This window comes from Eleutherodactylus coqui, chromosome 1 (genome assembly GCF_035609145.1).
Source record: "Eleutherodactylus coqui strain aEleCoq1 chromosome 1, aEleCoq1.hap1, whole genome shotgun sequence".
Taxonomy (NCBI): domain Eukaryota; kingdom Metazoa; phylum Chordata; class Amphibia; order Anura; family Eleutherodactylidae; genus Eleutherodactylus; species Eleutherodactylus coqui.
Genome location: NC_089837.1, coordinates 490,107,292 through 490,179,380, shown reverse-complemented (window position 1 = coordinate 490,179,380; position 72,089 = coordinate 490,107,292). Strand labels below are relative to the sequence as shown.

General features: G+C 46.0%; 1 protein-coding gene across 2 annotated transcripts; it reads left to right on the top strand.

Annotated features, from left to right (window-relative positions):
* Positions 1-41,671: 41,671 nt before the first annotated feature.
* BIRC2 (baculoviral IAP repeat containing 2) lies at positions 41,672-57,910 on the top strand. Of its 2 annotated transcripts, none has more exons than XM_066586457.1 (9): positions 41,672-41,793; positions 49,448-51,231; positions 51,955-52,054; positions 52,846-52,924; positions 53,447-53,495; positions 54,016-54,255; positions 54,980-55,234; positions 55,400-55,441; positions 56,825-57,910. In XM_066586457.1, the coding sequence occupies exons 2-9, from the start codon at positions 50,367-50,369 to the stop codon at positions 57,016-57,018; spliced, it is 1,824 nt and encodes a 607-aa protein (XP_066442554.1). In that variant the 5' UTR covers positions 41,672-41,793; positions 49,448-50,366; the 3' UTR covers positions 57,019-57,910. The 2 variants fall into 2 exon arrangements, with proteins under 2 accessions (XP_066442554.1, XP_066442546.1); XM_066586449.1 differs by lacking the exon at positions 41,672-41,793 and adding an exon at positions 42,097-42,238.
* Positions 57,911-72,089: the final 14,179 nt, after the last annotated feature.

Below are 72,089 nucleotides of genomic sequence, written 5' to 3'. Positions count from 1 at the left end.
GCCGACCCCGCTGTGACTCTCATCCTAGCTCCAGTGCGTCACTCATACCTGGCATCCGCTACGGTTCCCCCAGCGGCAGCTGCAGGCGGCCCCCTGCTGTCGGCTGTCACTCTCCCCCGGTTCCCCCCCTGCGGCCTCTGCAGCCGGCCCCGCTGGCACTGTCATTCCCACAATGGTGCATGGCTCATAGCTGTCCTCCGTTACGGTTCCCCCTGCGGCCGCTGCAGGGAGAACGCTGTCACTTTCCTCCCCGCTATCATAGCTGGTAACATAGTAACATAGTAACATAGTATGTAAGGCCGAATGAAGACATTGTCCATCTAGTCCAGCCTGTCTATCCTACTGTGTTGATCCAGAGGAAGGCAAAAAACCCCAAGGCCAGAAGTCAATTAGCCCTTTTGGGGGAAAAATTCCTTCCCGACTCCCTAATGGCAATCAGACTGTTCCCTGGATCAACCCCTAATAGTTCCTACCTGCCTATATACCAGGATTGACACTTAACCTAATATTTATATCCTGTAATATCCTTCTCCAGAAAGACATCAAGTCCCCTTTTAAACTCCTCTATGGATTTTGCCATCACCACGTCCTCAGGCAGAGAGTTCCACAGTCTAACTGCTCTTACAGTAAAGAACCCCTTTCTGTGTTGGTGATGAAACCTACTTTCCTCTAATCGTAGCGGATGTCCTCTTGTTACCGTCGTGGTCCTGGGTGTAAAAAGATCGCGGGAGAGATCCATGTGTTGTCCCCTCATGTACTTATACATGGTTATTTGGTCGCCTCTTAACCTTCTTTTTTCTAGAGTAAATAGTCCCAATTTGGACAGCCTCTCTGGGTATTCCAGTCCCGTCATTCCATGTATTAGTTTAGTCGCTCTTCTTTGAACCCCCTCAAGCACTGTGACATCTTTCCTGAGCACCGGTGTCCAGAATTGTACGCAGTATTCCATGTGAGGTCTGACAAGTGCCTTATATAATGGAAGGATAATGTTCTCGTCCTTCGCCCCTATACCTCTTTTGATGCACCCCAAGACTTTATTTGCCTTTGCAGCGGCTGACTGGCATTGGTTACTCCAGTTTAGTCTATTATCCACTAATACCCCCAGATCCTTTTCCATATCACTTTTCCCTAGTGGTACCCCATTAAGTGAGTATTTGTGACATCCGTTCCTCCTGCCCATGTGCATAGTCTTACATTTTTCAACATTGAACTTCATTTGCCATTTTTCTGCCCAAGCCCCCAGCTTATCCAGGTCCGTTTGTAGCCGCACATTGTCTTCCGTTGCATTAATTATATTGTATAATTTTGTGTCATCTGCAAATATTGATATTTTGCTGTGCAGCCCCTCTATCAGGTCATTAATAAATATGTTGAACAGAGTGGGGCCTAATACTGAACCCTGTGGCACCCCGCTAGCGACTGTGGTCCAATCAGAGTACGAACCATTTATTACCACCCTCTGCTTTCTATCGTTGAGCCAATTTTTTACCCACTTACACACGTTTTCGCCCAGTCCGAGCTGCCTCATTTTGTATATTAGCCTATTATGTGGCACGGTGTCAAAGGCTTTAGAGAAGTCCAGATATACAAGATCAATAGATTCTCCCTGGTCCAGCTTAGAGCTTACTTCATCGTAGAAACTGATCAGATTTGTCTGACATGAGCGACCCTTCATGAATCCATGCTGGTGAGGAGTTATTCCCTTAATCTCCTTGAGGTACTCATCGATGGCGTCTCTCAGAATCCCCTCGAAAATTTTTCCCGTTACTGAAGTGAGACTTACTGGCCTGTAGTTACCAGGCTCACTTTTGCTCCCTTTTTTGTAAATTGGAACCACGTTGGCAATGCGCCAGTCCAATGGTACTACTCTGGTCTTGATAGTGTCTAGAAATATTAGGTATAGCGGCCTAGCTATCTCGTCACTTAGTTCCTTTAGTATCCTTGGGTGTAATCCATCTGGGCCCGGTGATTTATCAATTTTAGTTTTCTTTAGACGCTTCCGCACCTCCTCCTGCGTTAGGTATGAGATATTTTGTGAGGGGTTCGTTTTATTCCCCTGCATCTCGTGTGGCATTTCCTTTTCTTTGGTGAACATACTTGAGAAGAAACTGTTTAGTAGATTTGCTTTCCCTTCGTCATCATCAATGATTTCTCCTGCATTGTTTTTTAAAGGGCCAGCGCTCTCCCTGCAAATCCTTTTGCTGTTTATGTAGTTGAAAAATAGCTTCGGGTTGTTTCTGCTCTCTTTTGCGATCCGTCTTTCTGCTTCCTCCTTGGCAGTCTTAATCGTATCTTTGCATATTTTGTTTTTTTCCCTGTATGATTTTAGCGCTTCTCCGCTGCCTTGTTGCTTTAGTAGTTTGAACGCTTTCTTCTTTTCGTTTATTGCCCCTCGTACCGTCTTGTCGAGCCACATTGGTTTCCTTTTAGCTGAGTTTCTTTTATTTTTAAAGGGAATGAACTGCTCACATGAGGCGATTAGGATCCTTTTGAACTTTTCCCATTTTTCCTCCGTACTGATATTTTTGAGGATGTTGTCCCAATTAATGTTACTGATAGTAGTTCTAAGCTCATCAAATTTTGCTTTACTAAAGTTTAGTTTCTTTGTCACTCCCTGATAAGGCTTCCTATTGATTGACAGCTGGAAGTTGATTATATTGTGGTCGCTGTTCCCCAAGTGCCCCTCAACCTGCACCCCCTTTATACGTTCCGGTTTGTTAGTTAGCACTAGATCCAGAATGGCTCTCCCTCTTGTTGGTTCCTGCACAAGTTGGTTCAGGTAATTGTCTTTAATTACTCTCAAGAACTTATCACCCCTGTGAGATTTGCAGGTTTCGTTCTCCCATGTTATATCTGGGTAATTAAAGTCCCCCATGATAATTACTTCGTTTCTTTTTGACACCTCATCTATCTGCCTTAGTAGTAAGTCTTCAGTTTCTTCTGTTGCTTTTGGTGGTCGATAGAAGACCCCTATCAGGATTTTGTTATTTTTTCCTCCCTGTATTTCTACCCACAGAGATTCCACCTGTTCGTCTCCTACCCCTATATCCTCCCGTAGCCTCGGCTTCAAGTTCGATTTGACGTACAGACATACCCCTCCCCCTTTCTGGTTCCTTCGGTCTCTTCTGAAGAGATCGTACCCCTGCAAATTCACCGCCCAATCGCACTTATCATCAAGCCATGTTTCAGTAATTCCGACTATATCATAACTTTCATCAGTCATTCTTGCTTCAAGCTCGCCCACTTTACCGATCAGACTTCTTGCATTCGTGGTCATACAATTTATTTCATTCTTTTTGTTTTTCAAATTTGTTTTGTTGCTATACGTACTTATGGCTGATCTATCAGTTCTAACTGTACTAACCCCACCCCCTGCTCGTCCCCCATTCCCTTTGCTTGGACCCAGATCGCTAATTACACTGGCTACCCCACTATTTCTCATTTTACCCTCCCCCCCAGTCCCTAGTTTAAACACTCCTCCAGCCTTCTAGCCATCTTTTCCCCCAGCACAGCTGCACCCTCCCCATTTAGATGCAGCCCGTCCCTACGGTAGAGCCTGTAGCCGACCGCAAAGTCAGCCCAGTTCTCCAGGAACCCAAATCCCTCCTTCTTGCACCAACTCCGGAGCCACTTGTTTACCTCCCTAAGGTCCTGCTGCCTTTCTAGTGTGGCTTTAGGTACAGGTAGTATTTCCGAGAAAACTACCCTGGAGGTCCGCGCCCTGAGCTTGGACCCTAAGTCCCTGAAATCATTTTTGAGGGCCCTCCATTGACCTCTAACTTGTTCATTGGTGCCAACGTGCACCATGACTGCTGGATCCTCACCAGCCCCTCCCAGTAATCTGTCAATCCGATCCGCGATGTGTCGAACTCGAGCGCCAGGAAGACAACACACCGTTCGACGATCCCGGTCTTTATGGCAGATTGCCCTCTCTGTCCCCCTAATAATTGAGTCCCCCACCACTAGAACCTGTCTAGCCTGCCCTGCGCTCCCCGTCCCCGTCTCACTGGAGCAGTCATCCCCCTGGCGTTCAGAGGGCGTGTCGTGCTGCAGCGGTGCTGGTTCTGTAATGGCATCCCCCTCATCTGCCAATCTTGCAAATTTGTTGGGTTGTGCCAGTTCAGGACTAGCCTCCCTGGTTCTCTTCCCTCTATCCCTCCTTCTTTCTGTCACCCAGCTGACTGCCTGCTCCCCCTGCTCTTCCGTACTACCATCCGCCCCCGCCTCTACCCCAGCGAGTGCCTGCTCAGTGAGCACCAAACTCCTTTCCATGATGTCAATGGCTCTCAGTGTTGCCAGTTGCCCATTTAGATCCAGAATTTGGGCTTCTAAATTTGCAACGTGCATGCATCTTGCGCAACAGTATGCACCCTCGATCGGCTGATCAAGGACCGCATACATTGCACAAGTAGCACACTGGATGACATTGCCAGGCATGGAGCTCATCCTAATGGGCATCTACAATTTACTTGTGGAAGTAGTGAAGATAGACTTGCTCACACTCCGCTCACACGCTGCCGCAACCGCTGTCCCGCTGCCGCAACCGCTGTCCCGCTGCCGCAACCGCTGTCCCGCTGCCGCAACCGCTGACCCGCTGCCGCAACCGCTGACCCGCTGCCGCAACCGCTGTGCCGCTGTCGCAACCGCTGTGCCGCTGCCGCAACCCCTCACCCGCTGCCGCAACCCCTCACCCGCTGCCGCAACCCCTCACCCGCTGCCGCAACCCCTCACCCGCTGCCTCTCTCGCGCAACCTCTTACCCGCTGACACTTATGCGCAAGCAGTCAAAAATTTATTTATTTATTTATTTTTTTTCCCCCCCTCACAAACACTTAGACCCCCAGACACACACACACACAGAAGACACAACTAACCAGATACACCGAAGACACACAGCTCACAAACACACACAGAGGTAGATACTCAGCTCCTCCGCTCCTCCTGGTGACGTCACCCGCTGTCCCGGCGGCCGCTCACTCTGCCCTCCTGTCTCAGCTGCTCCGCTGAACTCCTGGTGGCCTCTTGGCGCCGGCTGCTGCGCTCCGGTCACACTGGTCACTCCTGCCCCCGCACCTGCTTCGGCTGCCGCTGCCCCCGCGCCTGCTTCGGCTGCTGAGCTGCTCCGCTGCTCCGCTGTCCCCTTCAGCTCCCCGCTCGCTCGTGCCTCCGTCTCGTGCCGCTGCTCCTGGCGTCTCAGGAGACCAGCAGCGGTAGCAGGCGCAGCTTCAGGGGCAGCCCCGCTTCCAGCGGCATGTGGGTGGGGGTCGGGAGGATGAGGCAGGAGATGGAGCTCAGGGAGCATGTCTGTGATAGCCAATTATCCGCTGGGGGGCGTGTCCTTTAACTCAGGACTGCCAAACCGTGTCTCCACCCATTATTCTGGTGGGGACATAATGCACCAGTACCAATCACTGTTGGGATTGATGGCATAGCAGCAGGGAATCAGATATGCCAATGTTGTAGGATACCATATGCTAGAGGTTCAAGACCAAAGTAGACCTTGAGCCCACTATTTTTGAGTTGAGATACACCAATATTGGCATCAAGAAAGGCCTACAGAATGTATTCAGCAGCCGGCATCTCCACATACATACTGTATATTAGCTCTAGATTTTTTTTGCAGAATGTTTTGTAACAGTTGCAAAACAATCTCATGCAATGCGAGACCATGTCTGTCTGAGCCGCACACTAGGAGTTATTGGATATCAATAGTAGTATGACATGGAGAAAAAGAACATACAAATAGTCATGGTAATCAGTCCTCAATTTTGACTCCTTGCTAGCCATGGGTGGCAAAAACTATTCTGTACAACAGAGGATTAAAATCTGCATTATTTCTAATGTTCTGTGGGTATTATATCGGCCATGTTTGCTTGTTGGGGCAGCAGTGTGGCAGAGCAGTTCTAGTCTGATAGACATAATAAGAAATGTTATATCTATCAGTCTACAGACTATTAGTATCCAGTAATTTCTTGGATGCGTTTTAGTGAGAAAGCAGTCATGACTTAAATGTAACAATGTGCACCAAAAGTTTGGCTCAAAGTCAGCCGACCAATAGGGGGTGTAGGGTTAGATAGAGGTGTCCGAGGGGGCATCAAATGTATCATCCAGTATTGGACATGCTGATAAATATGGCACATTTTTAGACTGTCTGGTCTGAATTTACACTATTAGACCCGATTAGTGCATCTGCGACGATAATATTGATCATTGCGGAAGATTTATGAAAACTGTCAAACAACGAGCAGCTTTCATTTTTCAATAGCAGAATATGCAGTGAAAGCTGCATTGTGATTGGTTGCTAGGGGCAACAAAGACAAGTGTTCTTTTAAAACGTGTCACAGTGGATAAGCCCCGCCCCCTGCATCTTATACTAGCCATTAAGATTCCATGACGCATCATTTCCATCTGCCACTCGAGGAAAACAGATCGTCCGCCGGCCATCTGAAGATGGAGAAACCTGTGCCGACCCACGAACAGACGGAGAGCGAATCCGGAAAAGGTGAAGCTGCAGCTCATACTTACATGTAGTTGTAGTTGGGCTTTCTGTCACCCAGGGCAAAGATTTCATTCCCTGCCCCAGCTTTAGTCTAAATACCCCAGCCAGGGTCAGTTGGTGCCCCTCCTGATAATACAGTGCGCCCCCAGTACTACCATGGAAGCCCCCTGCTACACCCATTCCAAAGGGTACACAGGACTCTTTGTTGCCCCATAGCAACCAATCACAGCGCAGCTCTCATTTTACCTCAGCAGTATAAAAAATGAGAGCTGAGCTGTGATTGGTTGCTATGAGCAACGAGAAACGATTTGATAAATTAGGCCCCCAAAGTTAATGGCAGCCATACCCCAAAATGTTCTCTATCCAGAGGGACAGTCAGAGAGCCTGTATGGGCATTGTTACTACGGTTGCCATGGTAGCAGCAGCCATTTTAGTGCAGTCAGTTAGAGGGAGAGGGCATGCGGACCTGAATGTAAACCGAGCCAATAAGTCAGAAGGTGGAAAAAGGCGAAATGTAAAGAGAAACAGGATAAGTGGAGGACGAGAAGAGATTTATTATATGAAGTAAATAAAAAGTGATTAATGCAAATTACTGAAATCTCTGGAAATAGTAGAAATCTGAGAGAATGATAGAACCATGATTGTGTATGTAACGACTATGCCGCACTGTACATTGTATAATGGGGGGGGGGAAATACAGACCGCAATGCCGTACATTACACAGAATCTACGTAAGGCCTCCTGCACACGGGCGGATATGCATTGCGGAGTCCGCGGTGGGTGTTCGCCTCCAGACTCCACAGCAAATACCGTCCCACAGCATGCAAGGGCAAAACGCCATTTCATCTCCACGAGCGGAAATCGATTGCAATTGTGGGCCAGTATGGGCATTGTTACCACTTCTGCCATGTTAGCAGCAGTCATTTTGGTAAACGGGTATGCAGCTACTGGAACTAAATGTAGACAGAGAAGGTACGATGGGAAATGATAGAACATAAAGAGAAACAACAACCTGCGCGGACGGAGAGATCCGTTTAATAAAACGTTAAATGATTAGTACAAAATCCATAAACCAGTGGGTTCAGAAGAGAAATATGAGGGGGGCGATATAACTACTAATATTCTATTATAAAGCGCCAAAAATACTACATAGCGCTGTACGAGAGGCAAAACCGAAGGACAATACAGCAGTAACAGAACCCTGCCCAGAAGAGCTTGCAATCTATGGCCTGCAGCGCTCTAAAGGGTCCCCTCCATACAGGCGGCTCGTACCTCGTACTTCATAGATCATCCAGCATCCCGAATTCTCTAACAGCATATTGTTATAGGGGTATTTTCTCCTAACATTTCTACATTTCTTCTTAGGGGGTCTTCCATCTGCTACAGAAACATACAACACCTGCAAGCAACAACGTATCAGACAAATGGAGCTCGATGTGAAGATGATGTAATCCTGCCGCTACCTCCTGCTGGATACGTCATTAGTAGTTAGGGTTACCCCTTTAATGTCCCCAATAGCAGTAGTGCGCCCCCCCAATGGCCCAAAAAGCAATAGTGCGCCCCCAATGGCCCAAAAAGCAATAGTGCGCCCCCAAAATGGCCCCAATAGCAACAGTGCGCCCCCTTAAAGGCCCCAATAGCAAGAATGCACCCCCTTAACATCCCTAATAGCAACAGTGTGCCGCCTTATCTTCCCCAATAGCAACAGTGCGCCCCCTTAATGGCCCCAATAGCAACAGTGCGCCCCTTAATGGCCCCAATAGCAACAGTGCGCCCCTTAATGGCCCCAATAGCAACAGTGCGCCCCTTAATGGCCCCAATAGCAACAGTGCGCCCCCTTAATGGCCCCAATAGCAACAGTGCGCCCCCTTAACGGCCCCAATAGCAACAGTGCGCCCCCTTAACGGCCCCAATAGCAACAGTGCGCCCCCTTAACGGCCCCAATAGCAACAGTGCGCCCCCTTAACGGCCCCAATAGCAACAGTGCGCCCCCTTAACGGCCCCAATAGCAACAGTGCGCCCCCTTAATGGCCCCAATAGCAACAGTGCGCCCCCTTAACGGCCCCAATAGCAACAGTGCGCCCCCTTAACGGCCCCAATAGCAACAGTGCGCCCCCTTAACGGCCCCAATAGCAACAGTGCGCCCCCTTAACGGCCCCAATAGCAACAGTGCGCCCCCTTAACGGCCCCAATAGCAACAGTGCGCCCCCTTAACGGCCCCAATAGCAACAGTGCGCCCCCTTAACGGCCCCAATAGCAACAGTGCGCCCCCTTAACGGCCCCAATAGCAACAGTGCGCCCCCTTAACGGCCCCAATAGCAACAGTGCGCCCCCTTAACGGCCCCAATAGCAACAGTGCGCCCCCTTAACGGCCCCAATAGCAACAGTGTGCCCCCTTAACGGCCCCAATAGCAACAGTGTGCCCCCTTAACGGCCCCAATAGCAACAGTGTGCCCCCTTAACGGCCCCAATAGCAACAGTGTGCCCCCTTAACGGCCCCAATAGCAACAGTGTGCCCCCTTAACGGCCCCAATAGCAACAGTGTGCCCCCTTAACGGCCCCAATAGCAACAGTGTGCCCCCTTAACGGCCCCAATAGCAACAGTGTGCCCCCTTAAGGCCCCAATAAGAATAGTGCGCCCCCTTAACGGCCCCAATAGCAATAGTGCTTTTGATTAACAGCCCCAATAGCAGTAGTGTGCCTCCTTAATGGCCCCAATAGCAATAGTGCGCCGCTTAAACAGACCCTAAACACCTTAACAGGGTATGTGGGATAGGGAGGGTGGTGGTGGGTATGTGGGATAGGGAGGGAGGTGGTGGGGATTTGTGGGATTAGGGAGGGAGGGTGTGTATTGGGCAAGTAGTTTTACTCTCGGATCCAGATTCTGTTTGTGGAGTCTAATTTGGCCTGATGCTTATCTCTACTGATTACCCAGTACTGACTCCAGGGCTTGTTGTTTTCTGTGTTGCCTGTTTGCTCCACCAGTCAGCGACTACTCTGGAGATGCAACCTAGGGATTCGTAGCAGCGAAGTCCAGATCCCTGTATAGGGGTTAAAGGGTGAAAACCTGCGGTCCCTAGATCCTGCTATCCAGAGTAGCCAGCGCCAAGTCTGGCTGTGGAATTGCAGTTGCTGAACAGGCAATTCCGAACACAACAATGTTACAGGAATTTAGCATTATAGGAAATGTGGGAGTAAATAATTAGAAGTTAAAGGGGTTTTCCAGTGAAATACTATTGATAAACTATCATCAGGATAGGTCATCAGTAGTTAATTGGTCAGCGTCCGTCGCTCAGAACCCTGAACAATCAGCTGAGCAGGGTATGCTGTCAGCACTGCAACAACACAGAGATCGGAATGGAAGTTACCATGGCAACCTCCATATAGTGTCTGCTGGTGCTTGTAACTGCAGGCACAGCTCTCATTGATTTCAATGAGAGCCATGCCTGCAGTTACAAGCACCATCCACTACATGGGAGGTCAGCATGGAGTCTCCCGCTCCAAATACACAGGGGAGGTAGCGGAAGCCTCCACGCCGACCTCCGTCTAGTGGCCTGCGCTTATAACTGCAGGCACAGCTCGCGTTGATTTTAATGAGAGCCATGCTTGCAGTTACAAGCGCCGGCGACTACACAGAGCTCAGCGCCAAGACTTCCGCTGCTTCCACTCCAACCTCTGTGTTATTGTAGCGCTGACAGCATATGCCCGCTCAGCTGATCGGTCGGGATCCTGAGGAATGGACCCCAGCCGATCAACTATTGATGACCTATCCTGATAATAGGTTATCAATAGTACTTCACTGGAAATCCCTCTAAGTTCGACATGGTATATGGGGGAGGGGCAGGGTTACTATGATATGGAGGAAGGTGGTGGGAGTTTATAGGATAGGGAGGTGGGGGGGGGGGGTGTGGGATAGGAAGGGGGGTGGGTGGGGGTTTGTGGGATAGGGAGGGTGTGTATAGGACAAGTAGTTTTACTCACTGATTCCGGTACTGTTTGTTGAGTCTAATTTGGCCTGATGCTCATATCTACTGATTATCCAGTACTGACTCCAGGGCTTGTTGTTTTCTTTGTTGCCTGTTTGCTCCACCAGTCAGCGACTACTCTGGAGATGCAACGTAGCAGCATCCAGATCCCTGGATAGGGGTTAAAGGGTGAAAACCTGCGGTCCCTAGATCCTGCTATTCAGAGTAGCCAGCGCCAAGTCTGGCTGTGGAAGTGCAGTTACAGAAATTCAACATTATAGGAAATGTGAGAGTAAATAATTAGAAGTTGAAGGGGTTTTCCAGTGAAATACTATTGATGAACTATCATCAGGATAGGTCATCAGTAGTTAATTGGTCAGAGTCCGTCGCTCAGGACCCTGACCAATCAGCTTAGAGGGGTGTGCTTTCAGCACTGCAATAACACAGAGGTCGGAGCCAAAGTCTCCACGTCGACCTATATATAGTGGCCAGCACTTGTAACTGCAAGTATGGCTCTCATTGATTTCAATGAGAGCCGTGCCTGCAGTTACAAGCGCCGGCCACTACATGGGAGGTCGGCATGGAGTCTTCCGTTCCAAATACACAGGGGTAGGAATAGAAGCCTCCACGCTGACCTCAGTAGAGTGGCCTACGCTTGTAACTGCAGGCACAGCTCGCGTTAATTTTAATGAGAGCCATGCCTGCAGTTACAAGCGCCGGCCACTCTACTGAGGTCAGCGCAGAGACTTCCACTGCTTTTGTTCCAACTTCTGTGTTATTGCGGTGTTGACAGCATGTGCCCACTAAGCTGATCGGTCAGGGTCCCGAGCGACGGACTGCAGCCGATCAATTATTGATGACCTATCCTTATGATAGATCATCAATAGTATTTCACTGGAAAGCCCTTTCAGTTCTAGATGGTATATGGAGGGAGGGGCAGGATTTGTGGGATAGGGAGGGAGGTGGTGGGGGTTTGTGGGATAGGGAGGGAGGTGGTGGAGGTTTGTGGGATAGGTAAGTGGGGGGGGGGGGGTGTATGAGAAAATTATATTTTAAATTTGGCAATGTTTTAAAGGAGTATTCCAGTTCCAACAGGTTAGCTCCTAACCACAGGATAGGGGATGACTAGCTGATCAGTGGGGGTCCGACCGCTGGGATCCGCCACTGATTACAAAGAACAGGGGCCCAGTCGGTCCCCGACTGAAGGAAGCCCAGGTTGAGCAGCGTGGGAAGCACAGGTTGAGCAAGCGCAATGTCCTCCATTCATTTTAATGAGTGCGCCAAAGATTCCCGAGTCAAACGCTCTCATTGAAATGCATAGAGTGCAGTGTGCCTGCCTGACCTCTTCCTCCTGCACTGCCCAACTTGCGCTCCCTTCATTCGGGTACCAACCGAGCCCCTGTTCTTGTGATCAGTGGGGGTCCCAGTGGCCCAAAGATAGGGGATAACTTATTGGAACCCTTTAATGTTTTTAGCTAGAATACCTACTAAAATATACATCTGCTAACTACTTGAATAAAAATTATCATTTTTAAACCAGGCGTGTCTATAGCTTATTCTTACGAAGCCGTTCAGTGTTACCACCATTAATGGCCCTCTGCTTCCAAACGTTTTATTCCTAAAACACTTAAAAAAAAAAAATTAGCAGCTTGAGTCTGATTGGGACGTGTGTGTGTATGGGTTTATTATACATTCTTCTCCAATTCATGGAATATAATCTTGTCACCCAAAAAGAGGTTACAAGATCAGTAGGCAGCCGGCCCAGTTCTTGCTGGGATTGTCACCTACGAGAAGCAGCTAGTTTACCTCTTTTAGGCCAGATGCACTTTGTGGATTTACTGCAAGCTTGTACCACAGAATGTCTAATTTGCGACAGACTTCTTCTATATTTATTCTGCATGCATCACTCCAAATAGTGAAATGTTAGTCTGGCTAAGAAAACCTCTGGAAGCCCCCTGCTGACAGAATAAACGTGGTTGGAATTTTTGGGTGGAATGCTTCTCAAGGGACAATGCAAAGCAAACCGGCACAGATGTGAAGATGAAGGAAGGTGTGGATACCCTCCAATTTTGCATAGTTGGTTACTGATCTGGAAATTTCTTTCCTAGTAACCTGAGAGGAGAGCACAACATACAGCATGTGTAACTGCATAGGGCCCAGTAGGTAAGGGGTCCCACTGCCATTGTAAGGGCGCCCACCCACTGGCGATTTTTTTCCCCTGCGAAATTCGCAGCATTTTTTTCTCTCCAGGGGTCTATGGGACTTGTAATGTTAAAATCGCGATCGCGCAAAATCGCGATTTCGCGGTAAATTGCGATTTTGCGCGATCGCGATTTTAACATTACAAGTCCCATAGACCCCTGCAGAGAAAAAAATGCTGCGAATTTCGCAGGGAAAAAAATCGCCAGTAGGTGGGCGCCCTAAGGTGGATGTTTTCTTTGGACAACCCTTGTTAGAAGGATCCTTTGCTTACAAGCCAACAGTGTTATTTCTGCTGAAATCCCCATCCATCAGCTGTCATGTGTGGCGAAACCTGTCAGCAAGGGCTTGTCCACACGGGCTTATCAATGTCAGATCAACACAGGAAAAAAATTCTTCCGACATAGAACTATCTATTTATTTCACGGCAGAACTCACATAGTTCAGCTATGGATTTTCATGTGGATCCGCATGTGGATTTAGCCCAAAGGCATAATTCGCATGTAACCACCCAACATGGTTTGCATGCATGGTTGACCTGACGTGTCAATTCTTTTTTCCACAATGTGGATTTCAAAATCCATATGCGGAAAAACACGCGCCGTGTGAACTCAGATCCAACGTGGTTTTACCACCTCTAAAACCGAAGTAGAAATCTGTGGCTAAGCTACATATGTGAGGTCACTTCGTAACGGCGATTCTTGCGGAATTGCATCAGAAATTCTGCATGCAGATTATGTCCGTTGACAGGGCTAAAACCATGTGTGGATCCGTGGCAAAATCCGCAGCAAGAAAGCCAAGGATTTCTACTGCCGTTTTAGAGGCGGAATCAGCACTGAAAATTCTGTGTGAAGATACCTCAAGTTCCTTGCAGAATCATCACAAGAGAAATGAAACATTATGCAGTGCTTCATGCTGAGCCGTAGACTTTGTACACAGAGGCACGGCTCATGCTTGACAGTGAGTCCATTTAAACTTTAGCTGGAGTCGCGTGATTGGGGAAGGGGAACAAGGCCTGGAGTTCTCTGTTCCCAATGGTCGGACCCTCACAATCTAGAATTCATCACCTATCCAGCAGATTGGTGATAAATGCTTCAGACTGGAATACCCCTTTCATATAACTTGCATCTTTAGGTCCCTCTGTTAGCTGGAAACCAACTATCTGGCTATAGCCTAATGCACATAGGAGCCTTAAAACAATCCTCCCCGATGTAAGCCCTCAAATACCATATATTTAAGTTAACTGCTCAACATGTATTAACCCTTTGCAATCCAATTTTGGATTCAGGGTATACTTGGGGGTTTTCTCTTTCTACCATTATACAATGGCGCCATCTGCTGGCTAGAGCCAGTTCTGTGATATGTGACATGCTGGAGAGGCCCCTGACAACCGAGCGGCCAGTAATCTACATTAAGAATACCCTGCTGGACATCTTCCGTCATCGGAGCTGTACAGCCTTTAATCAGAATGTCTTTAGACGTCAGGCAGTGGATTGGAAAGGGTTGATGGAGCACAACGTCCCGCTGCACATTGAATTAACTGTAGGGGCCGGGTGGTCCTGCTATGCAATCTAAATTTCATTACATAGCGCTCCGAGGACACATCAATCGAAAATGTTATCGCAACCAATTCCTGGCTTACAAATCTGTATGACGGATCTGCGGAAGAGGACAAAGGCCTCTTGCCTTCCCGCGGATTCGCGGCACATCCGCAGTGTCAGCTGCAGGTGAGCCGCAGATCAGACGGCTTCCATTGACTTCAATGGAAGCCATCCGTGCGAAATCCGCAGAAAATGGAGCATGCTGCGATTTGTTTTCCTGACTAGAAGGTCCGCAAATCAAATCCGCATGTTTTAATACATTTGCGGACGCCCATGCATCACTATGGACGGGTTGATTTGCAGATCTCCGAAAATCAAACCCGCCCATGGACAAGACACAATGTAAAGCATTGTGTGAAGCTGTTTATATGGACACTGCATACTATCGGGTAAATATTACATGTAGAGAAGCCAATACATTGGCATTAAATATATAGGAGGAGTCAGTCCTTATATATGCAATAATTCAATCCCAATATGTATAAAGAAAATAAGGAAGACAACAAATATACCAGTAGTGCGGTCCTGCACCCCGACGCGCATTTCACCACCTGCCTTCTCAAGGGGTCCGACCTTTTTCTGCAAAACTTTCGGCTCCATGTGGATGAGGTTTTTTTTTTCAAACTCTCCTCCATGCCTTGTGCTATAAGGACTGCAGAAATATCACAGCCTTTAAGCCTTGTATGAAAGCTCCTTTACACTGCAAGTTCTCATCCACTGCACGACGGATCCGACACAGGGGTATGACTTCCATTACAAGAGATGCCATAAAGCCGATGTGAACAGCATCTCTTTCTTTTTCCATTCCCAACACGCCAGATCTGGGCTCTCACAGACACAGAAGCCGCTTTGCTAAAAGCCACAACACAAGGCACAGCTGCTATCTATATATATAAAGCTGAAAGCCCTCACTGACTCACTTACTGACTGACTCGCCAAAAGTTCTCCAACTTCCCGATGTCGTAGAAACATGAATTTTGGCAAAAGCATAGATTATCTCCAAAATAGGAAAAGTAATTGGGTCCCAACTCGATTATTCAATTCGAGCGCAAAAGAATTGGCATCAAAATTTTACGTACGTAATCTAAATCTCTCACTTCCCAATGTCATAGAAACTTAAAATTTGGCACGGGCATTGATTATGTCATAAATAGGAAAAGTTAATGGGTCCCAACTCGATTATTCAATTCTAGCGCAAAAGAATTGGCATCAAAATTTTACGTACGTAATCTAAATCTCTCACTTCCCTCTCACGTATGGAATGTATTTTTCTCACTTTCCAGTGTCATAAAAACGTGAAATTTGGCAGGAGCATTGATTATGTCATAAATAGGAAAAGCTAATGGGTCCCAACTCAATTATTTAATTCTATGCGCAAAAGAATTAGCGTCCAAATTTTACGTACGGAATGTAATTTTCTCACATAGAAACTTAAAATTTGGCACGGGCATTGAATATGTCATAAATAGGAAAAGCTAATGGGTCCCAACTCGATTATTCAATTCTATGCGCAAAAGAATTAGCGTCCAAATTTTACGTACGGAATGTATTTTTCTCACTTTCCAGTGTCATAAAAACGTAAAATTTGGCACGAGCATTGATTATGTCATAAATAGGAATGTAATTTTCTCACTTTCCGGTGTCATAGAAATGTGAAATTTGGCACGAGCATTGATTATGTCATAAATGGGAAAAGCTAATGGGTCCCACCTCGATTGTTCAATTCTAAGCGCAAAAGAATTAGCGTCCACATTTTACATATGAAATCTAATTCTCTCACTTCCTGATGTCATTTTATATAAAGGAAACGTCGCATGGTTACCTCCCTGTGATGTTTTCTGGGTAACGCAGAGAACTATGCAAAATGGTGAACATATGTTTTTCCGGTATCTCTAAAGTAACCACGACTTTATAAGATTTCCGTGTGACCACCAGATAAACACCAGTACCAAATTAACTCGGGCGAAGCCGGGTATATCAGCTAGTACAATATATGGCTCTGTGTCTGATATGGACTGAAGTGACAACTGCTCTCATCGGAGCACTGCTGTCATTAATTGGCTGGGATCCCTAATGGTGGAATCCCGGTGATCAACTATTGATGACCCTGGCTAACCTTACGCTGGCTTGTTAAACTAACTACTCTTCTGTCCACTGCCTGCCTATTCATGCTGCACCTGATCTTTGGCTTGAGTCTTGTGCTGAAATATCACAGACCAGGTCAGGACTGGTGGCACTATGCAGCTGTTCTCGCCCTCCAGTAACGCACCTAGGCCTATAGTAGTGTCAGCTGTCACAGTACTGGGACCTGTAGCGAAGTCCTCATCTCAATTAGTGGGGTTAAAGAGTGAAACCCTAGTACCTCAGGTGTCACCTAGGATTTAACTTCTAGCCAAATCAGTCTGTTTCTCAGTGCTTGCACGTCCACTGATCCTGGCAGTGACATGTCAGAAGTATTGATCAGTGGAAGTCTGACTGCTGAGACCCCCATAAATCACTAAAATTTACAGACAAACACTCAGCAGAGCACTGTGCCTATTTGGTTGCAGTTCTGAAGGCCAAAGAATGTCCAATGCGTTACTAGATGGCGGTTTCTAATAAAGGGTCATTGAGTGTACATAAAAGCCATGGTCACAAGTAGTGATTCTAGACATCTAGTACATATATGCCACTTGATCAAGCGTTGAGAACAGGGATAGAGATGAGGCGGAGGGATAGATGCTGTCTACGGTTCCACAGCTTCTCTTCTGGGAACCAAAAGGGGATTTGGAGCTCTGATAGCATTTCTTTATATAGCAAACAGAAGAGTAGATTTTTGTGCACATTTATACTAAACACTACGGTACGTGCACCCGTATGTCAAAAATCATCTCTATTTCAAACTCTAGGGAGACACAGATAAAGAGTCAAACTTATGAAGTTTTTGCAAAGTTTACGCACTTCTGAAAATCATTTCCTGCCGCTTTCCTCTAGATATGATAGTTATGAAAAAAAAGTACTGTTTCACATAATGGTGCACTCCATGTACAGTACACCGTGGGAGTGATCCTGATATTACTATTAATGGACACCTCATCCTGGCTTTTGCATGTACCGCTTGTCATTCCAGGTTCTCCAGATGTTCTACTGCGGGAGCTTCTATCAATGTCTCCCAGCTGCAAAAATGAAAGTCAAGCCAATCCTGAGCTTAATTGCTGCATGCATTCAGTAGAGCCAAAGACTATGGTTACCGAGAGATTCCGTTACTTTGATAAATCTAATCCAGGGTTTGTGTATGAGTTTTAGGGCTTATTCAGAAGACCGTATATCGGCTGCGTTTTCACGCCAAGCCGATATACGGTGTCCTTGTCTGCAGGGGGGGAATGGAAGAACCAGGAGCAGGAACTGAGCTCCCGCCCCTCGTCACTATTTGGAATGGAAGGGTGGGGTGGAGCTAAGTGGTTTTGCTTAGCTCCGCCCCATCTCACCCCCTCCTATTGCAAATAGTGCCAAGGGGCAGAGAGGGGGCGGGAGCTCAGTTCCTGCTCCTGGCTTTTCCATCCACCTCCCCTTGCAGACAAGTTCAGCGTATATCGGCTCGGCGTGAAAGCCCAGCCGATATACGGTCGTCTGAATAAGCCCTTAGAGAAACAAGCTTATGGAGGGGGGAATGTTCCAGGTTAAATCTGAGGGAAATCAGTAGTTAATCAAAGTAGGTGATGAGGAGCTCATAGGGTGGTCAGGTCGGGTCTGCCACCAGGAGGTTACGAAGCAATGGATCCGGTTACATAAGGCATTTGTGAAGTTTTGCATCGTCATTAGTGCTTTTATTCTTAAGCATCGCTGCCCCACAAGTATCCCTTCCTCGTCATTAATAAGACTTCACCTCCCCCTGCTTCATCTAAAGAAAAATAAAACCAATACCTTCACAATTTTTGGCAGCTTCCAACATCCGGCTGTTATGTACAAGGGCCGTGACGGCATTTTCCTCTGTCAAGTTTGTACAAACAAGGAAGTCACTGGCCAGAGCCGGAATTCCTCAGGTTTGGGTCCACCATTATAAACAGCGTTTTTAAAAAAAATTGTTTGCAAAAAGTATAGATTACATCTATAAATTTTCATGCAATGCGACTTTAACATTAGAAAATAAGCTCTAGCTGCACTTCCAAAAAAAAAAATAAAAAAAATAAGGAATACTTACCTAGAGTGCTCAGGCAGGGGCCTCCCGCTGCTCTCCGAAGCTCTGCCACTCGTCCTGCAGTCTGCATTGATCTGCGCAGATTAACAGCAGTAGCAGCCCATTAGGGCCAACTGGCGTAGGGGAAATTCAGAGGAGCAGGCTGGAGAGATTATGACAGCAGCCGGCTGAGGAGTGGCGGAGCCGACATTGGCAGCAGCAGCAGACCATGAAGTCAGACATTGGCAGCAGCAGCAGACCATGAAGTCAGAGCACAGGAGGGGACATTTACAGGAGCAGCAGCCCATTTATCCCGAGCGGCGGGGATGGGGGAAGGGGGGAGACTTCCCTGCAGCAACCTGGGGGGATGATGGCCACCCATTGCCCTGGGCAGCCAATCAAGCAGAGGGCGTTGGTTGTGGGAGTGTACTTGTCACCACCCCCTAGTTCCGGTGGCGTTAAGATACACTAATACCCACAGACTTGACAGAAAGTCTATAGAGTTTGTACATCGCTCATGATAGCCAAATGAGAACGGAACTCACTTGCCCTTCTGCCCATTCATTTTAGGGATCGGTGGGCTCCTCAGCACCTCCACCCCCACTGATCAAAACTTCTAACATGTTCCGGTCATGTCAAAAGTTTTTTAAAAACCTAGATACACTTTAAATATGTCCTCAGATAACAGAGGGAAAATCTCAAAGCAAAAGGAAATGGGACAGTGAGACATCGTAAAAGTCATCTTGTACCGTGATGACAGGCTCAACACCTCTAAAAACAATCTCCTTATAGGGTGAAATGAAAGTATATAAAGAAAAAATTTAAAGGGGCAGCCCCAGGTTTAACATATAAGGAATAGTAGGCCTTCTAGTTTTGAACAATACGTTATTCTTACGGTCATCACCTAAGGGGAAAAACGCGTAGTTTCGACTGAAAAGGTTACATAGAAGAAGTGTTGTCTTGTCTTTACAAGCGATTTTAATTAGGAAAGTCCCATAAAAAAAACTAAATTACACTTTATCTGGTAGCTGGGATCCCTAGGGAACTGGAAAGAACCTGTCAGTAAGTGTTTTTATTCTTCCGCTGCACCCCTAAAGGGAAAATGAAGCATTTGAACTCAACGGACCGACTATGTACTGTATGGATGCACTAGGTCCTCCAGAGCTAAAGACACTCTTTGTTGCTCTATTCCAGCTAAGTGATGGCATCCCTTAGCAAGGGGGCCCTATATAATAACTCAGAATTTGGATGGGATTCTTTATCAATCTAATGCATATGGGGACAGCTGAACTGTGCTCAACCTCTCTTGGTTGTTCACTTGTCCACTAAACGCGAGTCATCGTGTGCTTTTTGTGTGCCATTCAGTTTCAGCTACCGTGTTTCCTCGAAAACAAGACCCTGTCATATACATTTTTGCTTCAAAAGAGACGCAAGGTCTTATTCTCAGGGGATGTCTTATTCTCACCCAGCAAGTGCAGTCCGGGTCCTCCCGCTGTCCTCCAATGCTCCAGCGCACCTGTTACAGCCCTCAGCCGCCAACAGAAAATCGCTTCCTTATGGGATCCATAAATCCCGCCTTCAGAAAGTTATGGCTCTGATTGGTTCTCGAGCACTGCTCAGCTAATCAATGCAGCGCTTGATGAACCAAAGCGATGGCTGTGATTGGTTCTCAAGCTCTGTTGATCAATGCAACGCTCGATGAACCAATCACGGCCATTGTAATTTGAAGGCGGGATTTATAAATTGGCCAATCAATGCCACGGCTCAGCCAATTCATAAATCCCACCTCCACAACGGCGATGGCTGTGATTGGTTCTTCGACCCCTGCTCAATCAATCAATGCAACGGTTGAAGAACCAATCACAGCCATCATGTTGTAGAGGTGGTATTTATGAATTGGCTGAGCCGCGGCATTGATTGGCCAGTTTATAAATCCAGCCAATCAATGCAGCGCTCGATGAACCAATCACAGCCATCACTTCCTGGAAATGGGATTTATAAATCTTGTAATCAAGAAGTGATCTTCTGTTGGCGGCCAAGTACTGAGGCAAGCATGCTGGAGCTCCGGAGAGTAGCGCGAGGGACCCGGACCATGTCTGCTAGCTAATGTATTGTTTTGTTTTATGTAATCTAGCTAGGGCTTATTTTCAGAGCAGAGTTTATATTTCACTTCACAGATATAGATAAAAATAATAAACTTTATTCATAATATATTAAAAACATGGGCTAGTGTAAAGACATTGACAGACATACAACATAAGACAACAGAACACAGTTGAAGCGTCAACCCTCAAATTAGGGCCGCTATTAGCCTCTAATCCTCCGATATTATTCGAGGACCGGGATCAAGGTGCTCAAGCTTAGTGGTAATCCACGCTGGTCAATACTCTCGGGGACTCAAATATTACAATGTAAGACTCCGAAGTAATGATAGTCAGCAAAGGTAGCGCCTGCGGCTCTAATGGTGGTCATTGCCGGCCGCTCACCATTAGAGCCGCAGGCGCTACCTTTCCTCTCCTACACGCTGTCTTTCCTTCAGTCAGGGGGTTCTTCTATTAGCCATTAGCTAGAAGCAAGGTTGTTTTGGGCATTATCACTTCTTAGAACAGCAACTTACATAGAAATCTACTGAATGACTTTGCATTCTCAGAATAGCTATGTAGCAACGAGTTCTTTCTGAGAAGTTAGCAAAATTGCAATTAGTTGCTCTGTCTCTATGTGTGAATTAGTGCTTTGACACTCAGCACTTTCACCTAGGGAGACTGCTGACATCAGCCACCTCCTGGAGCACTAACCTACGGGCTCCAATACCGCATGTGACCGCGCATCATGTAGAGGTGTAGGCGACAGGCACCTCCTATACAGCGCATTCTACGGAAGTGATATTAAATACCCTCCGTAGGTGTATGTAGGTCACCTTCTTTAACCTACTAACAGCCTCTAGCTATACCCTTAGTATCTACAGTACTTTGGGGATACCGAACCCCCATACTGTAGGTGTATCCAACCATTGACATTTGGGGTAAAACTTTGTGACTCCTGGTCTGGCAGCCATATACTACTACTGGCACAACTGCCCTTATTAAGCAATACAACTGCCACACAGGAATATATAGCTCCCTCACCATACGCAAGACTATGTGGTTCATAGACAGCGTCACAATAAGGCACCACCTGACTAAATCTATAACTTGACTATTTGAATATTAGGAGATGATATTCTAACAAGACCAAGCTACAGAATACCCGTTATTGGGCATTAACCTCTTCTGGAAAAGTGTATATCTTAAGTCTCAATCTCAGCTATTAGAGATTGGTATCCACAACTATTTATTCAACCGCCATAGAACACACTTTTTGGGCAATCGGTGGCGCCGCTCCTGATGAACTGTCCCAAATGAGGACAGGGAAACGCGTTGAGCATCTAGAGCATCCAGTACATTATAAGTGGAGCATCCAGTACATTATAAGTCAAAATAATCACTAAACATTTGAATACACTGCTGACTATCATTACTTCGGAGTCTTACATTGTAATATTTGAGTCCCCGAGAGTATTGACCAGCGTGGATTACCACTAAGCTTGAGCACCTTGATCCCGGTCCTCGAATAATATTGGAGGATTAGAGGCTAAGGCCTCATGTCCACGGGGAAAATATGATTAAGGCCTCCTTCCCACGAACGGATTTACGCCGCGTAAATTCGCGGCAAAAATCCGCTGCGTTGCACCCTGCTATTAGGTTCTATTGAACCTAATAGCACAATGCTCACGATGCGTAATTCCACCGCGGAATTACGCATCGCGATTTCTCCCGTCCTCACCCGCAGCATGCTCTATTTTCTGCGGGTGAGGACGGGCTGTACGCGCTAACGGCTTCCATTGCAGTCAATGGAAGCCGTCCTTTCACGCTATCTCCCGCTGTAACCAGCGGGAGATAGCGTGAAAAAACGCTTTCCCGCCCACTGCCGCGCGTCATATGACGCGGCGGTGGGCGGTGACGCGGCGGCGGTGGGCGGGGAAGCGTTTTCATGCTATCTCCCGCAGGTAAGTATAGGGGCTCTGGGGGGCGCCGTGACGGGCTTCACTGCGTAATATTACGCGGCGGAGCCCGTCACGCTCGTGGGAAGGAGGCCTTAGGATCCGCAGCGGATTACCTGCACGCGGATCCGCACCCCATAGGGATGCATTGACCACCCGCGGGTAGATAAATACCCGCGGATCGTCAATAAAAGGGATTAAAAAAAAAATGGGGCATGAAAAAATCTGGACCATGCTCCATTTTCGTGCGGGTCTCCCGCGGGGACGGCTCCTGTGGGCTTCTATTGAAGCCTATGGAAGCCGTCCGGATCCGCGGGAGACCTAAAATAGGAATTTAAAGAATTTACTCATCCGCAGCGGACCGGGAAGCTCTTCTCTTCCTCACGGCCGCATCTCCCTTGCTTCGGCTCGGCGGATGTGCCCGGCGCATGCGCGCGGCACGTCGACGACGTGCCGGCGACGTGCCGCCGGCGTGAGGAATTCATCCGCCGGCCGAAAAAGAAGATCCGGCCGTGAGGAAGAGCAGAGCTTCGCCGCCCGCTACGGATAGGTAAATTCTTATTTATTCTTATTTTCAGCGCTCATGTCCGCGGGGCAGGAGGGACCCGCTGCAGATTCTACATGTAGAATCCGTAGCGGGCCTGATTTTCCCCGTGGACATGAGGCCTAATAGCGGCCCTAATTTGAGGGTTGACGCTTCAACTGTGTTCTGTTGTATGTCTGTCAATGTCTTTACACTAGCCCATGTTTTTAATAAATTATGAATAAAGTTTATTATTTTTATCTATATCTTTGAATGGCCTTCTACATAAAATATATAGATTCTACATACCACTGTGATTTCTCAGGGTTTATATTTTAGGACTCCCCGAAAATCTCGAAAGGGGTAGGTCTTCCAGTTATGTTTAAACACCCCCGCTCAGTGTTTCACATAGGAATGTGAAGCACTGAATGAGAAATGAACGAGAAGTGAACAATTCCCAATGATGATTTGCACAAGCGTAAACAATTATTAACGAGTTAGTGGTGACATTCAAATGTGCCGTGGACCACCCAAACCACCTGCTCTGGGCCAAGATCCTTTTTTACCTCTGTTTAAAAATTACTCCTTCAGGTCTTGACTGACAACTCCAGCCACTGGAGAAATCTTGCATTTCAAGACTTTTGCACATGCACCGCTGTAAAGGATGCAACGGTCACCATATGTATAACATCCCGCTCCTGTGCCATCCTCAGTGTGGAGCATACATGAAAGCCTTTAAAGCAAGATATCTCCAGTGGCCAGAGCTGGAGATGTCAATCAAGACCTCAGTGGACGTATTTAAATGATGAAGGTGGAAGAGAGTCTGGAGTGGGTGGTAGACCACCCATTGAACAGTCCATCTCGAATTGCATACAGTGTGGGATATGCTTCAATGGTCATATTTATGCTGTGGAGCATCAATTAAAAATAATAAAGGTGGCTTTATAATCTTCTTCACGACCTACATCTTACATTAGCATTGACAAAATGTGGTGACCGTCACCTTTAAAAAGCCTTCTAGTCAAGTAACCTAGGGCTTTGGATTATCCCCATCTTCTGCTGTAGGATATGCCATATATGCCCAACATGTGTAGGCCTCACTGCTAGGACCTTCATCTATAAGGACAACTATGGTTTTGTGACCACCATCCCTGACATACTGTATAAAAGTCGTTTTCCCCATAGAAGTGAATGGTAAAATGTCTACACCGATTGAAGTCTATGGAAGAAACAGAGAGAGATGAGCAGTGTGCAACGTCCCATAGGGACACCCCAGGCACTTGACAAACGTGGGAAGCTGGGAGGGTTAAGTGTTGGCTTGTCACGGCGGCACTTACCAGGCCCCTTTTTCCCAGAGGGGCGACATGTAGCCAAGGCCAGAGAAGGTTTGCAGGCCACCATCGACACCCCTAGGAAAGGGAATGCCAATAAACACCAGTTGCCATACACCAGTATGCTACACGGCGGAGAATAAACACAGACACTGGTGTATAGCACCTCTGGTCCCCAGGAACGGTTAGGGCCCGGCCTGAACTTTACTTGCAACAAACTTTTGTAAAACAATTATTCCCAACAATTCAGGTACAATTCTTCGCAGTGCGGGTAAGAAGGAAAATCAGAGGTCAGGGTGGATATACAGGATGAAACCGGTTCTACAGTCTGCGTTATCTGTCAGGTACCGCTCCTGGATTGGGAGCACTCCGGAGGAGGAAAGGGGGTAGGGGTCACTCCACAGACACTCTGGCAGTAATTATTTACTTTAATGATTAGCACCCCACACTGGAGACGCATGGGTGTGACTTAGTAGCGTACTTCTACACAGTGATCCTGGCTTTGGCCGGCCGCATAGGAACAACTTGTGGAATTAGTACCGCTGAACTGGGTCTCTCTACACAGAATTACTAACGAAGGCTCTCTCTCTTTTATGTTTTGGGGCTCACTCCTCTCACATCCAAATCTCAGTCGCTACGGGAAATCTCTCCTTCTCCTTCATCTTCACCACAAGGAAGCTGAAGGTGCTTCCATGTGGCTCTGTGTTTGGTGGCACTCTGACAGCAGACAAGATGGAAGACCCTTTCCCGCTCTCAATCACTCCTATTTATACCTTCACTCATACCACATGACATGACAGACTGATACATTTACATGCAGGCAATGATTTTATTGAAGTTAACTCCTCAAGTACCGCTGCTGTGCAACACAGACACTGGATATGACAGGACAGCTTTGCACAGTGCATCTACAGAAGGACGATGTGCTGGGCCACTACAAATGCAGAACTATTTTAGCAGTATGCTTAATTGGTGTTCTAGGAAATGAGTCTGTGCTAATTATAAATAAAACTAGAAGTACATATTTAGTTATGGGAAAACACAGCTGACAGGTTTCACATTTTGTCTTCACAGACCTATTCTCGCTCCTCTCTTATGCTATTTCCACACGGGCGAGAAAATTGTGACTTTTTTCCAGCGTTTTTTGAGCCTCAGCGCTGCTTTCTCTGGCAAGAACATCGCTGCCACTTGCGCATTTTTTATTATAGAATTTTCACGGGGGCTTGAGATATAAGCCCTACCCCAAAATAAGCCCTGGCTGCATTTTAAAAAATACCAAAACAATACATCACCTAACAGGTGCTGTCCGCTACGCCGCACTTCTCCTTCCGAAGACCTGTCCAGCGTTTCCTGGTGAAGGAGTTCAAAACTCCCACCTGGCTCTGACTGATTCTCGAGTGCTGCGGCTCAGCTAATCAGTGCAACACTCGATGAACCAATCACAGCCATTCAATGCGCAGACAAGCAAGTTGATGATGTCTCCATTTTTCCCCTTCCCGATATCGTAGAAACATGAATTTTGGCAAGAGCATAGATTATATCCTAAATAGGAAAAGTAATTGGGTCCCAACTTGATTATTCAATTCTAGCGCAAAATAATTGGCGTCGAAATTTTACGTACATAATCTAAATCTGTCACTTCCCAATGTCATAGAAACTTAAAATTTGGCACGGGCATTGATTATGACATAAATAGGAAAAGCTAATGGGTCCCAACTCGATTATTCAATTCTATGCGCAAAAGAATTAGCGTCAAAATTGTATGTACGGAATGTAATTTTTTCACTTTCCGGTGTTATAGAAACGGGAAATTTGGCACGAGCATTGAATATGTCATACATAGGAAAAGCTAATGGGTCCCAACTCGATTATTCAATTCTATGTGCAAAAGAATTGGCGTCGAAATTTTACGTGCGGAATGTAATTTTTTCACTTTCCTGTGTCATAGAAACGGGAAATTTGGCACGAGCATTGATTATCTCATAAATAGGAAAAGCTAATGGGTCCCAACTCCATTATTTAATTCTATGCGCAAAAGAATTTGCGTCCAAATTTTACGTGCGGAATGTAATTTTTTCACTTTCCGGTGTCATAGAAACGTGAAATTTGGCACGAGCATTGACTATGTCATAAATAGGAAAAGTTCATAGGTCCCAACTCGATTATTCAATTCTAGCGCAAAAGAATTGGCGTCCAAATTTTACGTGCGGAATGTAATTTTTTCACTTTCCGGTGTCATAGAAACGGGAAATTTGGCACAAGCATTGATTATGTCATAAATAGGAAAAGCTAATGGGTCCCAACTCAATTATTCAATTCTATGCGCAAAAGAATTAGCGTCCAAATTTTACGTGCGGAATGTAATTTTTTCACTTTCTGGTGTCATAGAAACGTGAAATTTGGCACGAGCATTGATTATGTCATAAATAGGAAAAGCTAATGGGTCCCAACTCCATTATTCAATTCTAGTGCAAAAGAATTAGCGTCCACATTTTACGCGCGGAATGTAATTTTTTTCACTTTCCGGTGTCATAGAAACGGGAAATTTGGCTGGAGCATTGATTATGTCAGAAATAGGAAAAGCTAATGGGTCTCAACTCCATTATTCAATTCTATGCGCAAAAGAATTAGTGTCCAAATTTTACGTACGGAATGTAATTTTTTCACTTTCCGGTGTCATAGAAACGTGAAATTTGGCACAAGCATTGATTATGTCATAAATAGGAAACGCTAATGGGTCCCAACTCGATTATTCAATTCTAGCGCAAAAGAATTGTCGTCAAAATTTTACGTATGTAATCTAATTCTCTCACTTCCTGATGTCATTTTATATAAAGGAAACGTCGCATGGTTGCCTCCACGTGGTATTTCCTTGGTAACGCAGAGAACTATGCAAAATGGTGAACATATGTTTTTCCTCGGTATCTCTAAAGTAACCACGACTTCATAAGATTTCCGTGTGAACACCAGATAAACACCAGTACCAAATTAACTCGGGCGAAGCCGGGTATATCAGCTAGTACACTATATGTACCCTAATAAAAACTACAGCTCACCACGCAAAAAACAAGCCCTCATACGGCCATGTCAATGGAAAAATAAAAATGTCTTGACTTTTGAAAAGTGAAGATGAAAATTCCCCCAAAAAACGTTGCGTCCTTTAAGCCTTTGGGCCAAAATAGTCCATGTCTTTAAGGGGTTAAGCAATTGTGTTTATTCTTTTTATTTAATTTATTCACCTTTTTTTGCCGCACTAGGGGACTTTTGTATGTGTGCCGAAATACACAGACAGAACTGCACACACTGAGGCTGGATTCAGACGACCGTATATCGGCTCCGTTTTCATGCTGGGCCGATATACGGTGTCCTTGTCTGCAGGGGGAGGGGGGAGGATGGAAGAGCCAGGAGCCGGAAATGAGCTCCCGCCCCTTCCCCGCCACTATTTGCAACGGGAGGGGGGGGACGGGGCGAAGCTAAGCGCCTGGACTTAGCTCCGCCCCCGCCCCCCCTCCTATTGCAAATGTTGGCAAGGGGCGGAGAGGGGGCGGGAGCTCAGTTCCTGCTCCGCGCGCAGGAAAAACGCTGCAGATTGTAAATTAGAATTGTCAAGTGGACATGAGGCCTAAGGGGTTAAAACCAAGACTAAGCAGCTAAGTGGAAGAGATTTACAAAAATCTTAACCACATGCTGCAGACACGCCGTGCTGAAATCGACACGCCGCACGGAATTCAAAGACGCAGCATGTCAATTGTATCGCCGTTTCCGCTGCAGGCTCTCTTTGGGGAGGGATGGCTGCAGCAGAATAAGTCGCTTTCAAAACCCACGCCAAATGTCTCGGGACTTCAGCTGCAGAAATCTCAGAGTTTATGTGCGGTCCCGCTGCGGACATTATACAAGATTTACGTGGGATTTCCTGGGATTTTCCGCGCCGGAAAAAAAATTGCCCAATAAATTCATTGGAACGCAGTGCATCAGATGGTTGAGATTTTCGGCCAACATTTTATCGCGGCAAAATGGCTGCGATAAAACATCTGTGTGAATAAGGCCTCACACACACCGCTTTTTACTGCTCCGCCATTTTCAAGTGTTTTCAGCGGTTTCGCGTTTTTTAATGCCCCCCCATAAGCCATCTCAATGATGTGGTGCGTTAAAAAGCGCTGTCAAACGCTGTGACATGTGTTCAAAAACACCACTCGAAATCGCAGTACAATGCAGCGGTTCCAAGAGGCACTGAACACAAGTGTGAGAGTAGCCTTAGGCCTCATGTCCACGGGGAAAATAATAATTAAAATCCGCAGCGGATCACCCGCGCGCGGATCCGCGCCCCATAGGAATGCATTGACCACCCGCGGGTAGCTAAATACCCGCGGATGGTCAATAAATGTGAATTAGAAAAATCATGGAGCATGAAAAAAAATGGACATGCTCCATTTAGGTGCGGATCACGCTCCGGATGGCCCCATTGATCTCTATGGGGTGCGGGAAATCCGCTGCGGGTGTTAAATGCCATTTATTTGGGTGCGTGAAATCTGCATGCGGATTACAAGTTTGGCTTCTTTTTCAGTGGCCTTGCATTTTTTTTCACGCGCAGATGCAAAAATGCCATCCGCGTGCATACACGCGTGAAAAAAAACGCATCCGCGTGTCATCCGCATGCAATAAAATACTATTTTAAGCTCATCCGCACTGCATCCGCGGCCCAAATCCGCGTTACAAATCCGGAGCAGATTTGATTTTCCCCGTGGACATGAGGCCTTAGAGATAGAGCTTCCTCCCTTTGTTGATACAATGGTCGCTTGTGATCCTATGATCGCAGGGGTTACTGCAGGGTGGCGGATGTCAATAACTGCTGCTGCTGTCAATAGTTGATGACAGTGCCATAAGGGTACAAAGCCAAGTGTTAGGGCGCATTCACACGACCGTATATCGGCTGGGTTTTCACGCCGGCCGATATACGGCGTCTCTCTCTGCAGGGGGAGGAGGCTGGAAGAGCCGGGAGCAGTGCTCTGAGCTCCCGCCCTCTCTCTGCCTCCTCTCCACCCTCTGCACTATTTGCAATGAGATGAGGCGGAATGGGGGCTGGGCTAAGTTCCAGCAATTAGCTCCGCCCCTGTCCCGCCTCTCCTCATTGAAAATAGTGCAGGGGGTGAAGAGGAGGCAGAGAGGGGGCGGGAGCTCAGAGCTCTGCTCCCGACTCTTCCAGCCTCCTCCCCCTGCATAAAGAGATGCCGTATATCGGCCGGCGTGAAAACCCAGCCGATATACGGTCGTGTGAATGCGCCCTTAAACTGAGAGGGAATAGGTTAAACAAAAAACAAGAACGTTAGAACACGATCAGTCATTTAAGTACATTTTTTTAACCTGTTAGTGACGGCCCAAATGTGTTTTTACAGCGGTCACTAATGGGCTCTACTTAACCCTACCAGTGCCATTGCCCAGCTTTCCATTTCTGAAATGGCAATAATGTGATGGATCATCTTATTTTCCTTGGCAAAATACCAAAAAATGAACTGAATCTGCTCAGAGAGCTGATCGGTCCTCCTTAGAGCAATACAAGGCTACAGTTGCACCCAGAGGATCCATCTAAGGCCCCCTGCACACAACTAGGTTTGAATTGTGGAATCTGCGATCGTCTCCCACGCAGACGATCCGCGGCATTCAAACCAATGGAGCATCTGCATGTCCGCTCACACAAGAAAATAGCGACTACGATTTTCCGCTCACGGAGGAAAAATCACAGCATGCTCCATTTGCATGTGGGCTCCGCAAAGACGGCTTTCATTGAAGTTGATGGAAGCCGTCCGGCCTGCGGTCCTTGCGCAATTGACATTGAAAGGTTGCGGGACATGCATCATCATGGAACTTAGGGACGCACACAAAAACAAACTGTGAATGGCTCCTTTATTTGGTATTGCTGTAATCATGCTGATGTAGAGAATGGAGCTGTCATGGTATTTACACCAAACAGTGAACGCTGTAAAAACAAGACACTAAAAGCAACGGCAGATTTCTGGGTCCGTCCCTTAAAAAAAAATGTAAAATTAAACAACACATTATATGTACCCTAGAGTGTTGCCATTAAAAATACGACTCGCATGGTTCTGGGAATGTGACAATGAAAAGGCAAAAAAAAGAATTGCTTGGTCATTAAGGGACAAAAGTGGTTAAAGAAGTGCAATAGTGAGTAATATGACTGCTGAGTTATTACTCAAGTGACCAGGAAATCACTTGAAATCAACCCTGAGGACCTTGTGATCAGAAGTCACCCCTGTCATATGCCAATCAAAGGCACCTGATGGGATGAAGTATCGCCCCAGGAGTCAGTTCTTGCTATGCTGACCCGCTTTTTGGGTGGATAAAGTAAAAAACCCGTTTGCGGGAAAAACAAACAAACTGAGGTTGGTGTGTAAGCGTGATAAGCAGACTTCCTGGAAACTAATCATCACAGAAAATAACACCAATGAAGCTATGGCGGTGGTTGAAAGGTCTTAATTCCGCGTTCCATTACGTTACAATATTAAATTGTTCCAGTGCGACCTTTGTAAGTCGAGAGGAAATCTAATACTTGGTTTCACCCAAAATGTCACATTATAGAATAAAAGTATAATGAAAACAATACAGATGAAAGAAGTCTTTAGCTAACCTTTATATAGCGCCAACATATTCCACAGCACTTACAAGACAGGGGAATAAAAACAAAACCACGGTTACATGTAGTAATCAGTTGATGGAAACAATAGGGGTGAGGGTCCTGCTCCAACGAGCTTACATACTACAAATAATGGGGTGATACAAGGTAAAGGGGCTGGAGATGTGCACGGTATGGCGTGGTGGAGAGTGAGGGATGCTATACACATAGACAGTGGTCAAATTGGGCCGTAAAATGGCTGAATCGGTATGACTACAGGGGACGGTTGGTGCATAGTACAATAAACATCATAGCATAGGTAGATAGCAGTACAGTGCATGCAGTATAAGTAGAGAGCAATGCAGGACATGTGTAATGACCTGGACTGGCACTAGAGAATAGAAGTACTTTACCTGCAAGTTAAAAGCAACTGTTCTAACTACCAGTTCATTTAACGAAGGGTAGTTATGCTGGACTTCATTGAATAAGAAGAGGGAGTCAGGATAGGAACTAAAGAGTTAAGGTTGTTTAGGCACCATTATAAATCACGTAGCTGCTGAGCTGTGACAAGCCCCGGAGGTAAAAAGGAGGGGCGTTTTTAATTCGTGTTGTGCAGTGAGAAATTTTTTTTTTTTTAAAGTCTTGGAAGACGGAAGTCAAGGGGGAGTTCGGAGGGAGTCTGTGAGGAGGTCAGTCAGAGTGGAAAGAAATGGATAGCGAGAAGCAGGGGGGAGGAATAGCCACAGCCATGCTGCCCTCTCCTCTGTCCTGCTGTAATTAGAGACTCGGGTCTGTAAACTTGCAAGCAATCTTGTGTGCAGCAGCTAATAAATCACCCCAACGCTGAGAGAAACTGTTTGTTTTTCCGAAACTGACTGTTCAAGCCAGCTCTGCTTTCTACTGGACAGTAACACAGGCACTAGCTTCAGACAAGCAGTAGAGAATCTTCATAGGAATTTCGTGAATGCTAGACAAATATTAGCTAGTGTTTCAGGTTGCAAAACTGTGAGTGGAGTTGATACAGGATTTTCAGATTTTGTCAGTCTGTCTATAGCTCCCCCTTAGCGCAGATGCTGCCTCCCCAGAGCTTGTTTATCCATATATAAAGTGTGAAACTGTGTATATGCAATTTCTGGTGTTTAATATTATTGCAGACAGCCTTGTGCCTGAAAGTAAATGGTGTGCCTGTCATTTACTTACATACGTGTGTTAGTCTTATTTTCCTACCAAGCGCTTTTAATACAGGCACTGGCATCATGGTTACCTAGATCCTGTTGTACACCTTCCATGGTGCGCGAGATTACAAAGAGCATGCTCATCCATCACTCTTCAGCCACATCTTAGAAACTGCTCAGAAAGTGCAGGCCTCTTCTCGCTTGTCGAACGTTGAACATGTATAAATACTGCGTATAATTTTTTTTCTTTGAACAGGGGACATGTCTTGGTGCTTGTGCACCTAATTTTTCAGGACCCTAGCATTGCTCCTGGTACAGCTAGAGAGCACTACACTACAGGTAAAAAGGTTTAGCACATATAGCACTGCATTGCACTACAGAGCGGTACTACTAGATAGCTAATCAATGCATGCATTACAGTAACACAAGAATATCTAATTGGATCTACTAATGCCCAAACTAACACACTGATCAACCACAACCAATCACAAGCATGTGAAATCTAGAAGCAGAAATCATATAAATATCTGCAGAGTATTTAATGCAAAAGTTCACAGAGGCCAACTATCCCAAAAAATACTTAAAACAGAATGGGGGAGAAATCTGCAAGCCCTATAGGGGAGGAATTGTTAAAAGATAACATAGCTAAAGCCAAAGGGTCTTCAGTCCCTTTGTTCTTCTAGCGACATACGATCACTTTCCAAAATGGGAGAACGTATGTAAATACAAGAGCAGTTACTACTACGGTAATTTTACGGAAAGTACAGAAAGAGGGCAAAAACAAACCGGCCTGTCCAATAAAGGCTGTTGAAGGACAAAGCTCAAAGTTCTAAAGACAGAAGACAGGTACAATAATAGGTAGCATTATTGGCTCATCTGAGAATTTCTAGTGGTCCTTTGGTAAACTGGGGCCGGCACAGGTCATAGAAGTGGACAAGGCTGCATGATATGGGACTCCTAAGCAGGTTGATCCATGAGCTCAGAGAGTTCTAGGTCAACTGGGGAAGAATAAGTGAACATAGCAAATCTGTGGCAACCTCTAAAATGTGAGAGGAGATCCAGAGTCTATGCTATGACCCGAGAAGGTTAGAAGCTGTGATGGTTTGATGTAGGCCACAGTTTTGTCCGGCCAATCTAAAGCTAAATACAGTTCAGCTAGGCTTGGACTATAGGTGTTCAAACAGTTCTTCCCAATTGATTCTGTAATTTCACATCTTTAGAGGAGCATAAGCTAAAATCAGAATTAAAGTAGCAAAGTTCCAAAAATGTGCATCTTACCTGCAGTACACCACTTTTACGAGTGCAAAATTTGGTAGAATTTTGCTTTAGGTTGCCTGTCCACGGCCGTGACGGAATATCGCTAGCGATATTTCGCTGCCAAGAGTGGGGGGGGGGGGGACTGACAGGTCTCCATGGTTAGCCTATCTGATAGGCTCACCGCGAAAAATCGCTATGATTCTCCGCTCATGGACGTTGGGCTGCACTTTCCATAGTTAGCCTATGGATCGCCGCGGATCTCGCAATGACAACTCGCCCATGGACAGCCAGCCTAAAAGGGAACTTAAAAGTTGCAAGAAAAGGGAGTCTGGGGAGCTGTGTTTCATCCTCACCGGGGGGCCCCGTTCCTGCACTGTGTTCCCGTGAAGTTACTGCGCACACAGTGTAGCTCTATTCGTGAGCATCCCCATTCACCTTTATGGGAGAGCATGAACACAGAGGCCGCTGAAAAGAGTCACTCAACTTCATGAGAACACAGTGCAGGAGCAGGGCGCCAAGGGAGTATGAAACGCAGGTCCACAGACTCCCCGTTCCTTCACTTTTAAACCTAGTTTCGTAGTTTCTGGGGCTTGAAGATGATGACAGGTTCCCATTAAGTTATATATATCTGTTACCATAGAAGTGTAGCTTAGATCATTTGGAAACAAGCTTGCTCACGCACATGGCATGTTTGTCATCATTTTAAAATAGCTTCCAAATATAGGTTTCCAGTGTATCATGCGCTGTAGAGGGATGGAAGGAAAATATCTCTCCATATTTTTTTTTTCCACTGAAGCTGGGGTATCCATGAAAGCCCCAATTACAGAGGAAAACTTCCCCCTAGTGTGACAGCAGTCATTAACAGAGCTGATCTGTGTCTGCTACTTCCACTTTCTTGTTCACTACACAGAACTCATTGAGCGGTATGCAGGGGCGTAGCTAAAGGCTACGGGGCCCAGGTGCAAAAGTTCAGCCTCACACCCTCACCCCCCACCCCCCTTACCCATACCTAGATCATGCTGCATACAGCTGCAAAATGAATTTCCATACATGATCTGTCCCTTGGCGTAATCTTCCCAAACACGACTCATTTCCTGCCCTACATGAAAATTAGTTTGTAGCCCCTTAGGCCACTGTCACTTTTTACCGCTATTAGCTCGGCGTCCCGAGCGCCATACTAACCGTGCTACATAGCTGCCATTGATTTTAATGGGGTTACTTAGACCTGTGCTCGAACACCATGTTTCTAACGCTGCGATTTTAAAGAGCTGCCTGTTCTATTTTTGCTTTTTCGTGTTTTTTAACGCAGCTCCTCACCCATCACAATGATGGGGTGCATTAAAAAGCACTAAACCATGCGTTCAAAGCCACTGCTCAAAATTGCAGTACAAAATGCCACGATTTTGAGCTGTGTATTTTTGTGTTCATGTTTTTTTATGTACTTTTGAACCACAATTAAAAAAAAAAAAAAAAACACATAAAAAACTGCATGCGGTATTCAAAGACCAGAAACCTTTTTGAGAAGCTGCATACACTATTATGTGTATATAGTGATATGAAGCAAGCTGGTATAACCTGGGTATCTCCTGTATATAGTTATATATGAACAGCTGGTTTAAGTCATACATCTTCTGTATACAGTAAATGAGCTTGCTGACATACCCTGGTGATCTTCTGTATGTGATTATATATGTACAGCTGGTATAAGTTACACATCTCCTGTGTATAGCAATATGGAGCATGATGGATATTTACTTTCTTTTAAACAATTAATAGTTTTATCGATCTCACTATTTAATTGATTAGTGGTAGAACCGTTACCTTTTACATGAAGCAGCTCCTCCACTGAAACACTCTTAATAATGTGAGTAGGGTGACAAGATGACGCGTGCGACAACATGTTGCCAGCAGTTTTTTTCCGGTATGTAAGCATATTTACCTCTTGGTGATGAAGGTCAGCGCTCCCCTGTAAATCTAGATAAGAGATAGAGAATGCATGGAAAGAAAAATAAAACTGTAACCGAAAAGTGTTATTATTGAGATACAGTTCTAGCTGCAGTACCGCCGTCCCATTCCCAGACCAATTGTATAGCGTCATCTATGTAGCGGCCGTACTAGGCGAGAACTGCATTAAAGGGGCTGTCATTGCAAAAAAGGTAGTGTTGTTCCCACCAATACCATCAAAATGATTGCCATGGATGGTGAGAATTTTGCTTCCATACTGGCCCCAGTACACTCAAAGACACCGAAAAAATTGTGGGAGAGTAAAACATTTCAGATCACAGGTATAGTTGCTATATACCTCCAAAACCCACTCCAACGGCAGCTTAGTTAAATAATGAAGAATAAGCATGTACAGAGAGTTCGCATCAGCCTTAACCCTTTCCAATCCACTGTTTGACGTCTAAAGACATTCTGATTGAAGGCTGTACAGCTCCGATGTCGGAAGACGTCCGGCAGGGTATTCTTACTGTAGATTACTGGCTGTTTTGTTGTCGGGGGCCTCTCCAGCAAGTCACATACTGCAGTACTGGCTCTAGCCAGCAGATGGCGCCATTGTATAATGGAAGAAAGAGAAAACCCCCTAGGAAACCCTGAATCCAAAATTGGATTGCAAAGGGTTAATCCACATATAACTGGGCTGCCAGAAAGAACGCTCTAATTTTCTCAAAAGATTTTTAGAATCTTGAATGTAACCAGGGATATTGGGGACAGAAAGTTGTAAGAGACCGTCCCACCCACACTCACAGGTCCTCATTTGACCATTGACTGCAACTGTAGGACAAAAGGGAGCAGGGAAAATAGGTTTAAAATTGACATAATAGGATGTTGTACCTTAATGGCATCCGATTGTTTAAGTGTGAGAACACCCAGACTACAAGGAGAAAAAAAATTCTAAAAGGTTTTTGAAATTAAAAAGTTGGGTCAGACTGCAGTTCACAATAACTGAACGTGTCAGATAACATACTCAGACTTTGTTGTTTGTAGAGACCAGAATGAAGAATAACCACAGAGACCCCTTTGTCAGCCTCACGAATCACAATATCAGGGGGAGCTTTCAACTATTTGATAGCCATGAGTTCCTTTTGGGTCAAATTACTGCCAAAACGCCTGGATAACATTTTAGAATAGAGATCATTCAAAATCCCATTTGATTAACTTCTGAAAATGGTCAAGAGGAGCGAACGCAATTGGATGGGCTAAAAACTGCTATTGGGAACACGAAATGTTTGAGATTTGGAAGCCAAACCGGGTAAAGTTTGCAAGTGATGGAGATCTGACAATACAGAGATATCCTGGAAAGGAGAACAGGCCCGGCGTGGCAGCCACCTCCACAACACTGCCGTCACCTGAAGGAATCTCCCGGACATCACTATTAACCCTTTCCAATCCACTGTCTGACCTCTGAAGACATTATGATTTAAGGCTGTACATCTTCGATGTTGGAAGACGTCCGTCGGCGTTCTCTTACTGTATATTGCCAGCCTCTCTGCTGTGGGAGCCTATCCAACGTGTCACCTCATGCAGTACTGGCTTTAGCCAGCAGATAGTGCCGCTGTATAACGGCAGAAAAAGAGTAAGCCCCCTAGGAAAACCAGGATACAAATTGGATTGGAAAGGGTTAAATGGTTTTCTACTGTAAACATCAAGGTTTAACATCAAGTTAAGTATAATACGGGCCAAAATGACAATCCACGAGGCAGTAAAAAAAATGTGTTCAGAAGTCAAAATTGTGACTGACAAATAGACAACCTGATTCATTTCTTGGCACATCTGGGATATCACCGCTCCCCCTTTTGTGGTTCCTCCCTGCCCTGCATTTTTTGGAAACTTACCCTAAGTTGGCCCGACAACCACAATGTCTGCATTGCGGAAACCAGACACACCCCAAGGAGTGCCAGAAGAATCAATGTTAGTAGAGCTAAAATTAACCTTGGTTATTATTATTTTTTACCCTTCTGCTTTTTTTGAGGATAGAGTGAGGAGTAAAAACACGATTTGCTTATGGACCCGGGTATATACAGTATCTGTCCGTGGGTCTTATAAGTCTCAAATAACTTTTACCTACTTAGTTTTAGAAATCTGAATCTGCAGTTTAGAAATATTTTCCTTCAATTAAAAGTCCAAATCCTTTACGTATTGTAATCCGGAGTGCTGCAAAACAGACTCTTGTGTGCGCTTGATATCCAACCAGATCTGTTCTAAAGCGTCTTGTTTAGACTTGCCTATTAGATGCATTAAAGGGGATTTTCAGGGAAAATACTAGCCTCAGGATAGGTCATCAATAGTGCATTGGTCCGGATACAATGCTTGGTACCCTGGCCGATCAGCTGATCGGGCACCCGCTGATACACAAATACACAGGGGTCGGAGCGGAAGCAGATGCTCCGATCCATGTGTTGTGGCCAGTGGTTGTAATTACAAGCGCAGTTCGCATTGGAATTAATTGGAGCCGTGCCTGCAGTTACAAAGGTCGTAGAATAGACTGGGAGAACATAATTCTCACAAATTTAGTAGAATAAATCACTGTGGGGGATTAGCAAATGCTCTGACTAAGGCTGAACAATCCGAATTATGTAAGGAATTCCCTATGTGTCCTGGGGCTTTAGCCTCAACTCTGACAAAGCATGCAGTCTCTTTATGGATGTGGGATTCTTTAGTTTCCTTTTAAAGATATGAGTCAAGCCAGAGTCATATCCAGAAAGATAAGACATCTGCAGGCAGACTGTCTCTGGGTTTTAGCCCCTATTAGTGTAGAGCAGGGTACCAGCTGGATGGGCGAGTGGCCTTTGATGTGGGTCTAAGAGAATAAAGTTTCTCCTTGTGGGTAAAGCCCACTCTATCCCCCAAAATTGGGAGAATTATGGGCTTTTTTTCCATTCCATCCCACTTAAAAATGTTTAAGCATTTTACAATACATTACATTGGGCATTAAATGGGACCCCATTATAAAAACCTTCATCTAACTTTGAAACAAAGTGATTTTTTTTCCTCACAAAGATTAGATGAAGGTTCTAGTGCCAGACTAAACTACCTTCTAAAAAGTTACCCGACAGGTTACAAAGTTCACACTTACCATAAAGGTCTACATTTGCAACCCTACAAAATTGTAACATTGAAAAGCTTGCCTGGCCTGTATCTCAAGTACAAGGATTTGGAGGCCAAGAGCTGATCAGTCATCTCCAAGAGGTTAGTGGTGGCCTGCCTGATGAAGGAACTATCCAGTCCTGAAACTTGTCAAACTGTCTCCATTGAATAAAGCTTTTGAATCCTCCACTTGGGACGTTGTTCACATGGATAAAGAACTTCAAGATTTGCCTTCTAAAATCTCCAAGAATTGACCTCCTTATCAGGAGTGTCCAAGCACAGACAACAGAGGCCGTGCACTCTGGAATGGCCCTGGCCTTTACTGCTAACATATACTCCCTTGTTGAGTGAGGAGCGATGGATTATGTATCATTATCTGTGGATGTCCCATTGGTGCTGCGGCAGTCTAAACAAAAACTATCAGGGAGCAGTGGAAGATAATAATCGCTTATTTTTGTCATTTACCACCACTCGGGGGGGGGGGGGAGGGGAATCCCTGTGACGTCAGTGTGCACCCGGGATCCCCCTCCCAACGCTTCCTCCTTCGTTCAGCGAGAACAGAAGGGAGGAGGCGTTCGGACGCACACAGATGTCACAGTGTGCACCCGGGACCAGCGCCAGCAGCTGCGCCTAGCAGAGCAGCAGTGGCGCTTCGCAAGGAGGAGGGGGTAAGTATATGGGTCTCAGGGTGGCACTATTACTACTGGGGCTAGGGGATACTATTAGTAATAGTATTACTACTGGGGCCGCTCGGGGGGGTTACTATTATTACTGGGGCCGCTGTGGGGGATCACTATAACTACTGGGGCCACTATTGCTACTCGGGCCACTGTGGGAGACACTATTACTACTGGGGCCACTGTGGGGTGTCACTATTACTGCTGAGGCCACTGTGGGGGTCACTAATACTGCTGGGGTATGTTTACACGTGGTGGAAATGCTGCAGAATGTCCTCAGCGAAAATTTGCGTGGCTAATTCTGTATTTCCGCATTTAAAATCGGCACCCTATTTGAAACAGCCTTGTCCTTTTTATAATGACAGAGGTAAAATCATACGTCGTGATAAGCCCCGCCCCCTGACGTGTTGGCACTTTGCGGTAAATAAGTGGGTTTTGGGTTGCAGTTTGGGCACTCGGTCTCTAAAAGTTTCGCCATCACTGCCCTAGGGGACAACTTGCAGTGCTTTGATTGCTCCTGCAGTATGATGTAATTCCATAGCATTACATCATCCTGCGATCTGACAGGCAGTCTATCTAGCCACCCCACGGGGACGGCTTGATAAACATTGTGCCATGACAGCCCTGGGGCCTTTCAGAGGGCCCCCGGCTGCCATCCCACCAGCACAGCTCCCTGCGATCTCCTGAGATCACAGGGGTTCATACGGGAGCCCTGAACATCATTCGGGGGATTTAAAGCCCTGGGGTTAACAGCTCCGATGAGCCATGCAGCTCATCGCAGCTGTTGTCGACGGGTGTCGGCTGCAAGAAACAGCTGACACCGGGATGTATGAAGGGAGGTCACCCTGCGATCGGCCTTCATATACGTCCTGCATCTGCAGGACATAAAAAAACACTATAGGGCCATCATCACTAAGGGGTTAAGCGCGAAAAGCGTGGGTTTAAAAAAAATAAAAACATCTGTACTGCACATGTCGGATGGCTCGCCGTGCGGACCATCTGCTGTACAGAAAAGAAGAAGAAATGCAGGTATGCCGGCCAGGCACAGGGTCAGATTCCGCTGTGGGGTCCAGCATGCGGAATTCGACCCGGGGTGTGTGCAGCCGGCCTTAGCCTGTGTGAGGCCGTTACATGGATCTACGGTATTAGAGAAACTACCTAAAAGACAACACAGGAACTGTGACAGGAGTGTCTGATGATGCTCACACAGCTCTAGTAGAGGAGATCACAGCTCATCCTCCTGACTGTATACATATGGTCTGTAGCTTGTTTAGGTGAATGTAGAAGGTAATGAAATATTCTCCTATCAGGCAGCAATGTTCACAGTTTCTATATACTGCACTACGGACTTTCATCCTGCTTTTACTTGTGGAGCTGGACTTTAACTTCTTGTTGGCGCATCGCAGCTGATAACAGGCGGCTGGTAGGTGAACCTCTTGCATTCCAAGGCTGGATGAACAAGATGACCAGTGTAGGTGCAGCCAATGACAGCGGTCGGCCACGATCACTGAGCGCTGTCATTGGCTGCTGCAGCTTGTTTGTAAACGGGCTCAGCATCTAAAGTGGCGTCACAGCGGAGACCGGAGCCAACGGCGGAGCATGAACGGAGGCGAGTTACATCCGGCTCTAAATACCGGAAGTGCAAACAGGGCAGCTGGGTGGAAAGTGGGCGGGCCTTATTATAGTCAGCGGGGTCCGTCCGCGCTGTTCGGTCCTATCAGACGGAGTCGTTCGGCCGCGGGGATTCCAAGTTCACTTGCGTCTTCTGAAACCCATAACGACGGCGTTATTCGAAAGCTTGTTTCTTGCAGGACATCCCGGGGTTCCTTTTGTTACCGTTTGGCGGTACATTTCACTTTTTGATTGCTTTTCATGAAAAAAAAAAAAAATTCTTGCAGACGGGGTGACAAAAAAAATGGAGAAAAAAAAAGACACAGCACAATTCTGGTGGTGTTTTTTTTCTGACAGCATTCACCGTGTGCGATAAAGAATAACCTATTTAAAATAGGCCTTTTACAGACAGGCGATAACAAATGGCAGCGGTTTATGTTCTTTAATATTTTATTTAAAGGAAGAAAAAAAAAACTAACTTTTTTTTAGTCTCCACAGGGGAATTGAACTTACAGCATGTCTGTCTGCTTACACAATACAGGGCCATACTTTCTCCAGAAGGGGACATTGTACTTTAAAAGATAATGCCTGTAAAGTCCCGGCTTATAGATCTAAATGACTCAACGGTTCAATAAGTCCGTATCAGCACGGTTAATATTGACAGCATCACAAGAACATATCCCTCCGCCTATTCAGAGGTTAGGGGAATTCCAGGCTGGAACTTCCCAACGCACATTTCCCCCTCATTATCTGAACCACAGTAAATTCTCGGTAAATGACAGGACTTCCCACACATGTCTGACGATAGCCAAAACTGAAAAACTCCGAAGTCATTTCAAAAATAAACAAAAAACAAAAAAAATATAAAAACGACGGAAATGAAAAATGTCGCCCCCCGCAGGATGCAGAATAGTCTCGTCCAACGGACGAGCCCGCGCGAGAAGCGCGGACTGTGAGGTGAGTGAGCGCGGAAGGCTCGGCGGCTCGCGGGCTGTTTGTGAAGGATTCCAGTGATGAGAGAAGGAAGAAGAAGGAATCAGCGGCGGTACGGAGATAACGTCTACCGTGTGAGGGGCGGCGGGACACCAGCAGGGCGACAAGAACACCTCAAAAGATGGCGGCTGCAGTAGAAGTGACTGCGTGTTGGTCGTGGGGGAGGGGCGGTTCTAGCCCGGCCGTTGGTGCTGTTCGCGGTATAGAGCATTATAAAGAGGAATCTAGCAGCACCCCATGTATGATATGATATATATTATAGGACCGCCCCTTGGGGGGGGTGGCTACAGCCAGGATGTATGATATGATAAATGTAGGGTCGCACCTTGGGGGGGGGGGGTGGGTGGAGCCAGGATGTCTGATAGGACCGCCCCTTGACGGTTTGGAGACGTACTATATAACGTCTGCAGTTTCTTGTACTTACCTCTACGTGTCATGCTCGGTACTGACGTGTTACTAGGGAGCGGGAGAGGGCGCAGCTGGCCGAGGTCTATGGGGTAAGTGTGCAGCTGGAGGACTGCCAGCACTGCCTGGAACTGCTCACCTCCTATACTACGTGATATCTGCACTGCATGATATATATATATATATATATATATATATATATAATACACACACACACACAGAACCAGGACACTGCTGCACTGAATACAGGACAGATGCCCCCCTGTATCCTCAGCTGGATTTATAATCCACCAGTAAGCCTGCAGTAACCATTGACAACATCTACTTAAAGGGACATACCCCTATTTTTTTCATTCTGTATGTAACTATCCTATATATATATATATATATACATACAGAACCAGGATGCTGCAAGACAGAATACAGAACAGATGTTCCCCTACAATTGCCATGACTGGATATGCTAGTGGTTGAACTTCCCAACCACCAGCACATTTGAAGTAGCCATTGACAACCACCTACTTAAAGGGACACTCCACACACTTTTTTTCTTCATTCATTATATAACTATTCCACTACACACACATAGGACCAGGACAGATGTTCCCCTGCAATTGCTGTGGCCATATATGCCTTAGCTGGACTTGTCAGCCACTAACCAGCCTGCAGTAGCCATTGATAACCATCTACTTGAAGGGACACTCCACTTTTTTTTTTTTTTCATCCATTATGATTATCTATCTATCTATCTATCTATCTATCTATCTATCTATCTATCTCATACATGACAGATGTTCTCCTGCAATTGCCATAGCCAGATATACCTATCCTTATTTGGACTCGTCAGCCACCAGCAAGTCTGTAGTAGCCATTGACAATCACCTACTTAAAGGGACACCCCACTATTTTCCCCTCATTATATAACTAACCCATGTGGTGTGACCTTGGTTAGTTATTCCCTTCTATAAGAAGCTCCCAGCCTCTTTCTCCTCAGATGGTCATGTGATCTCAGTTCTGACCAGCTCAGATCTATTTGGGTTTATGCCGTCCCAAACTAGTCAGTTTCTTTGTCTGTGTGATGCTCTTACTTGGACGTTACCACAGAAACTGTCTAGAGGGGGACCATCACTCCTATCACCATTACTGATGATGTTCACACAGTTATAATAGAGGAGATCACAGCTCCTCCTCCTGTCTGTAGCTGATTTAGGTAAATCTAGAATACAGTTGGTGCTGGCTGTAGCTGCTCCTGTAATAATGTGCTGATGCATCATTACAGGACAGTGAAAGCAACATGAAGATGGTGCCTGAGAAGTATCACACAGGAGGCTGCACTGCATGGAAGTGACTACAATACACATAGATGTCCAGTGTGTGATGGACAATCAAATGAGGGGGGCAGCTTTGGAAAAAAAATGTATTTTTGCTGGAGCAGCCTTTTAAATCTTCATTTGCCAAGCTGTATATATGTTATAGTCCTGCTTAAAGGGGTATTCTAGGACCCTCTTAAATGTTAATGATAATTGACTGATTATCAATAGATGGTTAGCAGGGACCCGCTGCCCGCCAGTCAGCTAATTCCTAGTGGTGCTGTCACTATGATCAGTGGAGGAAGCAGAAAGCGCTGACCATAGTGCAGTGGCCCAAGTGGGTATTGCAGGTGCAGCTCCTGTTGAATTCCATGCAGTACCAACCTGGGCCACTGTGCTATGGTCAGTGCTTTCTGCTGACTACAGCAACAGCGGCACGTCCATCAGACCCCTGACAATAATCTATTAGCACAACTTTAAAAATGTGCTGGAATACCCCTTTAAATACAGTGTGCCATATGGATACATTTGCAGACCATAGGGAAGACTTGTGACTCTTTGACGCCCGTAGCAACCAATATGACCTCAGCTTTCATTTCATATTCTGTGTAAAAACAAAAAAAAAATGAAATCTCTGACTGGTTGTTATGGGCAACACTTCAATAACTTTTTTATTTTAGCGTTCTATTTTTAAAATCAAAATAACCTATTTTTAATTTAAAGGGAATCTGTTGGGTCAGACATATGCCGTCCAATCGGCAGACTTGTTATAGAGCAGGAGGAGCTGAGCAGCATATTGTCTTATGGGGAAAGATTCCGTACTTGTCCTCTATTCATTTATACCTCTGTACCTCCTGAGCTGAGCAGTCCAATGGGCGGTCCTATGAATGATTGACAGCCTTTCCTGTATGTACAGCCATAGATAGCTGTCAATCACTGATAGGGACCGCCCACTGGACTCCACGGCTCAGCTGGTACAGAGATACAGTGCTTTTATTTGAGCTCCCGACTTCTAGGCCTATACAGGCTGGTGTAGGAGGCGGGACTTATGGCTACCACACTGCTGAAGGGCAGGACTTCCTCTCCTAATCAGTACCACTGTTGGCCACCTCCACTCCCCTTCGGCCCTAGGACCCTTCCTTGTGAGCAATAATTCAACAGACCTATGAAGCCAGCCTCCTTCAGCAGCATTGGAAGAGCCCCCAGAGAAGGTCTATAGCAGTCTTCAAGGGATTGCTAATCTTCTGCCCTGGACCAGATAGGCTCTGTTTATAGGGGTCTTCTGCCCCCCACCGTAGCCCCCAGCCTTCGATAGCCACTCAGAGCGTGCCTGAGTATTTCATCTTGTGTGACTAGCTTCTCCTCAGCCCCTGATGTCCCCAGGGTATAATGGACCTCATAGTGCCTCCATATCAGTTTTGAGGTTACTACCCTAGCCATGGATTGTCCAGCACCATGGACAGCATGGGTCTCTAGGTTAACGGCATTACCGCCCCTCCCTTCTGTAGCACATCTCAGATATGGTGAACCTGTTCAGTTGGGACCCTCCATTAAGGCCCACCAAGCTCCGAATTGAAGTGGGCGCTCTCTTCCCTCTGACGATATCGCACCATTCACGATGGCCAATCTCATGCCTTGTAGGTTTCGCAGTTCATGCTCAAATCTGGTGGTCCAGCCAGTTCTAGGTAGGACAAACCTGGAAATATCCAACATCCTCATGACTAAGAGGGAGGAACAATTATTGTAGGTGCTCTGCTACACTGCCACGCTACAAGTACACGTTGCCCTCGCTGTGTAGGAGGAGTAACTGTACAATGAGTCTGTGTGATAGGATGACAAATGTGAAGCTCACCTTGTTACTCCCTTCCATAAGACAAGTAATGTAGTTCTGTGGGTCTTTGTAACTGACCTGACTACACGGTCATAGCAAGCTCACTCACTACCTGCATTCACAGGAGGAGTAATTGTATTGTGGCAAGACTTTGTATCACTCATGACTGTGCAATTATAGAAAGTCCTCTGCCTCGTTGCTCCCCTCCCATAGGCAGAATACTTGTAGTACCGCAACATTCTATCATTAGTACTCACTTATGTTAAACATCACTTGCTTCATCACCCATGTCTATAGCAGGAGCACTTATATTATTAAACTCTGTATCTCTCATGACTGTGATTATGATGAGCATTGTCCACCTCATTTCCCTCTTCCTTATGCCGACTGCACACGAACGTAATTCGGTGCGTGCCGCCTGCATGTGACAGTCACACAGGCAGGCAGCTAGCTTGCTATACACTATCTTGGAATGAATGTGCGCGTAATATGCGCCAAGATTAAACAAGCTGTGATCTTTATTGCGCGTACATTTCGCGCAATTCGTGTGATCGGCAGCACGGTGAGTCTATGGCAGATTGACGCGGAATATGCTGGACTAACACGGTTGTGTGGAGGAGCCCTTAGGAAGAGTAACTGTAGCTTCAAGAATGACCAAGTGGTCTTGGGGCGTATCCAGCTCCCTCATTATTCGTTCACTTGGGCGCAGTCCTTGTGTTATGGCCATGATTGTGAAGGCAGCTATCCAGTCTCTGTATTTTCACTGTCTAAGGGTCTCTTCACATGTCAGTATTTTGTGAGCCAAAACCAGGAGCGTGCCCAATATACGGAACAAATGCAAGTCCTTCATTATACGTTCTCTCTGTACGTCCCACTCCTGGTTTTGGCTCACAAACTGCTGACCTGTACAATGTATTCCGGCTAGACTCTGCATTTCAGGCAGTGCATGGAACTGTAAGTTGGCCTCATTGCCCCCTCCACCGGAGGAAGAAATGCCTTACTGTATCACAGTGCTTCATCCGGCTGCCTCCTTTCCACCAATCTTTCTCGGCATTAGGGCTCCCACACACTTGCGTTTTTTTGTTAACACGATTGTCAATGGGACTTTCTAGTGTTAAAAACGCAACGCACCGAAAACGCAATTGCATTGCGTTTTTAACATTAGAAAGTCCCATTGACAATCACGTTAACAAAAAACGCAAGTGTGTGGGAGCCCTGAGTCGTCTTTCACACGAGCGCATATCGGCTATCTGTTTTCTCAGCCGGCTGATATACGCTACGTTTTTAGTAAAAAATCTGGTGAACGGGCGCACAAATCAAACGTTTGTGCGCCCGTTCATGTGGTCTGGTGAGGCCTCACCAGGCCATCTCCCATTTCCCCTGCCTCCCCATTGCAGGTACACCTCTCTTCCTCCCCGCTCGTTCTGTGTAAGTGCCGATCCACTCCGCCTCCTTCCATTGATGGCTATGGACAAGGGGCGGGGAGAGGGCGGGAGCTTAGCTCTGTTCCTTGTCAATAGCATCAACTGGAGGAGGTGTGGCGGACCGGCGCTTGGCTCTGCCCCGTCCCGCCCCCTCCCATTGCACAGAACGAGCAAGGAGGAAGAGAGGTGAGCCTGTGATGGGGAGGGAGGGATGGGGATTGGAATCCAATGCATCAGATCAGATCACAGCACATACGAAAACGTCCGGCTGATATGTGCTCGTTGGAAAGAAGCCCTTGGCCTCATGTCCACGGGGAAAATCAGGCCCGCTCCGGATTCTCCATGGAGAATCCGTAGCGGGTCCCTCCTGCCCCGCGGACATGAGCGCTGAAAATAAGAATAAATAAGAATAAACTTACCTCCCGCCCTCTCTGGATCCTTCCTTCGCTGCGGCGTCATCTTCTCCGCGTCGCGGCCGGATCTTCTTTCTTCGGCCCGGCGGATGCGCAGGATGACGTCGGTGACGTGCCCGTGCATGCGCCGGCCCGAAGAAAAAAGATCCGGCCGCGACGGAGAGAAGATGGCGCCGTGGCGAAGAGAAGAAACGGAGCAGGTGAGTAAATTCCGATTTGTCTCCCGCGGATCCGGACGGCTTCCATAGGCTTCAGTAGAAGCCCGCGGGAGACCCGCACGAAAATGGAGCATGGTCCAGATTTTTTCATGCTCCATTTTTTTAAAAATCACTTTTATTGACCATCCGCGGGTATTTATCTACCCGCGGGTGGTCAATGCATCCCTATGGGATGCGGATCCGCGGGCAGGAGAAGAGTTAAAATCTGCTGCGGATTTTAATTCTTCTTTTGCCCGTGGACATGAGCCCTTAGTCCAATATGATTGTGGCTTGCTGTCTTTTGCCAGTAGCAAACCGGAGCACGCATAGTACTACTTTCCTCTCTTGCCTTTCTCGCCTGTTCTTCAGCCCTTTTGCGAGTCCAGTGCATCTCTTCCCTCAGCTTCTACTGAACTCCATTGTCCTCGGCAAGCATGGCTCTGACACAAATGGATATCTGCTCTGGAATTTAAATCCATAGCCTGTCAATAAGCTGCAGCGGATTTGCAGGGCACATTCCATCCCTTTAAAATGAAGGGGTGAATTCCGCACCACAATCTGGATTTTGCACTGCTGACCTTTTGCAGCACGTTCCGCCCTGTCGTGTAAATCCCTTGTTTGTTCTGTGGGAGGTGCTGCATTTAGAGTTTCTTTTCCAGACTAAACTATTGATTTATCTTCAGGATGGGTCCTCAATAGTGTATCGGTGGGGGTCCACCTCTAGATCCCCGATGGGTAATTGAAAAGGCCACAGCACTCAGGTGTGTGCCATAGCTGCTTCTCAGGCATGTGCTGTCTTATTCATCGGTCACTTGGATGGACCTGAGAGCTGCTCAGTCTCATTCAAGTGAGTTGGAGTGAGCTGCAATATCAGGCAGAGCTGCTATACAATGTACGCTACTGTGCGTGGTGTGCACTAAAGTGAGTGGCGCTTACCTAAGCACTGCTGTAGCTTCAGTCAGCTGATTCCAAGCAGCGAACTCCTGCCAATCAACTATTGATGACCAATTCTGAGGATAAATCATCAGTCGTAAAGTCCTGGTAAATGACTTAAAGGGCCAATCCGGCAAGAACACACTTTTACTTGATTGCCTGTCACACTCTAGAGGCCTCCTCTGTGTATTGCAGTCACTTCCATGTAGTGCAGCCTCCTGTCTGATGCTTGTCAGGCACCATCTGGAGTGTGAGATATTTTGCTTTCACATCTATCCTATGATGCATTGGAAGAGGCTATACCACCCCTGCCTGCTGAGGGAACAGGTTCATTATTGCCTTCTATATTCACCTAAATACGCTACAAGCGTAGGAGGATGAGATGTGGTCTCCACTGCTGTGCGATCATTAGTAACTTCCCCCTGTAGGAAGTTTCTGGTTGGGATCGTGTAATGGCATAACACAACCTGAGAATTTGACTAGTTTCAGACATAACCTCAAGCAGCTCTGGGCTGCTAAGAGTTGAGATCACGTGACTATCTGAGGGAGAAGAGGCGGGAAGATAGACAGGATGTAACTAATCAAGGTAACACTAGTGCACTTATATATACTGGGCCTCGTGTGGCGCAGAGTGTAAGCTCTCGCCAAGACCTGAAGGTTGCAAGTTCAGTGTAGCCGGCTCAAGGTTGACTCAGCCTTCCATCCTTCAGAGGTCGGTAAAATGAGAACCCAGTTCAGTGGGGGGTAATAAGTAATAATTACCTGAAAAGCGCTGCGGAATAAGTTGGCGCTATACAAATACCAAGTTTATTTACTGCGGTTCCGCCTTCCTGTTTCCTTCAGGTGGAGGTTCCAATGTGGGTGTGAAGCCGGCCGTAGTCTATGCTTTCCTGTTGTATTCATTACAGCTGCCTTAAAGCCCACACACCATGGTGGCCAACGGGAAGAGGGTTTGTTTTTTTTAATAGCTGGATTTTGGGGGTTTTTTTGTTCTTTTTGCTCTCCAGTTTTAGCTTCAGCCTTTTTTTTTTTTTTTATTTAATTTTTTATTAACCCCTCTTCCCTGGAAACCATAGACCATGAACACGATTGTAAGACCACCCAACCTATTTCAAAGGTGTTTGGAAGGAAAAAGTATTTGTTTTGTGTGAAATATTTTTTTCTCAAACTATACTTTTTTTTCTCTCTTGCAGAATGTAAAGACCTACAGATGAACTTCTGTTGACCAGCTTTACCATTTATTTTACGTTGTCAGAACAAATCTTATCATGCAGGGCTAAAGGCCTAACAAAGGAGGGGAAGTCTATCTCCGGGAGGCAGTTGTGCGCATTAATCCATGGCTGGCCGTTTATTAGTTATGGCTCTTTTACACTTTAAGAAATCTAGTACTGCAAAATTCACAAGTTATCTTCCACCATAAGCGGTTTCCATCTTTTTTAGCTGGTTTTACTTTCTGAAAGCTTTTAAAATGCGCTCGCTAACTGCATGACTGAGCTGCATCACCATATGTGCCATCATAGGAAAGGTTTTATAGTTAGGATGGCTTTGGTGTAAGAAGGAGAGCATGCTCTGTAGAGAAATGTAAGGCCAGATACACACGGCCATACGCAAGTTTATGTGTATTGTTCCGGGAATGGGTGATTCGTATGTTACTGTACCTCTTGTGTGTACAAAAAAAACCGCCCGCCATACTCGCCCACTGAAATGGCCAGTTAGCGTAGGGAGGTCAATATTTGCTTTTGCTGCCCAAATGCACAGGAAAATAGAGCAAGCTGCGTATTTTTTATTTTTTTTGCGAGACAAATGCTCCCGCAAAATATACGCATGTAAACGAACCCGTTGAAATCTATGGGTTCTATTCTTTGCATATTGCGCATGCAAATATGCTCATGTGACTCCAATTTTAGGAATGGCTTCGATTCTAATTATAGAGTTAATGGGGGGAAAAAAAATCTAAATTTCAGTTTTTAAGTAATAGCTTGTACCGTTTCCATGGCAGATAAACTGAAAACCTAGCGGGAACCAGCTAAAGCTGTCAGCTTATATGCCTGCGTACATAACTGCCTCCCGGAGAGACTTCCCCAACCTTTCTTTTCCTTTTCTTATAATACAATGCAAGATTTAAACAATAGCCAATTTTTGGCAAACCTGCTAAAATCTACCCCAAGCATGAAGAATACGATTACAATGAATCTTTCATGTGAACTGTACCGAATTTCGACTTTCTGCAAATTTCCCCTAAATGCTCCTATATCGGAACGCAGTCTCGCTAAAGCCGGATTTTATTACATCGGCACGGATGACAAGGTAAAATGCTTCAATTGTGGCCTGATGCTGGACAACTGGAAGAAAGGAGACAATGCGATTGAAAAGCACAAAATGCTGTATCCAAGCTGTAGCTTTATCCAGAACGTATCTTCGCTGAATCTCGGAGGATCTATACATTCTGCCTTTTCTCCCCCTACTGCTTTTTCCCCTCCTAATCAGACACATTCTGCCTCTAGTGAAGAAGAAACCGGCTTCTTCAGTGCGTCTTTCACAAGCGTTCCTAGTGATGCTGTTTCGTCAAGGGCAGTTGAAGACCTTTCTCATCAAAGGGGCAATGACAGTAACTCCTATATGTACACAGAGGAGGCTAGATTGAGCACCTATACAAATTGGCCTCTAACGTTTCTGGCTCCTTCCGAGCTCGCTAAAGCTGGATTTTACTATGTGGGTCCTGGAGATAAAGTAGCTTGTTTTGCCTGTGATGGAAAATTAAACAACTGGGAACCCAAAGACAATGCCATGTCTGAGCACCGGAGGCATTTTCCAAATTGTCAGTTTGTGAGCAGCAGCGCAAGACCCTCCTTGAGGTGCAGTGTTTCCAATGTCAGCATGCAGACCACCTCGTCAAGACTTAAAACCTTCGTAAACTGGCCTGCTAGAATCCCAGTGACACCGAAAAAATTGGCAGAAGCCGGCTTTTACTATGTTGGTACGTATTGTGACGTGTTAAAGGAGTCTTCTGGGACTAACCTAGTGATCTATCCTTGGGCTAGGTCATCAGCAGTTGATCGGTGGTGGTCTGCCACTTTTGATCCCTATCAATCACCTGATTTAAGTGCCAGCAGTGCTCGGGTGAGCGCCATGCCCACTTCAGTCCATACCAGGCACAGTGCCATACATTTTATAGCTGTTGTGCCACATATATAGACAGTGATGTCATATGGCTGAGAAGAGGCTGTAGTGCTTATCTGGGTGCCGTGGCCTTTCAGTCAACTGATCATTAGGGAGTACAAACAGCAGAATCTAACTGATTAACTATTAATGACCTATCCTGAAGGTGGGATACTGATACCGTGTTCCCCCGAAAATAAAGCAGTGGTTGCACAAGCACACTAACTCTCTATTCACTTTCAATGGGACCCTATGATCCTATTTGCCTTTTAATTAAAATCCCCAAGACCTTTCCCATTTAGTGTGTAATGGTGACATGTGTTTCCTCCGTCCATGTGTAGAACCTTACATTTATCACTGTTTAACCTAATTTGCCACTTTTCCATCTCCAACATATCCAGATCCTCTTGTAACCCCATTCTGTCCTCCCTTGTGTTAATTACTTTACATAATATTTGTAGAGGATCCAAAACTGACATTTTACTGCACAATCCTTCTACCAGGTCGTTAATAAATAAAAATATTTGTTTTAACTCCATAGGCCGGAATGATGATGTGAAGTGCTTTTGTTGTGATGGTGGTTTGAGGTGCTGGGAATCTGGAGACGATCCATGGGTTGAGCATGCAAAGTGGTTTCCCAGGTATGCCTTTCATCATTCTTTATTAAAAATAAATGGGCAAAATTACAATTTACATTCTTCTTCGTAAGTTAAATGGCGATTCCCATCTGATCTACAAACATGGTTAAGCTAAGAGTACAGGGCTGCTCTCCTCGGTCACCCATGTCTGGGATTACAGAAGTAGTCCAACATGCTGTTTCCTTAACTCCCATAGATGTGAATGCAAGTTACAGAAACGGTGTAGCGCGGTGAGCTATGCTTTCATTTTGCATCTCATGATGAATAAATCTAATGTCTTGTTGTTCTGTGCTGTTTACACAACTTGCAATCCCATCTATGCTCAAAGTTTACAACGGCAAGTTCAGACATTTTTGTGAACTGAGGCCAGAGATGGTGAGATGAGTTGGAAGGGACTGTTCACCATGGGAAGGGACTACCCCTTCTACTGCTACACCATCAGACATCTAGCCTGTGGGTACGGCATAATGTCTGAGATGGGAATACAGCTTTAAACAACATGTGTTGTGTCTCTGAGAACCCGTAGTGTGGACCCCTCACTGGAAGCTGCAGTATGTTATATAAACAAGCCCTAAGGAGCATTTTAGATGCGGCGGTCAGGAAGTGGATAAACCATTTAAAAAAAGTGGAGCCTTGATTAAATGTGCAGTTAAAGATGCTCAATAATTTGCTACTAATGAGGCTGTCCACATAATTACTTATTACCAGTTTGAAGGTGCATGATGTGATTATATTTTTGCTGTACTACAATAATCTTAACACTTTTTTTTTTCCTCTCCGTCTTCCCCTTCCAGATGTGAATACTTGCTGCACGTGAAAGGTCAGACTTTTGTCACGGATATTCAGGACCGCTATCCGCATCTTCTAGATCAGGTACAGTTGAGATGACATTAAACCAAAGCACATTTCCATTTTTTCCCTAAAAAAATCAGACTCCCATTATGTCCTCAAAACTGGAATCCACGTTGCAAACTGACATGAATTTGGCTGTATTGTACTGCTAAATAGCAGTGATCACTGGGTACAGGAGTATTGTCTGTACTCCAACCTTACTGTGGGTGATTACGTCCCAGGGTCTGATGTAAAGATCCACTTGGTGTACGCGCCAAGACTTGTGTTTCTTATGATCATCTACTTTCTGATGACTAAGCCTTTCATGTTAATAACCCATCTATGGTTGGTTTCACACACGGGGTTTTGTGGCCATTCATGCTGCAGGTTTTGTTTTTCAACACATGCCAGACATGGATCCAGCTGGAAGTCCTTACTTTAGATTTCCCATCTCTTTTGAATCAACTCCTGTCTTTGGCTCAAAAAACTGCCACAATAACCGGTGTGTAAAACAACCCTAAAGTCACTTTTATACACTTATTTTATTTCATTTTTCTCCTCTAGCTGTTATCCTCATCAGAGACGCAAAACAATGAAGCTCAATATCCACCGAGTAAGTATATGTTCAGCGTCTATCCAAATATTTGAACAAACTGCTCCGGGCTTACTTAGAAACATTTGTGTGCAGAATGACAAGACTTGGGTGTAGTGCGTGTTATTATTGTGTCGTAGGCTGGCATATTTCAGTGTATTTCCACCGGTGGCATTCATGTGAGAATAACTTCAATGCATAACTCTGGTGTATCTATTGTATAGATGTAAACAAAGCACTACTTATATACTTGTGCAACCTGTTTTACCTCAAGCCTGCTACAGAATGCGGTCATTCCTGTTACGTGTTTTTTTTTCCTTGTAAATTCTTGTGTTCATGGTTGGTCTAATAAAAATATCTACTCTATTTACACATATGAAGACACTCTCCACCCCCCCCCCCCCATGGGAAAAATTTCTTAGGAGCATAGCCTCACAGACTATAATGACTATAATGTATATGTAATACATGAACAGTGCACAAACGGAAAGTACGAGCTTGTTGATTGGCCCTTAATGTAGTATTTTTGTTCTTTCCCCAGTTATTCGGTTGGGTAATGACAACAACCAGGAAGATGAGGTTTACATGAACACTATTCTGGTCCAAAATGTACTACAGATGGGATTTAATCGAAGACTAGTAAAGGAAACTGTAACGAGCAAAATATTGACATCGGGGGAAAATTATAAGGAAACTGAAGATCTGATAAATGACTTATTATGTGCTCAGAAAGAACAGACTGAAGAGGAGCGAGACCGGCAGATGGAGCAGAGTTCATCAGGTAATGGTCACTAATCAGAATGCGCCTTTAGCTGGATTCTCACGAGCGTTTTATCGCGGCAAAATTGCTGCGATAAAACGCTGGCCGAAAATTGCAACCATGTGGTGCATTGGATTTCAATGCGTCTGTTTATATGGTCGAGTTTTTTTTAGTTTTTTTTCTTTTTCGGTGTGTAAAAACGTCCGCCTGAAAAGATGGGTCCCGACCGTACGCGTTGTCTTTTGCTGGAATATGCCGGCCATTCCTATAGACTCCTATGGGAGCCTATGAGATCTATTTGAAAACGGAAGGTGGAGGGTGTTTAACAGCGGCTCGTGGTGTTAAAGTCCTTCCCCTTGCCAGCAGCTCCCATAGGCTGGGGAGGGATTAGCTCTGCTAAGCTCTCGCCCTCCCCCTTTGCTAGCAGGCGACAAGGGGCGGAGAGGGGAAGGGAATTTAGCAGAGCTGAACTCTCTCCTCCGCCTGACGTCTGAATGGGCTTAAAAACGGGAGATGCAGCTGTGACTTGATTGCGGCTGCCTCGCATTCATGCATTTTGTTTGTTTGGGGGGGTCGGGGGGGGGGGGGGGTTGGCCATGATCTGGGCGGCCGAAAATTGCAGCGGCCATGTAAAGGGACCCTTAAGGCTAGATCTTTGTGGTTTGTCAATTGGGATATGATTGGAAATACTTTTGTTGCAGAACAACTTTAACATTGTCATTTACATTTTTTAAATTCTTTTTAGATGAGATCACGTTAATCAGAAAAAGTCGACTTGCCTTGTCCCAACGCATGACAAATTGCCTTCCGATTATAGATGACTTGCTCGCCTCCGAAGTCCTTTCCTCTACTGAATACGAAGCCATAAAGCAGAAAATGTCAGTGGCTTTACAATCTCAAGAACTGATTGAAATTGTTTTAATAAAAGGACGAAATGCAATAGAAGCTTTCAAAAAGAGTCTTCATAAGCACGATCCAGGCCTTCATAGAGAGTTATTCCGTAAGTTGAATTTGTTTTGATAAATATTAATTGAGCACTCCCTTTTTTCTTTTTTTTTTTATTTTCCGTTTTTTGAGATGTTAAATTAATGACAATTTACAGCACTTAGCCTAAAAAATTAAAATCTGTGTAATTTTTGTAACTTTGTTTTTCTTTTAATTTTAGTTGAACAGTCATTGATATGTCAAGCGTCAGATGGGTATTCAGGTAGGTAGATTGCTATTTGGTTGTCTATTTTAGAGCTGTGATCTTTTCTGATTGATATGCTAGCTGAATTTCACCAGTGCATTTACAATCGATCTCAAATTGGGCGTATTCACATGTATAAATTCAGTGTGCCTCGTTTTTGGCTGGGTGTTGTGTTTTAAATGGAACACCTTCCATTTGCCTTCATATATACGGTGTTAATGATGATGTCTAGTAGAACTAGATCTCACGGGTGCTATGACGCACTAAGTTACTGCCGTGCAGATTCTATGCAGCATAAATATGAGCGATAAAGCTCATCGTGCAGTTTAAACAACGGTCCGTTCAGTAGCAAACAGCAGCTGTGTTATCTCAATGGAGGGGCGGAGGAGGGGGGGGGGGGGCGAGGGAGCAACAGGAGAGAAATCTCCTGCATTGCCCCGCCCCCCTACTAGCCGCTCTGTCTGCAAGCCAGCTCTGTTAGCTCCCATACAGGAGCGCGGAGACACAGGGGTGAGTGTCTGGCATAGTTTGCCCGACACTCGTCCTGTGTAATAGCAGCCTAAAGGCCCATTTACACGCTAAGATAATTTTTCAAACGATTGAAAGATTTAGCAATATTTTTGCATAAGTGCTAATGGCCATTAACACTTTATCATCTTTATTTGCATGTAAATGGGCCTCCAGGAGCTGTTTGCAGAGCTCAGTGAGATTACTCACACACCAAGCTGTGCAAGCAGCTGAATTGTTCTCCTCACGACACCTGGGAGAATACAATGTTATCTCCCAGCTCCCGTGGAGAACACCGCCTGCTGTCTAATGAGAGAGACTTTCCATAGATTTTAAGTTCACCTTAAGGCCTCCTTCACACTGCAACACTATATGGATGCAAGAAAATGGCAGCGATATCGCATCAGTGGTCCGTGCAACATCGCTGCGGTTTCTCATGGCAATACCGCGATTTTTGTGGCGCTACAAAGTCTCACAACTTTGTGGCATCACTTGCGAGGATTTTCAGGGGGGCTGTGATGTGTCCAGGTGCTGGCCACAATCAGCGTAGCTTCTACCTATGTTTGCAGTCAATAGACACTCGTATGATAGCAGCCTTACATAAGGGTACACCTCTCACATGCTGACAGCGTCATGCAGCCAATTTCTATGCTGCAAAAATGTTGCTTTGTTTTCCACGAATTGCATCTGCTTTTGAACATGTAGTTTGGCAAGTTTTAAAAAAGTGGATATCGCTAGTTTTGCAATATGGTTTTTGGCTGAAAAAAATCTGCTGTACACAAGAACGCACCTTTATAATATCTGGGGGCACTAGCTCTTTAATCTTCCTAAAATTCAGCTTTTTTTTTTTTTTGGTTTACTGTTTTTGTCTAAATGCAGCATTTTATCTTCTAGATCTCCCAATGGAAGAGCAGCTGAGAAGGTTACAGGAGGAGCGGACCTGTAAAATTTGTATGGACCAAGAAGTCTCCATTGTGTTTATCCCATGTGGCCATTTGGTGGTCTGTAAGGACTGCGCACCGTCTCTCCGGAAATGCCCAATATGCAGAGGAATAATTAAAGGCACCGTTCGCACCTTCCTTTCATAAAATAACATGTGGATTTGTATCTAGCACTCTCAGACCGCTCCTGAACATGTCCTGCTGCACACATGGGAGTGCCCACTGGGTGGAGGATGTTTTTGAGTCATACCGCATGACTTCACATGTTGTTAAAGGCGCATGTGATAAATGACTCACTGTTTGTGTGCATACAGATCATCTGACTGTCACACTAAATTTACACAATAAATGTTGTCTCTTTACAAAAGCTGTTCTTAGTTAATTAGGGCATTGTGACTCATTTAAAAAAAAAAAAAAAAAAAAAAAAATTCTATTGACGGCATTAAGTAATCTATGCCAGAATTCTGGTGTAGGAAAGCTGCAGATGTTTGCACAAGTCCTGCCTAGTGAATGCCAGATTTAGTACGTTTTGCCCATTATTCTAGTCTTGGCTCAGTAATGTGGGGATTTTTCTAAACACAATTTTAGAACCAAAAGCTGCCAACGCTGATATAATCTGTTTTGTTAGTCAACGTGGCAAAGAATAGACTATTTATGTAGTAATCCAAGCATTGTGATGGAAATAATTATGCAGTATTGTACTGTTAGTATAATCCTTCCTATTCAACTATGCCTTATTTACTATATGCTAGACTTCCTCATGAAGGACAATACAAAGCATGTGTGTAACTTTACCATCCCTATAAAACTGCAGTGATCCCATGGTATTACAGTAATAGTAGCCAGTGATATCAGGTTATACATCGGACACACCATGGGGCATACAGACAGCTTTCCAGTGGTTCTTTATAAAGCTATGAAAGAAAGCAAAAATTTCTTTTTAGATGAATGGGCCTCTGCAACTGCACAGGTTGCATACCTGATCTATCCACCCCCTTTATGATATCTGTGCATGTTTTTAAAAAGTATCTAAAATTCATTATTTTGTGTGTGTGTTTTGTTTTTGTTTTTTTTGGTTTTTTTTCTCCTTTAAGACTTCTTGCATTATATCAAAGCTTCCCTATACATTGGTCCCAAGCCTGGATAAATGTGGAGGGTTAGGGAAAGACCTGGCGACCTACCCTGTAAAAGCTTCGCCTTGGAAACCCTATGGTATCTGATGGCTCTGCAGGGCAAAGTATTCTATAAAAGCAACTGGGGCAGAGCAAGATCGGAGTGCAAGTAGTTGGGGTGTTCCTCATGACACAATTGGGGGAAAGCTCTCGGAAGCCCAGCTGCTGATGCACCTCATGATGAAAGGAAAGAACTGCACTGCACCAAAGTTCACATTCTAGCTAGAGGGAATGTGTGTGGCATGAGTCTAGGGAAATTGGACATTGTGAAACATGAAATATCAAGACTTAACATTGATATTCTTGGAATTAGTGAATTGCACTGGACACGTAATGAATATTTTCAGTCTGATGCCTTCACAATGCACTACGTCGAACACAAGGATATCAAGAGGAACGGAGTAGCCTTGATTACAAACAAGCAAACCTCAAAGGCAGTAGAAAGTTTGGTAAGCCAGTGAACATCTCAATCTTACAGGTCTATGCCCCAATGACTGATGCTGATAAGGAAGCCAGGGAAGTCTTTTATGCTGACATCCAGAAAACTAAATGAAGTGCCAAAAAAGGACATTATTAAAATATGGGTGACTTCAATTCCAAAGTCTGCAGTCAGCTAGAAGCAACCATCACAGGAAAGTTTGGGTTTGGTGAAAGAAATGAAGCCGGTGATCGCTTGGTACAGTTCTGCTAAGAAAATCTGCTCAGGATAACAAACACATGGTTTATGCAACCCAAACGCCAACTGTACACACGGACATCTCCCAATGGCCTCCATCGAAATCAGATTGATTACATCCTGCGTAATCACTGTTGGCAAAGTTTAGTCATTGCCAGAAAATCCTTTCCTGGCACTGACTGCGACACTGATCATGACCTTCTTGCTGCTAAGATCCGATGCCGTAGCATTAAGAAAGGCGCTCCAGTGAGAAAACTTAACACCTCTAATGTAGTGGATATACCTAACATCTATACTTCAGTGACAGTGGACATATACTTTCATATACCTGTATAGGACATTCTCACTCATATATCCTTAACATACTATACATTCTTTATTTTCTATATACCTATGAAAGTATTTTTCCATCCCTTGTTTACTTACACATATCTTTGTAGACCCACTTCCTTATACAAGAATACACAGTGAAACTCTGTTTCCCAATTCCTAGCAGACTTTAGCAGAAGCAAGCCAGACACACGAAACCAGTCTTACCCTCACCACGTTTAGCAAACGCACTAATAAGCATAAGCAGTTTACGGGAAACATATGCAAATAATCCCAAAGTTGTACACTAATAAGGTAGCCAACAGGTTTAAACAGCATGACACATCAGCAAAGCATAATATACAGTCCATGGTTATGGAAACAGCCAGTAAGCATTTTACCTATAAGAAGCAGGAAAAAATGACACTATCGGTTGTCCGAGCAAACCCTCAGAATAGCCAATAAAAGAGCAGGAAAGGCGGCCGGCAACAAAAGGGAAGTTTGGCAACTAAATGCCGATTTTCAGCAAGTGGCAAGGAAAGATAAGGAAATGAACTAGAATGAGCATTGTAAACAACTCAGCAGAAGCCATGGAAGGCCATACGCAAGGCCTATTCTCACAGGTCAAGATGGCCCAAAAAGCTTTCTTGGCACGCAACAGCACAATCCAAGATAAAAATGGGAAGGAACTGAATAACAGAGTATCCAGGATAGGTGAAGAGAATGCTCAGAGGAACTATATGCCTGCATTCACATACCTGGACCATTGCATGAGGGGGAGCCTGTGGACTTGGAGCTTCCATTATGGAGTCAGAAATGGTTATGGCAATGAAACAACTAGCCAAAACTAAAGCACCAGGCATAGATAACATACCGGCAGAGCTATTGCTGCTAGTACCAGTGAGAACCATCACAGCTCTGTGCCAGGCAGTATGGGCATCCACACAATGGGCACAGGACTGAAAAAGATCTGTCTTCATTTCTCTGCCAAAGAAAGGCGACTCCCAGAATTGCCCCAACTACCGAACAATAGCCCTCATTCCGCAGTCAAGGAAGATCCTTCTCAAAATTATACAGAAAAGACTGAGATCAGTGGTCAAGGCGGCACTCCCTGATGTGCAGGCAGGATTCCGTCGAGGACGCGGCACCCATGACCATATTGCAAACCTGCGATGGACCATGGAAAAAGCTTAAGAATACCAAAAGAATATCTACATGTGCTTCGACTTTATTAAGGCCTTTGACTGCATCGACAATGACAAGCTATGGCAGGCTTTACAAGAGCTGGGCTTATCGGCACAACTAGTCAACTGATAAAAACACTTTATACCAATCAAGAAACCACTGTGAGAACACAGTATGGGGACACAGATTGGTTTGGGATCGGCAAAGGTGTCTCAACAGTGCTGCATCTTATCGCCGTCCTGTTTAACCTCTATGCGGAAGTGATCATGTGGAAAATGGACAAATTGGAAATCGAGGTAAAAATACGTGGCAGAAACATCAACAATCTCCGTTATGCGGATGACACAACTCTGCTTGCAGAAACAGAAGCAGGTCTGAAGATGCTGATATACAAGATTAAAACCGGAAGTGAAAAAATGGCCTGCTACCTGAATTTAAAGAAGACAAAAATTATGATAACTGCAAAAAATGACCAAATTAAAATCTACAATGAGGATGTAGAATGCGTGCGAGACTTCATCTTTCCAGCTTTAAAAATTGACCAGGCTGGAAAATCTGCCAGAGATAAAACAGGATAGCATTGGGGCAAAGCGCGATGCTAAACATGGACAATATCTGGAAAAGTAAGGATATTGGCATCATAACTAAACGTAGGATAGTGCAAACCAGTTTTCCCGATAGGCAGGTATGGATATCAAAGCTGGACTACAAAATAAGCTGATAGGCAGATTGATGCGTTTTGAGCTGCTGCTTATATCCTGGACAGTAAGAGTAACAAACAGAAAAGTCCTGAATCGTGTAAGACCTGATATATCACTGGAGGGGAAGATGACCGAACTCAGGTTCACATATTTTGGCCATGTAATACAGGCAGATTTGCTAGAAAAATCTATAATGCTTGGATCGGTGGCAAAATAAGACCCGGTCACCAAAGGACACGATGGCTGATACTGTCGAAGCTGATACTGGCATGGATATCACACAACTGAAAGCAGTGCAAAACCAAAAAACATTGAGGGAGCTCGCCTTTAGGGTAGCCGAGGGTCGTGAACAACTTAACGGCTTACAACAAGAGTATCAAAGCTTGCAGAGTATATTGTACATTCAGGAAGACTCAAACATAACATCCTCCTCCACCTGGAAACTCTCTGGCTGTGTTGCTAAGAATGTGGGGGAGTGAAGAACTGATACCACTTCCCTCCCGTTCTTTTTTAAATTGTATACAAACTAAACCTGTACACACATGGGATATGAATAAGTAGGAAATGAATTCCATGGAAGTAATAGCATTTTGACCTCGACAAGCCAAATACTGAACTTTTGGTAATATACAAAGTTTTTAGATCAGGAAAGGTTCAGATGTTAATCCCTGGAGTGGCAAGAAATCTGTAGCACGGCACATGTCCAGCACTTTGTGTGGTGTATTGTGGAGGTGTTTGACTAGGTGATCACGACTGGTATAATACAAAGCCTTTTTAAAGGCTAGAACTTCTGCCAATACATTTTAGTAATTTTTAAAAAAATTTACATTTTCTATGCAAATGTTTCTATGTCGCTGAGCGCTGTCATTGGTTGTAGCAGTCTGCTTTTGAAATGGCTCTGGCTGCCTGCACTTTGTAAACATCATGTCAGCAGGGAGACCCGGAATTATCGGCAGGGGGCGAGCAGGAAATATAAGCTGCTATATTTTTCACCATAGGGAACCCCTTTCACATGCAGTTTATATAATTCACACACCCCCTCTAAAGAGTCAGTCCAAGGGTTGTGCTCAGGTGCACTGTGTACACTAATTAGCCATAACATTAAATCCGGTATGTTTTCACTGATGCTATGTTGTGAGATAGAGGCTATGGCACCTTGATAGATTGTCAACTTGTCATGGGGAGGGGGCTTGTGTGTTCCAGTGAACCTGTGGGCGAAGCTGTCAGAGTCATTTGACCCTAGAAGGGCCTTCCTGGGCGGTAAGGCCACGGGAGGTACCAGATCAAGAACAATCTGAAGTCCTCAACGATGGAGCAGCCGGATGATAACATGGTACATGTTACAACGGCTGTGAAGGTCAAGGAAGGCTGCAACAGATGGGAAGCCACCAGTCGTCAGGTTAACCATACCACTGGATGTGAAACTCATTCTGTAAAGACTGTGTGCTGATCGGGTGTGCACTGATCTCCACATGTAAATCAAAGTCACACACAGGCGTCTTCCAAGAAAATGAAAAAGTCCCATGGTGATCAGCGAGTGACAATGGGGTCAGGACTGTGAAATCTGAAAGCCCCTAGCCACAGACTGGCACATGGGTGCTGGCTATGGATTCAGTCATTTTATCTCCGGGACCAAGGCAGGTAAGCAGTTTGACAGCTGCAGAAGAGGGACAGCTGAAGAAAGTAAAAGGAGGCTACACCTTCTTTTGGAAGGACCTGCCTGAAAAAGAACAAACTAGACCAGACTTCGACCTCTGGCCAGGGACTAAAGGAAAAAATGGAGTTGGAAACAGTAACTCGAATGGCACCCACTTCTTACCAAATGTGTGGAACATAACCTTGTTATAATCAACACATTCTTCCACCAGAAAAATAAATTTAAGACATCATGGAAGCATTGGCACCTCTTAGACTATGAAATTATACATGCTAGAAACCGCTGCAATGTACTTCTCACAAGAGCCATGACAGGTGCTGTTGATTGCTGGACAGACTAGAATCATAGAATAGTAGAGTAGGAAGGGACCTCCAGAGTCATCTGGTCCAACCCCCTGCTCAGTGCAGGATTCACTAAATCATCCCAGACGATATTTGTCCAGCCTTTGTTTGAACGCTTCAATTGAAGAACTCACCACCCCCGTGGTAACCTGTTCCACTCATTGATCACTGTCAGAAAGTTTTTTTCTAATAACTAATTAGAAATGAAAATAGTGGGGGGGCGTGCCCAGCAGCCATGCTGTGAGAACGCAAGACACCAGAGCTCCGTGAAAAACCTAAAAATCCTGCACAAATCCTGAATACATAGACCCCCAAGCGGGCTCCACAACTTACCGACGGACAGGTGAACACTCCTGGCAGCTCCTGGAAAACTTTGGCGGACCTCCGACGGCGACTTTTGGTTACTTCGGCCCCAGCCGTGCTCCTCCAGAGACCGCCGGCCACAACTTCCGGTGAGACAAGGCGGCGGGAAAACTACAACCACCCGCCAAGAAAGGGATCGCAAATTATCCTCACCCATCCCGCTACGACGACCGGTCTGTATCGGGAGACCTTTCTCCCCCTGAGCGCCCTGCGTGGGAAGCTGAGCCGAGCGCCGGCACTTGAATAACATTGCCCGCAGCCTTGCGCGCCCCGCCAAATCTCCACCGCCGGCTGTCCTCTGCCACACGCTGTGAGCGCTCTGCCGTGCACCTGACCTCCAGGAACAGCTGATCGGACCCGCCGGAGAACAACCGCTGCACACAGGCACCTGGATAACACTGCCTGCAGCCCTGCGCGCCCCGCCGAATCTGCACCGCCGGCTGTCCTCTGCCCCACGCTGTGAGCGCTTTGCCGCGCACCTGGCCTCCGGGAACAGCTGATCGGACCCGCCGGAGAACAGCCGCTGCACACAGAGAACCCGACTACACGAGACTCACTGACAGGTGGGGCGGCGTGAATCCCCGGAACGGAGAAGATAAGTCACCCCACTGGTGAGTTGCACCCAGCCGGGGACAGCACCAGGGGGCTAGGATCCTGTGATAATAGGTGGGGAGGGAGACAGCCGGCAGACCATAGTACCCCTGCGCACCAGGCACGACATCCCGGCCAGCGCCCACTGTAGACACTACATCCAGCCGGTGGGGGGCCGCGGGATACCCCGGGAGGGGACTGGGGCTCCCATTCCAGTTGCAGGACTGCTTCCCTGGGACACCTACCACCGCAGTGTGGGAAACTATTATAACGGCCCCGCCTCGTGCCCCCTACGCCGAGTGGCATAACTCAGCAGGGCAGCAGCCCAAAAATACCACTGCAAGACAACAGCAGACCAGATAACCTCCAGGCGACTCCCGCAGAGCAAATCTTGGCGACTGCGGCAGCGCATTCAGGACTACATTCTCTATAGAACGCATGCCGTTGCACGCAGCGCCGACAACGCCATATCTGCAACACACTGAGGCAGTACCAAGCCACAACTATAGAACACCGGTCCTTAATTCTGCTAAAATACTCTACTGCAAAGAAACCACCGCCACTGAACCACCCAAGCCCTCCTCCTGTCAGATAGCTAGCCCTCAGTGTCAACCTCCACGCTCCGGAGTGGCCCTCCATACCTTTCCAGACGGCGGCGCACATCAGCTACCGCTTGAGGCTCTGATCATAGACAGCTACGCCAATCAACCCTAAACTTTTCTACAACCTAAAACTTAACCTCTCTTCATCTAAACATTACCTACTTAAACATCTTGAACAGCGATCTGGAAGAGATCCCCCCACAGACCCAGCAGTGTATAAAGACCGCAAACATACCGCCGCCACCCTCCTTCCGCAGACAGGGCGGCCGCAGGTCCTCCAAAATGAGTCGCAACCCCTCTCCACCGATAACAGAGCGCCTTAAAGCATTCGTGTTAGAACCAGCAAACGATACTCCACGTCAAACCCCTAGATCTGACATGGAGGCGGCCAGCACGTCAAGCGCCATCTCTACCCCCGAAACTGAGGGAGAGCCAACACTACGACAAGTTACAGCACAGCTTCTCGAGGCCATACACTCCAGCACTACCTCCTTGACTGGGAAAATCGAGGAAGTCAAAATCGATGTAGGTCTGCTACGACAAGACATGCATAGTCTCAGAGGCAGAATGAGTGAAGCTGAGACACGCGTTTCCCAGCTCGAGGACATCGTGGCCCCGATCCCCGACAAGCTCACCGAGCTCAATAGGGCAGCAAATGCATGGGCCCAGCGCGCAGACGACCTAGAAAATAGACTGCGTAGAAACAACCTTCGAATTCTAGGTCTACCAGAACGCGCCGAGGGCCAAGACCCCTGCTCATTTATGGAATCCTGGCTGAAAGAGTTCTTGCCTGGAGCCAAGTTTACTGCAGCCTTCGCCATCGAACGGGCTCACAGGGTTCCGGGCCGCCCTCCGCCTCCAGGCGCACCCCCAAGACCGATGCTGGCAAGGCTTCTCAGTAGCAAAGACAGAGATATAGCCCTCCAGGCTGCCAGGCGCATGCAACCCCTTCAATATCAGAATGCTAACATCTCTATATTTCCAGATTTCTCCGCCTCTCTCCAGAAAACCAGAGCGACCTTCGTGGCCGTCAAACGCCGGCTGAGAGAGGCCTCCATCCCTTACTCTATGATGTACCCAGCTCGGCTTCGGGTGGTTCACAACGAGCAAACCTCCTTCTTCTCCACACCAGACGAGGTCGAGGACTGGCTTAACCGGATGCCGAAGTCGCCGAGGCGCCAATGACAACCTAAAGACTCCACTCGGGTAGGGGGGAGGGGGTGAGGGGGGCTGGACATTGAAGACGTTAACTTCCCACCCCCAAAATTGATTAGACCTAAGCAAGCATATGTCGTGTCTCTCCCCCTCCCTCCCCCCCCACTTCCTCTTCATTCACCCCTTTCCTCCCCCTCCCCCCGCCCCCTTCCTCCCCCCCTCCTCCCAGGCCGCTCTTCTATATGACAAAGTCTTTCATCCATTATGCCTGTCACAAATACTCAGCGATGGTAGACAGAAAGACCCGACTACACAATCATTATGAGCCACTCCTGTTTCTATCGCTTAAGAAAACCCCGTCTTGGGTGGTCGAAATTTAGCTCCTGCAAAGATGGGATCACGGAGCTCCAGCAGACTTGATCTGTTTGACTGTGCCCAGATTTAACACCGCACCTTGGGTGCACAGTCTTCCCCGTAACCGTATGCACGTTTATAGTTCAGTAATAGTTAATATGTTTGCTGTATCCAAGCAAGCTTATACTGGTGAAATGTTGAAAGTAACTGTTAAGTTAGGTTTTTGCAGTACAGGGTTCATAAACAACATAAGACACTACAGACGGCCACAGCTACCACTCAAAATACGGAGGATCCTAACAGTGACCCACACTTTAACTCAATCTAACCTCATAGGGGATATTCCCCTATTCACATACCAGAACAGCCACACCAATGGCTAACATTAATATTATCTCCTGGAACGTGCGAGGAATGGGCACCCCTAGGAAAAGATCCATGGTATTCTCATGCATCAGAAACCACAACCCACACATTATATGCCTCCAAGAGACACACATGATCCCAGAAAAAACAGGACAACTACAGAAGCCATGGATCCAGTGGTCCATACACTCCACATACTCATCCTACGCTAGAGGAGTCTCAATTCTGATTCATAAAAGACTAAGATGGGAACCGGGACGTACAGTTAGAGATCCAGAAGGCAGGTTTATCTTTATCCAGGCATGGGTGGAATCCCTTCCTTATGTAATTATAGCAGTATACCTCCCCCCGCCGGCCAACATCACAATTCTCCACCAAGCTGCCCAATTCGCCTCACAATACCCTAACGCCTCGGTGCTGTGTGTGGGAGACTTGAATCTAGTGCTAGACGCTCAGATGGACAGATTCAGTGCCCCAGAAAGTCACCCAATTCAAAGTAGCCCCACGTCCTTAGCCCTATTTGCGCAGGAGGTGGGCTGGAGGGATGTCTGGAGAACTAGACGACCAACGAACCGCGAATACTCATGTCATTCGGCCGGCAGAAATACTCTCTCCCGTATAGACTACTGCTTTGGGAATTCTAGATTATGCACTGCAGTAACCCAAATTGAATACTTGCCCAGGGGTATATCAGATCACTCCCCCATGCGCATCGAAATTACCACTTCGGATGCACACTCACATAGACACAACTGGCGCATACACCCCTTCTGGTTAAATTTGTTTGGTACAAACGACAGGATACCTGACCAACTGACCAGCTTCCTAGAGTTAAACCAACCAGATGCTGACCCGGTGATACTGTGGGAAACACTAAAGGCCTTTCTGCGAGGCGCCCTAAAATCTTCCATATCATATATAAAAAAGGACTCCTCCAGGTTAGAACAAGAGATGGCCTCCCAGTACGTGCACCTGGAAGCAGCCTACGTTGCAAACCCAACTGATGAACACAGAGAGCAATGGTTGAGACAGGGGAGACAATACTTAATTCACCTACAAGAGAAGGCCCGTAGAGCCTCCTTTTTTGTAAAACAACGGTTCTACGAATTGGGCAACCAATCCAGTAGCCTACTAGCCCACTTGGTACATCAAAACACGTCCTCCCCGTCGATACTACGTATCGCCTCTGAAACGGGAGAAATCCTCCATGAAAAGGACCTTATAGGGGCACGCTTCCAACGCTTCTACAGTGGTCTGTATGCTACTGGATTCCATGCCTCTCAACAGGAACTCGAGAATTATCTTTCAAACCTTATCTTCCCGACCCTTACTCCAGATCAACAGGCCTTAATGGATACCCCATTCACACTGACAGAACTCTCTGAAGCCCTCCAAGAGATATCCAACGGGAAGGCCCCCGGCCCGGACGGCCTACCGATAGAGATATACTCTAAATATCAGGAAACACTCCTGCCCACACTACTAGCAACCTATAATGCGGCATACAGTAAAGGATCACTCCCTCCATTCTTTTACGAGGCCACGATTGTTCTTATCTTGAAACCAGGAAAAGACGCATTGGATTGCGGCTCATATAGGCCCATTTCCCTTCTTAATTCAGATTACAAGCTTCTTACTAAAATGCTGGTTCGACGCCTCAATACCGTTATCCTAGACCTCATCCACCCGGATCAAACCGGATTCATGCCGGGAAAATCCACGCGAGAAAACCTACGACGGGTTCAGGTGGCGACACAGATAGGCTCGGAGGGGGGGAGAGATTGGGCCCTGGCCTCTTTAGATGCTACTAAAGCCTTTGATTCCATTGAGTGGCCCTTTCTACTCCAGGTGCTAAAGAGATTCGGGTTCGGAGAAAAATTCATATACTGGATCTCACTAATATATAAAACGCCCTTGGCGGCGATATCAGTAAACGGCACCTGTTCCCCGTACTTCCCCTTGTGTAGAGGTACGAGACAGGGATGCCCTCTCTCCCCGCTCCTTTTTGCCCTGGCAGTGGAACCACTGGCCATTCTACTCCGGACATGCCCGATATACCGGGGGATAGAGATAGGAGACAGAGAAGATCGTGTGGCACTTTATGCAGATGTTCTTATGCTCTTTATGTCGGACCCGTTGGCCTCCCTCCCCCGCGCTATGGACATCATTAACAAGTTCGGGACATTCTCGGGCCTACATATCAATTGGGCAAAATCTGCCTTAATGCCAGTCTCCACACAAAGCCCTTTACAGCTGATGGACTCATTCTGCGGTCTGCAAGTAGCTAATGAATTCAAATACCTGGGCATCCAGATCACTAACACAACAAACCGGGCCCTCGATCTGAATGTACTCCCCTTGATAGACCTTTACAAATCCAAATTTAAGATCTGGGGATCTCTCCCTCTGTCAGTGGCGGGCCGCATTAACCTAATTAAAATGATAATGCTGCCTAAGTGCCTTTATATTTTACAGCATATCTCTGTGCCCGTCCCCAGGAAATTTTTCCGGACCATGAACTCCCTCATGTCCGCCTTTATATGGGGAAGCTCCCGACCAAGACTTAAACTCTCCACCCTCCAAAGGCCTAAGAAAGAGGCCGGGTCGGCACTCCCAGATCTGTTTTTATACTACTTAGCGGGTCAACTGCTGCACCTGAAACCCTGGCTACTAAGTAGCCCACTACCTAATTCAGAAGCACACCTGGCTCAAACCCTGAACATACCCAGTCTTTGGCCGGTGTTGGAGTTCCCCACCACAGTGAGGGGAGGAATGCTACCCATACATAAACTGGCGACACAAGTTTGGCGCCGGGCTAGGGAGGTAAACGGGTTCGCCGATATAATAGCGGACATGCCGCTGTGGGAAAACCCCGGGCTACGAGAGCTAACAAGGTTACCCGACCTTGAAGCTTGGAAACAATACGGTATAACAAACCTAGGCGACCTATACAACCTAAATGTCTTCCTGACCTTTGAGCAACTGCAAAATCAACATCAAATTCCCCGAAACCACTTCTACAAATATCTGCAAATTCGGCATGCACTCCAGGTGCAATTCCCACCGGCAAGTAGCAATATATCTCATTACCCGTTAATAGGCATATTAAGATCACAAGGCCCCAGGGGTCTCGTTTCAATACTGTATTCCCACCTAACAACCTCAAAGGCCGCTCGGGAGGTCCCTCCAGCTCTCCTCAAATGGAAGTCCATAATCCCAACACTGACGGAAGAAACTTTCCAAGAAGTTCTAGAATCCCCTCTATATGTCTCTCCATCAGCAAATAACAAACTGACCCAACTGTATATAATTCATCAAAGCTATCTTACCCCAGCGAGGTTATACAAGATGGGCAGAAACCCAACCCCACACTGTACCCGATGCAGCTGCGCATACGCGGACTTTTGGCACATGATTTGGGACTGCCCACAGATCCAGTCATACTGGGGGGAGGTTGCTGACTTGCTATCCACAATCCTGGACGTCCCGGTTCCCATCACTCCAGAGATCTGTCTCTTTGGCGTCCTTGACGCAGAACAATGGCAGCACTATGACAGAGTCTTCTTGCGGGAAGTATTATTCCTAGCCAGAAAGGTCATTGCGTTGCGCTGGATGGACCCAAGAGGTCCGACTCTGACAATGTGGAGAAAGATCACAAACTCAACCATTCCATACAACAATCTGGTTTACAAAGCGCGCAAATGTCAGGACAAATTCCAAAAGGTATGGGGCCTGTGGTGTGACTCAGCGCTAACCTTGTTCCCCCAGCAACCACTAACTCTAGCTATATCAGCGTTACAAAGGCGACGCCGTTGATTTGAAGATCCAGACTGACCCGCCCCTATATAAAATTATTTGCCTATTCGCTTAAAATACCCCACCCTCGCTCCCCTCTTACGAATTTACTAATGGATGCTCTCCCCATTTCTCCTCTACCCCTCCTACCCCGTTCCTCCACTCCTACCTGCTGTTGAGAGTACTATACCAATTAAAAATTTGTATAGCTTATAGATACTTGGTATCTAAGTGTTGTGAACGCCCGTGTACTGCAAATGTTGTTATGTTGTAAAAGATACTTACTTGTCAATAAAACGAGTTTAAAAAAAAAGAAATGAAAATAGTGCTGATCCCTCTGCACTGTGAGAGCGCTTCAGATATTTGTAGACTGCTATTAAGGCTGCCTGTCCACGGGCGTTGTGGTATCCTACGGCCGATCGCCGCGGGATACCGCCGCCCGAGAGCAGGAGGTAGCAGACAGATCTCTGCCGTCAGCCTATCTGACAGATAGGCTGACCCCGGACAATCGCAATGATTCTCCGCTCGTAGACAGGGGGGAAGCGCTCTCCATAGTAACGCCATGGAGAGCTTTCACTGTGTTCCCCGCAACCCGATTATCGCCGTGGGGAACGCAATAAAAACCCGCCTGTGGACAGGCAGCCTTAGTCTTCTCTCAGCCTTTTTTTTTTGCAAGCTAAACATTTCCAGATCCTTTAACTGTTCCTCATAGGACATGATTTGCAGACCGCTCACCATCTTGGTAACTCTTCTCTGAACTTGCTACAGTTTGTCTGTCTTTTTAAAGTTGGGTGCCCAGAACTGGACACAGTATTCTAGATGAGGTCTGACTAAGGAAGAGTAGAGGGGGATAATGACCTCACGTGATCTAGACTCTATGCTTCTCGTAATACATCCCAGAATTGTGTTTGCCTTTTTGGCTGCTGCATCACATTGTTGACTCATGTTCAGTCTATGATCTATTAGTATACCCAAGTCTTTTTCACATGTGCTGCTGCTTAGCCCAATTTCTCCCATTCTGTATGTGCTTTTTTTTCATTTTTCTTGCCCAGATGTAGGACTTTGCATTTCTCCTTTTTAAATACCATTCTGCTAGTCATCGCCCACTGTTCAAGCTTTTCTAGATAATTTTGAATACTCTCTCTCTCTTCCTAGCTATCCCTCCTAACTTTGTGTCATCTGCAAATTTGATCAGTTTCTCATCAATTCCCTCCTCCAGATCATTTATAAAAATGCACTCAGCCTAGGACAGAGCTTTGTGGTACCCCATTTGATACATTCTACCACTTGGATGTGCAGCCATTTATGACCACTCTTTGAGTATGATCACTCAGCCAGTTGTGAATCCACCTTACAGTTGCCTTGTCAATCTCAAATTTGATTATTTTTCAATAAGTATGATAAAAGATACTTTGTCAAATGCTTCACCCAAGTCAAGATCTACTTTATCCACCGCTTTTCCCTGATCAACCCAATCGGTGATTCTGTCATAGAAGGAAATTAGATTCATCTGGCATGACTTGTTTGTTACAAACCCATGCTGGCTCTGGTTAATTACTCAATTTTTATCCAAGTACTTGCATACATGCTGTTTAATTTGTTCAAAGATCTTTCCCAGTATAGAAGCCAGGCTTACAGGCCTGTAGTTTCCTGGATCCACCGTCTTCCCTTTTTTGGAGATAGGGACAACGTTTGCCCTTTTCCAATCTTCTGGGACTTCTCCTGTTCTCCAGGAATTTTTAAAGATTATAGCAAGTGGTTCAGCAATTACCTCCACTGCTTCCTTTAGTATCCTAGGATGTAATTCATCTGGACCTTGAGACTTGAATTCATTTAAGTTAGCTATGTGTTTCCTCACCATCTCTCTGCTTATAGATAGTCTGCATTCTTTTATCACCCCAATAGCACAAGGAAGATCAGTTAATGTTCTATCTACTTTCTGAGAGAAAAC

What these genes read in the sequence shown, in the direction of transcription:
- BIRC2 (XM_066586457.1), top strand. Translation starts at nt 50,367, where the DNA reads ATGCAAGATTTAAACAATAGCCAATTTTTGGCAAACCTGCTAAAATCT. An exon ending in ATCCGCATCTTCTAGATCAG is followed by an intron (nt 52,925 to 53,446) that starts GTACAGTTGAGA and finishes TTTCTCCTCTAG; the next exon opens with CTGTTATCCTCATCAGAGAC. An exon ending in TGAAGCTCAATATCCACCGA is followed by an intron (nt 53,496 to 54,015) that starts GTAAGTATATGT and finishes TTCTTTCCCCAG; the next exon opens with TTATTCGGTTGGGTAATGAC.